We start from the raw sequence: 72089 nt of genomic DNA, 5'->3' as shown, positions 1-72089 counted from the left end.
CAGGGGAGAGGATGACTGTAGGACAGGAGAATACAGTCTATTGCCCCCTGTTATCAGCCATTTCAGGGGAGAGGATGACTGTAAGACAGGAGAATACAGTCTATTGCCCCCTGTTATCAGCCATTTCAGGGGAGAGGATGACTGTAGGACAGGAGAATACAGTCTATTGCACCCTGTTATCAGCCATTTCAGGGTAGAGGTTGACTGTAGGACAGGAGAATACAGTCTATTGCCCCCTGTTATCAGCCATTTCAAGGGAGAGGATGACTGTAGGACAGGAGAATACAATCTATTGCCCCCTGTTATCAGCCATTTCAGGGGAGAGGATGACTGTAGGACAGGAGAATACAGTCTATTGCCCCCTGTTATCAGCGATGCGATTTCAGGGAGAGGATGACTGTAGGACAGCAGAATACAGTATATTGCCCCTGTTATCAGCCATTTCAGAGGAGAGGATGACTGTAGGACAGGAGAATACAGTCTATTGCCCCCTGTTTATCTGCCATTTCAGGGGAGAGGATGACTGTAGGACAGGAGAATACAGTCTATTGCTCCCTGTTATCAGCCATTTCAGGGGAGAGGATGACTGTAGGACAGGAGAATACAGTCTATTGCACCCTGTTATCAGCCATTTCAGGGGGAGAGGTTGAATGTAGGACAGGAGAATACAGTCTATTTCCCCTGTTATCAGCCATTTCAGGGAGAGGATGACTGTAGGACAGGAGAATACAGTCTATTGCCCCCTGTTATCAGCCATTTCAGGGGAGAGGATGACTGTAGGACAGGAGAATACAGTCTATTGCCCCCTGTTATCAGCCATTTCAGGGGAGAGGATGACTGTAGGACAGGAGAATACAGTCTATTGCCCCCTGTTATCAGCCATTTCAGGGGAGAGGATGACTGTAGGACAGGAGAATACAGTCTATTGCTCCCTGTTATCAGCCATTTCAGGGGAGAGGATGACTGTAGGACAGGAGAATACAGTCTATTGCTCCCTGTTATCAGCCATTTCAGGGGAGAGGATGACTGTAGGACAGGAGAATACAGTCTATTGCCCCCTGTTATCAGCCATTTCAGGGGAGAGGATGACTGTAGGACAGGAGAATACAGTCTATTGCTCCCTGTTATCAGCCATTTCAGGGGAGAGGATGACTGTAGGACAGGAGAATACAGTCTATTGCCCCCTGTTATCAGCCATTTCAGGGGAGAGGATGACTGTAGGACAGGAGAATACAGTCTATTGCCCCCTGTTATCAGCCATTTCAGGGGAGAGGATGACTGTAGGACAGGAGAATACAGTCTATTGCCCCCTGTTATCAGCCATTTCAGAGGAGAGGATGACTGTAGGACAGGAGAATACAGTCTATTGCCCCCTGTTATCAGCCATTTCAGGGGAGAGGATGACTGTAGGACAGGAGAATACAGTCTATTGCCCCTGTTATCAGCCATTTCAGGGGGGAGGATGACTGTAGGACAGGAGAATACAGTCTATTGCCCCTGTTATCAGCCATTTCAGGGGAGAGGATGACTGTAGGACAGGAGAATACAATCTATTGCCCCCTGTTATCAGCCATTTCAGGGGAGAGGATGACTGTAGGACAGGAGAATACAGTCTATTGCCCCCTGTTATCAGCCATTTCAGGGGAGAGGATGACTGTAGGACAGGAGAATACAGTCTATTGCCCCCTGTTATCAGCCATTTCAGGGGAGAGGATGACTGTAGGACAGGAGAATACAGTCTATTGCCCCCTGTTATCAGCCATTTCAGGGGAGAGGATGACTGTAGGACAGGAGAATACAGTCTATTGCCCCCTGTTATCAGCCATTTCAGGGGAGAGGATGACTGTAGGACAGGAGAATACAGTCTATTGCTCCCTGTTATCAGCCATTTCAGGGGAGAGGATGACTGTAGGACAGGAGAATACAGTCTATTGCCCCTGTTATCAGCCATTTCAGGGGAGAGGATGACTGTAGGACAGGAGAATACAGTCTATTGCTCCCTGTTATCAGCCATTTCAGGGGAGAGGATGACTGTAGGACAGGAGAATACAGTCTATTGCCCCTGTTATCAGCCATTTCAGGGGAGAGGATGACTGTAGGACAGGAGAATACAGTCTATTGCCCCCTGTTATCAGCCATTTCAGGGGAGAGGATGACTGTAGGACAGGAGAATACAGTCTATTGCCCCCTGTTATCAGCCATTTCAGGGGAGAGGATGACTGTAGGACAGGAGAATACAGTCTATTGCCCCCTGTTATCAGCCATTTCAGGGGGAGAGGGTGACTGTAGGACAGGAGAATACAGTCTATTGCCCCTGTTATCAGCCATTTCAGGGGAGAGGATGACTGTAGGACAGGAGAATACAGTCTATTGCCCCTGTTATCAGCCATTTCAGGGGAGAGGATGACTGTAGGACAGGAGAATACAGTCTATTGCTCCCTGTTATCAGCCATTTCAGGGGAGAGGATGACTGTAGGACAGGAGAATACAGTCTATTGCTCCCTGTTATCAGCCATTTCAGGGGAGAGGATGACTGTAGGACAGGAGAATACAGTCTATTGCCCCCTGTTATCAGCCATTTCAGGGGAGAGGATGACTGTAGGACAGGAGAATACAGTCTATTGCTCCCTGTTATCAGCCATTTCAGGGGAGAGGATGACTGTAGGACAGGAGAATACAGTCTATTGCCCCCTGTTATCAGCCATTTCAGGGGAGAGGATGACTGTAGGACAGGAGAATACAGTCTATTGCCCCCTGTTATCAGCCATTTCAGGGGAGAGGATGACTGTAGGACAGGAGAATACAGTCTATTGCTCCCTGTTATCAGCCATTTCAGGGGAGAGGATGACTGTAGGACAGGAGAATACAGTCTATTGCTCCCTGTTATCAGCCATTTCAGGGGAGAGGATGACTGTAGGACAGGAGAATACAGTCTATTGCCCCCTGTTATCAGCCATTTCAGGGGAGAGGATGACTGTAGGACAGGAGAATACAGTCTATTGCCCCCTGTTATCAGCCATTTCAGGGGAGAGGATGACTGTAGGACAGGAGAATACAGTCTATTGCCCCCTGTTATCAGCCATTTCAGGGGAGAGGATGACTGTAGGACAGGAGAATACAGTCTATTGCCCCCTGTTATCAGCCATTTCAGGGGAGAGGATGACTGTAGGACAGGAGAATACAGTCTATTGCTCCCTGTTATCAGCCATTTCAGGGGAGAGGATGACTGTAGGACAGGAGAATACAGTCTATTGCTCCCTGTTATCAGCCATTTCAGGGGAGAGGATGACTGTAGGACAGGAGAATACAGTCTATTGCTCCCTGTTATCAGCCATTTCAGGGGAGAGGATGACTGTAGGACAGGAGAATACAGTCTATTGCCCCCTGTTATCAGCCATTTCAGGGGAGAGGATGACTGTAGGACAGGAGAATACAGTCTATTGCCCCCTGTTATCAGCCATTTCAGGGGAGAGGATGACTGTAGGACAGGAGAATACAGTCTATTGCCCCCTGTTATCAGCCATTTCAGGGGAGAGGATGACTGTAGGACAGGAGAATACAGTCTATTGCCCCTGTTATCAGCCATTTCAGGGGAGAGGATGACTGTAGGACAGGAGAATACAGTCTATTGCCCCCTGTTATCAGCCATTTCAGGGGAGAGGATGACTGTAGGACAGGAGAATACAGTCTATTGCCCCCTGTTATCAGCCATTTCAGGGGAGAGGATGACTGTAGGACAGGAGAATACAGTCTATTGCTCCCTGTTATCAGCCATTTCAGGGAGAGGATGACTGTAGGACAGGAGAATACAGTCTATTGCCCCCTGTTATCAGCCATTTCAGGGGAGAGGATGACTGTAGGACAGGAGAATACAGTCTATTGCCCCCTGTTATCAGCCATTTCAGGGGAGAGGATGACTGTAGGACAGGAGAATACAGTCTATTGCCCCCTGTTATCAGCCATTTCAGGGGAGAGGATGACTGTAGGACAGGAGAATACAGTCTATTGCCTCCTGTTATCAGCCATTTCAGGGGAGAGGATGACTGTAGGACAGGAGAATACAGTCTATTGCCCCCTGTTATCAGCCATTTCAGGAGGAGAGGATGACTGTAGGACAGGAGAATACAGTCTATTGCCCCTGTTATCAGCCATTTCAGGGGAGAGGATGACTGTAGGACAGGAGAATACAGTCTATTGCCCCTGTTATCAGCCATTTCAGGGGAGAGGATGACTGTAGGACAGGAGAATACAGTCTATTGCCCCCTGTTATCAGCCATTTCAGGGGAGAGGATGACTGTAGGACAGGAGAATACAGTCTATTGCCCCTGTTATCAGCCATTTCAGGGGAGAGGATGACTGTAGGACAGGAGAATACAGTCTATTGCCCCCTGTTATCAGCCATTTCAGGGGAGAGGATGACTGTAGGACAGGAGAATACAGTCTATTGCCCCCTGTTATCAGCAATTTCAGGGGGGAGAGGATGACTGTAGGACAGGAGAATACAGTCTATTGCCCCCTGTTATCAGCCATTTCAGGGGGGAGAGGATGACTGTAGGACAGGAGAATACAGTCTATTGCCCCTGTTATCAGCCATTTCAGGGGAGAGGATGACTGTAGGACAGGAGAATACAGTCTATTGCCCCCTGTTATCAGCCATTTCAGGGGAGAGGATGACTGTAGGACAGGAGAATACAGTCTATTGCCCCCTGTTATCAGCCATTTCAGGGGAGAGGATGACTGTAGGACAGGAGAATACAGTCTATTGCTCCCTGTTATCAGCCATTTCAGGGGAGAGGATGACTGTAGGACAGGAGAATACAGTCTATTGCCCCCTGTTATCAGCCATTTCAGGGGAGAGGATGACTGTAGGACAGGAGAATACAGTCTATTGCCCCCTGTTATCAGCCATTTCAGGGGAGAGGATGACTGTAGGACAGGAGAATACAGTCTATTGCTCCCTGTTATCAGCCATTTCAGGGGAGAGGATGACTGTAGGACAGGAGAATACAGTCTATTGCCCCCTGTTATCAGCCATTTCAGGGGAGAGGATGACTGTAGGACAGGAGAATACAGTCTATTGCCCCCTGTTATCAGCCATTTCAGGGGAGAGGATGACTGTAGGACAGGAGAATACAGTCTATTGCCCCTGTTATCAGCCATTTCAGGGGAGAGGATGACTGTAGGACAGGAGAATACAGTCTATTGCCCCCTGTTATCAGCCATTTCAGGGGAGAGGATGACTGTAGGACAGGAGAATACAGTCTATTGCCCCCTGTTATCAGCCATTTCAGGGGGAGAGGATGACTGTAGGACAGGAGAATACAGTCTATTGCCCCCTGTTATCAGCCATTTCAGGGGGAGAGGATGACTGTAGGACAGGAGAATACAGTCTATTGCCCCCTGTTATCAGCCATTTCAGGGGGAGAGGATGACTGTAGGACAGGAGAATACAGTCTATTGCCCCCTGTTATCAGCCATTTCAGAGGAGAGGATGACTGTAGGACAGGAGAATACAGTCTTTTCCCCCTGTTATCAGCCATTTCAGGGGAGAGGATGACTGTAGGACAGGAGAATACAGTCTATTGCCCCCTGTTATCAGCCATTTCAGGGGAGAGGATGACTGTAGGACAGGAGAATACAGTCTATTGCCCCTGTTATCAGCCATTTCAGGGGAGAGGATGACTGTAGGACAGGAGAATACAGTCTATTGCCCCCTGTTATCAGCCATTTCAGGGGAGAGGATGACTGTAGGACAGGAGAATACAGTCTATTGCCCCTGTTATCAGCCATTTCAGGGAGAGGATGACTGTAGGACAGGAGAATACAGTCTATTGCCCCTGTTATCAGCCATTTCAGGGGAGAGGATGACTGTAGGACAGGAGAATACAGTCTATTGCCCCCTGTTATCAGCCATTTCAGGGGAGAGGATGACTGTAGGACAGGAGAATACAGTCTATTGCCCCCTGTTATCAGCCATTTCAGGGGAGAGGATGACTGTAGGACAGGAGAATACAGTCTATTGCCCCCTGTTATCAGCCATTTCAGGGGAGAGGATGACTGTAGGACAGGAGAATACAGTCTATTGCCCCCTGTTATCAGCCATTTCAGGGGAGAGGATGACTGTAGGACAGGAGAATACAGTCTATTGCCCCCTGTTATCAGCCATTTCAGGGAGAGGATGACTGTAGGACAGGAGAATACAGTCTATTGCTCCCTGTTATCAGCCATTTCAGGGGAGAGGATGACTGTAGGACAGGAGAATACAGTCTATTGCCCCCTGTTATCAGCCATTTCAGGGGAGAGGATGACTGTAGGACAGGAGAATACAGTCTATTGCCCCTGTTATCAGCCATTTCAGGGGAGAGGATGACTGTAGGACAGGAGAATACAGTCTATTGCCCCCTGTTATCAGCCATTTCAGGGGAGAGGATGACTGTAGGACAGGAGAATACAGTCTATTGCTCCCTGTTATCAGCCATTTCAGGGGAGAGGATGACTGTAGGACAGGAGAATACAGTCTATTGCCCCCTGTTATCAGCCATTTCAGGGGAGAGGATGACTGTAGGACAGGAGAATACAGTCTATTGCTCCCCTGTTATCAGCCATTTCAGGGGAGAGGATGACTGTAGGACAGGAGAATACAGTCTATTGCCCCTGTTATCAGCCATTTCAGGGGAGAGGATGACTGTAGGACAGGAGAATACAGTCTATTGCCCCTGTTATCAGCCATTTCAGGGGAGAGGATGACTGTAGGACAGGAGAATACAGTCTATTGCCCCCTGTTATCAGCCATTTCAGGGGGAGAGGATGACTGTAGGACAGGAGAATACAGTCTATTGCTCCCTGTTATCAGCCATTTCAGGGGAGAGGATGACTGTAGGACAGGAGAATACAGTCTATTGCCCCCTGTTATCAGCCATTTCAGGGGAGAGGATGACTGTAGGACAGGAGAATACAGTCTATTGCCCCCTGTTATCAGCCATTTCAGGGGAGAGGATGACTGTAGGACAGGAGAATACAGTCTATTGCCCCCTGTTATCAGCCAATTCAGGGGAGAGGATGACTGTAGGAGAGGAGAATACAGTCTATTGCCCCCTGTTATCAGCCATTTCAGGGGGAGAGGATGACTGTAGGACAGGAGAATACAGTCTATTGCCCCCTGTTATCAGCCATTTCAGGGGAGAGGATGACTGTAGGACAGGAGAATACAGTCTATTGCCCCCTGTTATCAGCCATTTCAGGGGGAGAGGATGACTGTAGGACAGGAGAATACAGTCTATTGCTCCCTGTTATCAGCCATTTCAAGGGACAGGATGACTGTAGGACAGGAGAATACCGTCTATTGCCCCCTGTTATCAGCCATTTCAGGGGGAGAGGATGACTGTAGGACAGGAGAATACAGTCTATTGCTCCCTGTTATCAGCCATTTCAGGGGAGAGGATGACTGTAGGACAGGAGAATACAGTCTATTGCCCCTGTTATCAGCCATTTCAGGGGGGAGAGGATGACTGTAGGACAGGAGAATACAGTCTATTGCTCCCTGTTATCAGCCATTTCAGGGGAGAGGATGACTGTAGGACAGGAGAATACAGTCTATTGCCCCCTGTTATCAGCCATTTCAGGGGAGAGGATGACTGTAGGACAGGAGAATACAGTCTATTGCCCCTGTTATCAGCCATTTCAGGGGGGAGAGGATGACTGTAGGACAGGAGAATACAGTCTATTGCTCCCTGTTATCAGCCATTTCAGGGGAGAGGATGACTGTAGGACAGGAGAAAACAGTCTATTGCCCCCTGTTATCAGCCATTTCAGGGGAGAGGATGACTGTAGGACCAGAGAAAACAATCTATTGCCCCCTGTTATCAGCCAATTCAGGGGAGAGGATGACTGGTAGGACAGGAGAATACAGTCTATTGCTCCCTGTTATCAGCCATTTCAGGGGAGAGGATGACTGTAGGACAGGAGAATACAATCTATTGCTCCCTGTTATCAGCCATTTCTGGGGGAGAGGATGACTGTAGACAGGAGAATACAGTCTATTGCGCCCCTGTTAATCAGCCATTTCAGGGGAGAGGATGACTGTAGACAGGAGAATCAGTCTATTGGCCCCCTGTTATCTAGCCATTTCAGGGGAGAGGATGACTGTAGGACAGGAGAATACAGTCTATTGCCCCTGTTATCAGTCATTTCAGGGGAGAGGATGACTGTAGGACAGGAGAATACAGTCTATTGCCCCTGTTATCAGCCATTTCAGGGGAGAGGATGACTGTAGGACAGGAGAATACAATCTATTGCCCCCTGTTATCAGCCATTTCAGGGGAGAGGATGACTGTAGGACAGGAGAATACAGTCTATTGCTCCCCTGTTATCAGCCATTTCAGGGGAGAGGATGACTGTAGGACAGGAGAATACAGTCTATTGCCCCCTGTTATCAGCCATTTCAGGGGGAGAGGATGACTGTAGGACAGGAGAATACAGTCTATTGCTCCCTGTTATCAGCCATTTCAGGGGAGAGGATGACTGTAGGACAGGAGAATACAGTCTATTGCCCCTGTTATCAGCCATTTCAGGGGAGAGGATGACTGTAGGACAGGAGAATACAGTCTATTGCTCCCTGTTATCAGCCATTTCAGGGGAGAGGATGACTGTAGGACAGGAGAATACAGTCTATTGCCCCCTGTTTTTCGCCATTTCAGGGGAGAGGATGACTGTAGGACAGGAGAATACAGTCTATTGCCCCTGTTATCAGCCATTTCAGGGGAGAGGATGACTGTAGGACAGGAGAATACAGTCTATTGCCCCTGTTATCAGCCATTTCAGGGGAGAGGATGACTGTAGGACAGGAGAATACAGTCTATTGCCCCCTGTTATCAGCCATTTCAGGGGAGAGGATGACTGTAGGACAGGAGAATACAGTCTATTGCCCCCTGTTATCAGCCATTTCAGGGGGAGAGGATGACTGTAGGACAGGAGAATACAGTCTATTGCCCCCTGTTATCAGCCATTTCAGGGAGAGGATGACTGTAGGACAGGAGAATACAAGTCTATTGCCCCCTGTTATCAGCCATTTCAGGGGAGAGGATGACTGTAGGACAGGAGAATACAGTCTATTGCCCCCTGTTATCAGCCATTTCAGGGGAGAGGATGACTGTAGGACAGGAGAATACAGTCTATTGCCCCCTGTTATCAGCCATTTCAGGGGAGAGGATGACTGTAGGACAGGAGAATACAGTCTATTGCCCCCTGTTATCAGCCATTTCAGGGGAGAGGATGACTGTAGGACAGGAGAATACAGTCTATTGCCCCCTGTTATCAGCCATTTCAGGGGAGAGGATGACTGTAGGACAGGAGAATACAGTCTATTGCCCCCTGTTATCAGCCATTTCAGGGGAGAGGATGACTGTAGGACAGGAGAATACAGTCTATTGCCCCCTGTTATCAGCCATTTCAGGGGAGAGGATGACTGTAGGACAGGAGAATACAGTCTATTGCCCCCTGTTATCAGCCATTTCAGGGGAGAGGATGACTGTAGGACAGGAGAATACAATCTATTGCCCCCTGTTATCAGCCATTTCAGGGGAGAGGATGACTGTAGGACAGGAGAATACAGTCTATTGCCCCCTGTTATCAGCCATTTCAGGGGGAGAGGGTGACTGTAGGACAGGAGAATACAGTCTATTGCCCCTGTTATCAGCCATTTCAGGGGAGAGGATGACTGTAGGACAGGAGAATACAGTCTATTGCCCCCTGTTATCAGCCATTTCAGGGGGAGAGGATGACTGTAGGACAGGAGAATACAGTCTATTGCCCCCTGTTATCAGCCATTTCAGGGGGGAGAGGATGACTGTAGGACAGGAGAATACAGTCTATTGCCCCCTGTTATCAGCCATTTCAGGGGAGAGGATGACTGTAGGACAGGAGAATACAGTCTATTGCCCCCTGTTATCAGCCATTTCAGGGGAGAGGATGACTGTAGGACAGGAGAATACAGTCTATTGCCCCCTGTTATCAGCCATTTCAGGGGAGAGGATGACTGTAGGACAGGAGAATACAGTCTATTGCCCCTGTTATCAGCCATTTCAGGGGAGAGGATGACTGTAGGACAGGAGAATACAAGTCTATTGCCCCTGTTATCAGCCATTTCAGGGGAGAGGATGACTGTAGGACAGGAGAATACAGTCTATTGCTCCCTGTTATCAGCCATTTCAGGGGAGAGGATGACTGTAGGACAGGAGAATACAGTCTATTGCTCCCTGTTATCAGCCATTTCAGGGGAGAGGATGACTGTAGGACAGGAGAATACAGTCTATTGCTCCCTGTTATCAGCCATTTCAGGGGAGAGGATGACTGTAGGACAGGAGAATACAGTCTATTGCTCCCTGTTATCAGCCATTTCAGGGGAGAGGATGACTGTAGGACAGGAGAATACAGTCTATTGCCCCCTGTTATCAGCCATTTCAGGGGAGAGGATGACTGTAGGACAGGAGAATACAGTCTATTGCCCCCTGTTATCAGCCATTTCAGGGGGGAGAGGATGACTGTAGGACAGGAGAATACAGTCTATTGTCCCCTGTTATCAGCCATTTCAGGGGGGAGAGGATGACTGTAGGACAGGAGAATACAGTCTATTGCCCCCTGTTATCAGCCATTTCAGGGGAGAGGATGACTGTAGGACAGGAGAATACAGTCTATTGCCCCCTGTTATCAGCCATTTCAGGGGAGAGGATGACTGTAGGACAGGAGAATACAGTCTATTGCTCCCTGTTATCAGCCATTTCAGGGGAGAGGATGACTGTAGGACAGGAGAATACAGTCTATTGCCCCTGTTATCAGCCATTTCAGGGGAGAGGATGACTGTAGGACAGGAGAATACAGTCTATTGCTCCCTGTTATCAGCCATTTCAGGGGAGAGGATGACTGTAGGACAGGAGAATACAGTCTATTGCCCCCTGTTATCAGCCATTTCAGGGGAGAGGATGACTGTAGGACAGGAGAATACAGTCTATTGCCCCCTGTTATCAGCCATTTCAGGGGAGAGGATGACTGTAGGACAGGAGAATACAGTCTATTGCCCCCTGTTATCAGCCATTTCAGGGGAGAGGATGACTGTAGGACAGGAGAATACAGTCTATTGCCCCCTGTTATCAGCCATTTCAGGGGAGAGGATGACTGTAGGACAGGAGAATACAGTCTATTGCCCCCTGTTATCAGCCATTTCAGGGGAGAGGATGACTGTAGGACAGGAGAATACAGTCTATTGCCCCCTGTTATCAGCCATTTCAGGGGGAGAGGATGACTGTAGGACAGGAGAATACAGTCTATTGCCCCCTGTTATCAGCCATTTCAGGGGGGAGAGGATGACTGTAGGACAGGAGAATACAGTCTATTGCCCCTGTTATCAGCCATTTCAGGGGGAGAGGATGACTGTAGGACAGGAGAATACAGTCTATTGCCCCTGTTATCAGCCATTTCAGGGAGAGGATGACTGTAGGACAGGAGAATACAGTCTATTGCCCCTGTTATCAGCCATTTCAGGGGAGAGGATGACTGTAGGACAGGAGAATACAGTCTATTGCTCCCTGTTATCAGCCATTTCAGGGGAGAGGATGACTGTAGGACAGGAGAATACAGTCTATTGCCCCCTGTTATCAGCCATTTCAGGGGAGAGGATGACTGTAGGACAGGAGAATACAGTCTATTGCCCCCTGTTATCAGCCATTTCAGGGGGAGAGGATGACTGTAGGACAGGAGAATACAGTCTATTGCCCCCTGTTATCAGCCATTTCAGGGGAGAGGATGACTGTAGGACAGGAGAATACAGTCTATTGCCCCCTGTTATCAGCCATTTCAGGGGAGAGGATGACTGTAGGACAGGAGAATACAATATATTGCCCTCTGTTATCAGCCATTTCAGGGGAGAGGATGACTGTAGGACAGGAGAATACAATCTATTGCCCCCTGTTATCAGCCATTTCAGGGGAGAGGATGACTGTAGGACAGGAGAATACAATATATTGCCCCCTGTTATCAGCCATTTCAGGGGAGAGGATGACTGTAGGACAGGAGAATACAGTCTATTGCTCCCTGTTATCAGCCATTTCAGGGGAGAGGATGACTGTAGGACAGGAGAATACAGTCTATTGCTCCCTGTTATCAGCCATTTCAGGGGAGAGGATGACTGTAGGACAGGAGAATACAGTCTATTGCTCCCTGTTATCAGCCATTTCAGGGGAGAGGATGACTGTAGGACAGGAGAATACAGTCTATTGCTCCCTGTTATCAGCCATTTCAGGGGAGAGGATGACTGTAGGACAGGAGAATACAATCTATTGCTCCCTGTTATCAGCCATTTCAGGGGAGAGGATGACTGTAGGACAGGAGAATACAGTCTATTGCCCCCTGTTATCAGCCATTTCAGGGGGGAGAGGATGACTGTAGGACAGGAGAATACAGTCTATTGCTCCCTGTTATCAGCCATTTCAGGGGGAGAGGATGACTGTAGGACAGGAGAATACAGTCTATTGCTCCCTGTTATCAGCCATTTCAGGGGAGAGGATGACTGTAGGACAGGAGAATACAGTCTATTGCTCCCTGTTATCAGCCATTTCAGGGGAGAGGATGACTGTAGGACAGGAGAATACAGTCTATTGCTCCCTGTTATCAGCCATTTCAGGGGAGAGGATGACTGTAGGACAGGAGAATACAGTCTATTGCCCCCTGTTATCAGCCATTTCAGGGGAGAGGATGACTGTAGGACAGGAGAATACAGTCTATTGCCCCCTGTTATCAGCCATTTCAGGGGGAGAGGATGACTGTAGGACAGGAGAATACAGTCTATTGCCTCCTGTTATCAGCCATTTCAGGGGGAGAGGATGACTGTAGGACAGGAGAATACAGTCTATTGCCCCTGTTATCAGCCATTTCAGGGGAGAGGATGACTGTAGGACAGGAGAATACAGTCTATTGCCCCTGTTATCAGCCATTTCAGGGGAGAGGATGACTGTAGGACAGGAGAATACAATCTATTGCCCCCTGTTATCAGCCATTTCAGGGGAGAGGATGACTGTAGGACAGGAGAATACAGTCTATTGCTCCCTGTTATCAGCCATTTCAGGGGAGAGGATGACTGTAGGACAGGAGAATACAGTCTATTGCTCCCTGTTATCAGCCATTTCAGGGGAGAGGATGACTGTAGGACAGGAGAATACAGTCTATTGCTCCCTGTTATCAGCCATTTCAGGGGAGAGGATGACTGTAGGACAGGAGAATACAGTCTATTGCTCCCTGTTATCAGCCATTTCAGGGGAGAGGATGACTGTAGGACAGGAGAATACAGTCTATTGCCCCCTGTTATCAGCCATTTCAGGGGGGAGAGGATGACTGTAGGACAGGAGAATACAGTCTATTGCCCCCTGTTATCAGCCATTTCAGGGGGGAGAGGATGACTGTAGGACAGGAGAATACAGTCTATTGCTCCCTGTTATCAGCCATTTCAGGGGAGAGGATGACTGTAGGACAGGAGAATACAGTCTATTGCCCCTGTTATCAGCCATTTCAGGGGAGAGGATGACTGTAGGACAGGAGAATACAGTCTATTGCCCCCTGTTATCAGCCATTTCAGGGGAGAGGATGACTGTAGGACAGGAGAATACAGTCTATTGCCCCCTGTTATCAGCCATTTCAGGGGAGAGGATGACTGTAGGACAGGAGAATACAGTCTATTGCCCCCTGTTATCAGCCATTTCAGGGGAGAGGATGACTGTAGGACAGGAGAATACAGTCTATTGCCCCTGTTATCAGCCATTTCAGGGAGAGGATGACTGTAGGACAGGAGAATACAATCTATTGCCCCCTGTTATCAGCCATTTCAGGGGAGAGGATGACTGTAGGACAGGAGAATACAGTCTATTGCCCCCTGTTATCAGCCATTTCAGGGGAGAGGATGACTGTAGGACAGGAGAATACAGTCTATTGCCCCCTGTTATCAGCCATTTCAGGGGAGAGGATGACTGTAGGACAGGAGAATACAGTCTATTGCCCCCTGTTATCAGCCATTTCAGGGGAGAGGATGACTGTAGGACAGGAGAATACAGTCTATTGCCCCCTGTTATCAGCCATTTCAGGGGAGAGGATGACTGTAGGACAGGAGAATACAGTCTATTGCTCCCTGTTATCAGCCATTTCAGGGGAGAGGATGACTGTAGGACAGGAGAATACAGTCTATTGCCCCTGTTATCAGCCATTTCAGGGGAGAGGATGACTGTAGGACAGGAGAATACAGTCTATTGCCCCCTGTTATCAGCCATTTCAGGGGAGAGGATGACTGTAGGACAGGAGAATACAGTCTATTGCCCCCTGTTATCAGCCATTTCAGGGGGAGAGGATGACTGTAGGACAGGAGAATACAGTCTATTGCCTCCCGGTTATCAGCCATTTCAGGGGAGAGGATGACTGTAGGACAGGAGAATACAGTCTATTGCCCCTGTTATCAGCCATTTCAGGGGAGAGGATGACTGTAGGACAGGAGAATACAGTCTATTGCCCCCTGTTATCAGCCATTTCAGGGGAGAGGATGACTGTAGGACAGGAGAATACAGTCTATTGCCCTCTGTTATCAGCCATTTCAGGGGAGAGGATGACTGTAGGACAGGAGAATACAATCTATTGCCCCTGTTATCAGCCATTTCAGGGGAGAGGATGACTGTAGGACAGGAGAATACAATCTATTGCCCCCTGTTATCAGCCATTTCAGGGGAGAGGATGACTGTAGGACAGGAGAATACAGTCTATTGCTCCCTGTTATCAGCCATTTCAGGGGAGAGGATGACTGTAGGACAGGAGAATACAGTCTATTGCTCCCTGTTATCAGCCATTTCAGGGGAGAGGATGACTGTAGGACAGGAGAATACAGTCTATTGCTCCCTGTTATCAGCCATTTCAGGGGAGAGGATGACTGTAGGACAGGAGAATACAGTCTATTGCTCCCTGTTATCAGCCATTTCAGGGGAGAGGATGACTGTAGGACAGGAGAATACAGTCTATTGCCCCCTGTTATCAGCCATTTCAGGGCGGAGAGGATGACTGTAGGACAGGAGAATACAGTCTATTGCCCCCTGTTATCAGCCATTTCAGGGGGGAAAGGATGACTGTAGGACAGGAGAATACAGTCTATTGCTCCCTGTTATCAGCCATTTCAGGGGAGAGGATGACTGTAGGACAGGAGAATACAGTCTATTGCCCCCTGTTATCAGCCATTTCAGGGGAGAGGATGACTGTAGGACAGGAGAATACAGTCTATTGCTCCCTGTTATCAGCCATTTCAGGGGAGAGGATGACTGTAGGACAGGAGAATACAGTCTATTGACCCCTGTTATCAGCCATTTCAGGGGAGAGGATGACTGTAGGACAGGAGGATACAATCTATTGCCCCCTGTTATCAGCCATTTCAGGGGAGAGGATGACTGTAGGACAGGAGAATACAGTCTATTGCCCCCTGTTATCAGCCATTTCAGGGGGGGAGAGGATGACTGTAGGACAGGAGAATACAGTCTATTGCCTCCTGTTATCAGCCATTTCAGGGGAGAGGATGACTGTAGGACAGGAGAATACAGTCTATTGCCCCCTGTTATCAGCCATTTCAGGGGAGAGGATGACTGTAGGACAGGAGAATACAATCTATTGCCCCCTGTTATCAGCCATTTCAGGGGAGAGGATGACTGTAGGACAGGAGAATACAATATATTGCCCCCTGTTATCAGCCATTTCAGGGGAGAGGATGACTGTAGGACAGGAGAATACAGTCTATTGCTCCCTGTTATCAGCCATTTCAGGGGAGAGGATGACTGTAGGACAGGAGAATACAGTCTATTGCTCCCTGTTATCAGCCATTTCATGGGAGAGGATGACTGTAGGACAGGAGAATACAGTCTATTGCTCCCTGTTATCAGCCATTTCAGGGGAGAGGATGACTGTAGGACAGGAGAATACAACATATTGCTCCCTGTTATCAGCCATTTCAGGGGAGAGGATGACTGTAGGACAGGAGAATATAGTCTATTGCCCCCTGTTATCAGCCATTTCAGGGGGGGAGAGGATGACTGTAGGACAGGAGAATACAGTCTATTGCCCCCTGTTATCAGCCATTTCAGGGGGGAGAGGATGACTGTAGGACAGGAGAATACAGTCTATTGCTCCCTGTTATCAGCCATTTCAGGGGAGAGGATGACTGTAGGACAGGAGAATACAGTCTATTGCCCCCTGTTATCAGCCATTTCAGGGGAGAGGATGACTGTAGGATAGGAGAATACAGTCTATTGCCCCCTGTTATCAGCCATTTCAGGGGAGAGGATGACTGTAGGACAGGAGAATACAGTCTATTGCCCCCTGTTATCAGCCATTTCAGGGGAGAGGATGACTGTAGGACAGGAGAATACAGTCTATTGCCCCTGTTATCAGCCATTTCAGGGGAGAGGATGACTGTAGGACAGGAGAATACAATATATTGCCCCCTGTTATCAGCCATTTCAGGGGAGAGGATGACTGTAGGACAGGAGAATACAATCTATTGCCCCCTGTTATCAGTCATTTCAGGGGAGAGGATGACTGTAGGACAGGAGAATACAGTCTATTGCCCCCTGTTATCAGCCATTTCAGGGGAAAGGATGACCGTAGGATAGGAGAATACAGTCTATTGCCCCCTGTTATCAGCCATTTCAGGGGAGAGGATGACTGTAGGACAGGAGAATACAGTCTATTGCCCCCTGTTATCAGCCATTTCAGGGGAGAGGATGACTGTAGGATAGGAGAATACAGTCTATTGCCCCCTGTTATCAGCCATTTCAGGGGAGAGGATGACTGTAGGACAGGAGAATACAGCCTATTGCCCCTGTTATCAGCCATTTCAGGGGAGAGGATGACTGTAGGACAGGAGAATACAGTCTATTGCACCCTGTTATCAGCCATTTCAGGGGAGAGGTTGACTGTAGGACAGGAGAATACAGTCTATTGCCCCCTGTTATCAGCCATTTCAAGGGAGAGGATGACTGTAGGACAGGAGAATACAATCTATTGCCCCCTGTTATCAGCCATTTCAGGGGAGAGGATGACTGTCGGACAGGAGAATACAATCTATTGCTCCCTGTTATCAGCCATTTCAGGGGAGAGGATGACTGTAGGACAGGAGAATACAATCTATTGCCCCCTGTTATCAGCCATTTCAGGGGAGAGGATGACTGTAGGACAGGAGAATACAATCTATTGCTCCCTGTTATCAGCCATTTCAGGGGAGAGGATGACTGTAGGACAGGAGAATACAATCTATTGCCCCCTGTTATCAGCCATTTCAGGGGAGAGGATGACTGTAGGACAGGAGAATACAGTCTATTGCCCCATGTTATCAGCCATTTCAGGGGAGAGGATGACTGTAGGACAGGAGAATACAGTCTATTGCACCCTGTTATCAGCCATTTCAGGGGAGAGGTTGACTGTAGGACAGGAGAATACAGTCTATTGCCCCCTGTTATCAGCCATTCAAGGGAGAGGATGACTGTAGGACAGGAGAATACAATCTATTGCCCCCTGTTATCAGCCATTTCAGGGGAGAGGATGACTGTAGGACAGGAGAATACAATCTATTGCTCCCTGTTATCAACCATTTCAGGGGAGAGGATGACTGTAGGACAGGAGAATACAATCTATTGCCCCCTGTTATCAGCCATTTCAGGGGAGAGGATGACTGTAGGACAGGAGAATACAGTCTATTGCCCCATGTTATCAGCCATTTCAGGGGAGAGAATGACTGTAGGACAGGAGAATACAATATATTGCCCCCTGTGATCAGCCATTTCAGGGGAGAGGATCACTGTAGGACAGGAGGATACAATCTATTGCCCCCTGTTATCAGCCATTTCAGGGGAGAGGATGACTGTAGGACAGGAGAATAGAATATATTGCCCCCTGTTATCAGCCATTTCAGGGGAGAGGATGACTGTAGGACAGGAGAATACAGTCTATTGCTCCCTGTTATCAGCCATTTCAGGGGAGAGGATGACTGTAGGACAGGAGAATACAGGCTATTGCTCCCTGTTATCAGCCATTTCAGGGGAGAGGATGACTGTAGGACAGGAGAATACAATCTATTGCGCCCTGTTATCAGCCATTTCAGGGAGAGGATGACTGTAGGACAGGAGAATACAGTCTATTGCGCCCTGTTATCAGCCATTTCAGGGGAGAGGATGACTGTAGGACAGGAGAATACAGTCTATTGCCCCCTGTTATCAGCCATTTCAGGGGGGAGAGGATGACTGTAGGACAGGAGAATACAGTCTATTGCCCCCTGTTATCAGCCATTTCAGGGGAGAGGATGACTGTAGGACAGGAGAATACAGTCTATTGCCCCCTGTTATCAGCCATTTCAGGGGAGAGGATGACTGTAGGACAGGAGAATACAGTCTATTGCACCCTGTTATCAGCCATTTCAGGGGAGAGGTTGACTGTAGGACAGGAGAATACAGTCTATTGCCCCCTGTTATCAGCAATTTCAGGGGAGAGGATGACTGTAGGACAGGAGAATACAGTCTATTGCCCCCTGTTATCAGCCATTTCAGGGGAGAGGATGACTGTAGGACAGGAGAATACAGTCTATTGCTCCCTGTTATCAGCCATTTCAGGGGAGAGGATGACTGTAGGACAGGAGAATACAATCTATTGCCCCCTGTTATCAGCCATTTCAGGGGAGAGGATGACTGTAGGACAGGAGAATACAGTCTATTGCCCCCTGTTATCAGCCATTTCAGGGGAGAGGATGACTGTAGTACAGGAGAATACAATATATTGCCCCCTGTTATCAGCCATTTCAGGGGAGAGGATGACTGTAGGACAGGAGGATACAATCTATTGCCCCCTGTTATCAGTCATTTCAGGGGAGAGGATGACTGTAGGACAGGAGAATACAATATATTGCCCCCTGTTATCAGCCATTTCAGGGGAGAGGATGACTTTAGGACAGGAGAATACAGTCTATTGCTCCCTGTTATCAGCCATTTCAGGGGAGAGGATGACTGTAGAACAGGAGAATACAATCTATTGCTCCCTGTTTTCAGCCATTTCAGGGGAGAGGATGACTGTAGGACAGGAGAATACAATCTATTGCCCCCTGTTATCAGCCATTTCAGGGGAGAGGATGATTGTAGGACAGGAGAATACAGTCTATTGCCCCCTGTTATCAGCCATTTCAGGGGGGGGGAGAGTATGACTGTAGGACAGGAGAATACAGTCTATTGCCCCCTGTTATCAGCCATTTCAGGGGGGGAGAGGGTGACTGTAGGACAGGAGAATACAGTCTATTGCTCCCTGTTATCAGCTATTTCAGGAGAGAGGATGACTGTAGGACAGGAGAATACAGTCTATTGCCCCCTGTTATCAGCCATTTCAGAGGAGAGGATGACTGTAGGACAGGAGAATACAGTCTATTACCCCCTGTTATCAGCCATTTCAGAGGAGAGGATGACTGTAGGACAGGAGAATACAGTCTATTGCCCTCTGTTATCAGCCATTTCAGGGGAGAGGATGACTGTAGGACAGGAGAATACAGTCTATTGCTATCGGTTATCAGCCATTTTATAAGAGAGGATGACTGTAGGACAGGAGAATACAATCTATTGCCCCCTGTTATCAGCCATTTCAGGGGAGAGGATGACTGTAGGACAGGAGAATACAGTCTATTGCCCCCTGTTATCTGCCATTTCAGGGGAGAGGATGACTGTAGGACAGGAGAATACAGTCTATTGCTCCCTGTTATCAGCCATTTCATGGGAGAGGATGACTGTAGGACTGGAGAATACAGTCTATTGCTCCCTGTTATCAGCCATTTCAGGGGAGAGGATGACTGTAGGACAGGAGAATACAGTCTATTGCTCCCTGTTATCAGCCATTTCATTGGAGAGGATGACTGTAGGACAGGAGAATACAGTCTATTGCTCCCTGTTATCAGCCATTTCAGGGGAGAGGGTGACTGTAGGACAGGAGAATACAATCTATTGCACCGTTATCAGCCATTTCAGGGGAGAGGATGACTGTAGGACAGGAGAATACAGTCTATTGCTCCCTGTTATCAGCCATTTCAGGGTAGAGGATGACTGTAGGACAGGAGAATACAGTCTATTGCCCCCTGTTATCAGCCATTTCAGGGGGGGAGAGGATGACTGTAGGACAGGAGAATACAGTCTATTGCCCCCTGTTATCAGCCATTTCAGGGGGGAGAGGATGACTGTAGGACAGGAGAATACAGTCTATTGCACCGTTATCAGCCATTTCAGGGGAGAGGATGACTGTAGGACAGGAGAATACAGTCTATTGCTCCCTGTTATCAGCCATTTCAGGGGAGAGGATGACTGTAGGACAGGAGAATACAGTCTATTGCACCGTTATCAGCCATTTCAGGGGAGAGGATGACTGTAGGACAGGAGAATACAGTCTATTGCTCCCTGTTATCAGCCATTTCAGGGTAGAGGATGACTGTAGGACAGGAGAATACAGTCTATTGCCCCCTGTTATCAGCCATTTCAGGGGGGGAGAGGATGACTGTAGGACAGGAGAATACAGTCTATTGCCCCCTGTTATCAGCCATTTCAGGGGGGGAGAGGATGACTGTAGGACAGGAGAATACAGTCTATTGCTCCCTGTTTTCAGCCATTTCAGGGGAGAGGATGACTGTAGGACAGGAGAATACAATCTATTGCCCCCTGTTATCAGCCATTTCAGGGGAGAGGATGAATGTAGGACAGGAGAATACAATCTATTGCCCCCTGTTATCAGCCATTTCAGAGGAGAGGATGACTGTAGGACAGGAGAATACAGTCTATTGCTCCCTGTTATCAGCCATTTCAGGGGAGAGGATGACTGTAGGACAGGAGAATACAATCTATTGCTCCCTGTTATCAGCCATTTCAGGGGAGAGGATGACTGTAGGACAGGAGAATACAGTCTATTGCCCCTGTTATCAGCCATTTCAGGGGAGAGGATGACTGTAGGATAGGAGAGTACAATCTATTGCCCCCTGTTATCAGCCATTTCAGGGGAGAGGATGACTGTAGGACAGGAGAATACAGTCTATTTCTCCCTGTTATCAGCCATTTCAGGGGAGAGGATGACTGTAGGACAGGAGAATACAATCTATTGCTCCCTGTTATCAGCCATTTCAGGGGAGAGGATGACTGTAGGACAGAAGAATACAATCTATTGCCCCTGTTATCAGCCATTTCAGGGGAGAGGATGACTGTAGGACAGGAGAATACAGTCTATTACCCCTGTTATCAGTCATTTCAGGGGAGAGGATGACTGTAGGACAGGGGAATACAGTCTATTGCCCCCTATTATCAGCCATTTCAGAGGAGAGGATGACTGTAGGACAGGAGAATACAGTCTATTGCCCCCTGTTATCAGCCATTTCATAGGAGAGGATGACTGTAGGACAGGAGAATACAGTCTATTGCCCCCTGTTATCAGCCATTTCAGGGGAGAGGATGACTGTAGGACAGGAGAATACAGTCTATTGCTCCCTGTTATCAGCCATTCCAGGGGAGAGGATGACTCTAGGACAGGAGAATACAATCTATTGCCCCCTGTTATCAGCCATTTCAGGGGATAGGATGACTGTAGGACAGGAGAATACAATCTATTGCTCCCTGTTATCAGCCATTTCAGGGGAGAGGATGACTGTAGGACAGGAGAATACAATCTATTGCCCCCTGTTATCAGCCATTTCAGGGGAGAGGATGACTGTAGGACAGGAGAATACAGTCTATTGCCCCCTGTTATCAGCCATTTCAGGGGGGGAGAGGATGACTGTAGGACAGGAGAATACAGTCTATTGCCCCCTGTTATCAGCCATTTCATGGGGGGAGAGGATGACTGTAGGACAGGAGAATACAGTCTATTGCTCCCTGTTATCAGCCATTTCAGGGGAGAGGATGACTGTAGGACAGGAGAATACAGTCTATTTCCCCCTGTTATCAGCCATTTCAGGGGAGAGGATGACTGTAGGACAGGAGAATACAGTCTGTTGCTCCCTGTTATCAGCCATTTCAGGGGAGAGGATGACTGTAGGACAGGAGAATACAGTCTATTGACCCCTGTTATCACCATTTCAGGGGAGAGGATGACTGTAGGACAGGAGGATACAATCTATTGCCCCCTGTTATCAGCCATTTCAGGGGAGAGGATGACTGTAGGACAGGAGAATACAGTCTATTGCCCCCTGTTATCAGCCATTTCAGGGGGGGGAGAGGATGACTGTAAGACAGGAGAATACAGTCTATTGCCTCCTGTTATCAGCCATTTCAGGGGAGAGGATGACTGTAGGACAGGAGAATACAGTCTATTGCCCCCTGTTATCAGCCATTTCAGGGGAGAGGATGACTGTAGGACAGTAGAATACAGTCTATTGCCCCCTGTTATCAGCCATTTCAGGGGAGAGGATGACTGTAGGACAGGAGGATACAATCTATTGCCCCCTGTTATCAGTCATTTCAGGGGAGAGGATGACTGTAGGACAGGAGAATACAATATATTGACCCCTGTTATCAGCCATTTCAGGGGAGAGGATGACTGTAGGACAGGAGAATACAGTCTATTGCTCCCTGTTATCAGCCATTTCAGGGGAGAGGATGACTGTAGGACAGGAGAATACAGTCTATTTCTCCCTGTTATCAGCCATTTCAGGGGAGAGGATGACTGTAGGACAGGAGAATACAGTCTATTACCCCCTGTTATAAGCCATTTCAGAGGAGAGGATGACTGTAGGACAGGAGAATACAGTCTATTACCCCCTGTTATCAGCCATTTCAGAGGAGAGGATGACTGTAGGACAGGAGAATACAGTCTATTGCCCTCTGTTATCAGCCATTTCAGGGGAGAGGATGACTGTAGGACAGGAGAATACAGTCTATTGCTATCGGTTATCAGCCATTTCATGGGAGAGGATGACAGTAGGACAGGAGAATACAATCTATTGCCTCCTGTTATCAGCCATTTCAGGGGAGAGGATGACTGTAGGACAGGAGAATACAGTCTATTGCTCCCTGTTATCAGCCATTTCAGGGGAGAGGATGACTGTAGGACCGGAGAATACAGTCTATTGCTCCCTGTTATCATCCATTTCAGGGGAGAGGATGACTGTAGGACAGGAGAATACAGTCTATTGCTCCCTGTTATCAGCCATTTCATTGGAGAGGATGACTGTAGGACAGGAGAATACAGTCTATTGCTCCCTGTTATCAGCCATTTCAGGGTAGAGGATGACTGTAGGACAGGAGAATACAGTCTATTGCCCCCTGTTATCAGCCATTTCAGGGGGGGAGAGGATGACTGTAGGACAGGAGAATACAGTCTATTGCCCCCTGTTATCAGCCATTTCAGGGGGGGAGAGGATGACTGTAGGACAGGAGAATACAGTCTATTGCCCCCTGTTATCAGCCATTTCAGGGGAGAGGATGACTGTAGGACAGGAGAATACAATCTATTGCCCCCTGTTATCAGCCATTTCAGGGGAGAGGATGAATGTAGGACAGGAGAATACAATCTATTGCCCCCTGTTATCAGCCATTTCAGAGGAGAGGATGACTGTAGGACAGGAGAATACAGTCTATTGCTCCCTGTTATCAGCCATTTCAGGGGAGAGGATGACTGTAGGACAGGAGAATACAATCTATTGCTCCCTGTTATCAGCCATTTCAGGGGAGAGGATGACTGTAGGACAGGAGAATACAATCTATTGCCCCTGTTATCAGCCATTTCAGGGGAGAGGATGACTGTAGGATAGGAGAGTACAATCTATTGCCCCCTGTTATCAGCCATTTTTGGGGAGAGGATGACTGTAGGACAGGAGAATACAGTCTATTACCCCCTGTTATCAGCCATTTCAGAGGAGAGGATGACTGTAGGACAGGAGAATACAGTCTATTGCCCCCTGTTATAAGCCATTTCAGGGGAGAGGATGACTGTAGGACAGGAGAATACAGTCTATTGCTAGCGGTTATCAGCCATTTCAGGGGAGAGGATGACTCTAGGACAGGAGAATACAATCTATTGCCTCCTGTTATCAGCCATTTCAGGGGAGAGGATGACTGTAGGACAGGAGAATACAATCTATTGCTCCCTGTTATCAGCCATTTCAGGGGAGAGGGTGACTGTAGGACAGGAGAATACAATCTATTGCCCCCTGTTATCAGCCATTTCAGGGGAGAGGATGACTGTAGGACAGGAGAATACAGTCTATTGCCCCCTTTTATCAGCCATTTCAGGGGGGGAGAGGATGACTGTAGGACAGGAGAATACAGTCTATTGCCCCCTGTGATCAGCCATTTCATGGGGGGAGAGGATGACTGTAGGACAGGAGAATACAGTCTATTGCTCCCTGTTATCAGCCATTTCAGGGGAGAGGATGACTGTAGGACAGGAGAATACAGTCTATTGCCCCCTGTTATCAGCCATTTCAGGGGAGAGGATGACTGTAGGACAGGAGAATACAGTCTATTGCTCCCTGTTATCAGCCATTTCAGGGGAGAGGATGACTGTAGGACAGGAGAATACAGTCTATTGACCCCTGTTATCAGCCATTTCAGGGGAGAGGATGACTGTAGGACAGCAGGATACAATCTATTGCCCCCTGTTATCAGCCATTTCAGGGGAGAGGATGACTGTAGGACAGGAGAATACAGTCTATTGCCCCCTGTTATCAGCCATTTCAGGGGGGGAGAGGATGACTGTAAGACAGGAGAATACAGTCTATTGCCTCCTGTTATCAGCCATTTCAGGGGAGAGGATGACTGTAGGACAGGAGAATACAGTCTATTGCCCCCTGTTATCAGCCATTTCAGGGGAGAGGATGACTGTAGGACAGGAGAATACAGTCTATTGCCCCCTGTTATCAGCCATTTCAGGGGAGAGGATGACTGTAGGACAGGAGGATACAGTCTATTGCCCCCTGTTATCAGTCATTTCAGGGGAGAGGATGACTGTAGGACAGGAGAATACAATATATTGCCCCCTGTTATCAGCCATTTCAGGGGAGAGGATGACTGTAGGACAGGAGAATACAATATATTGCCCCCTGTTATCAGCCATTTCAGGGGAGAGGATGACTGTAGGACAGGAGAATAAAGTCTATTGCTCCCTGTTATCAGCCATTTCAGGGGAGAGGATGACTGTAGGACAGGAGAATACAGTCTATTTCTCCCTGTTATCAGCCATTTCAGGGGAGAGGATGACTGTAGGACAGGAGAATACAGTCTATTGCTCCCTGTTATCAGCCATTTCAGGGGAGAGGATGACTGTAGGACAGGAGAATACAATCTATTGCCCCCTGTTATCAGCCATTTCAGGGGGGGAGAGGATGACTGTAGGACAGGAGAATACAGTCTATTGACCCCTGTTATCAGCCATTTCAGGGGAGAGGATGACTGTAGTACAGGAGGATACAATCTATTGCCCCCTGTTATCAGCCATTTCAGGGGAGAGGATGACTGTAGGACAGGAGAATACAGTCTATTGCCCCCTGTTATCAGCCATTTCAGGGGGGGGGGGATGACTGTAGGACAGGAGAATACAGTCTATTGCCTCCTGTTATCAGCCATTTCAGGGGAGAGGATGACTGTAGGACAGGAGAATACAGTCTATTGCCCCCTGTTATCAGCCATTTCAGGGGAGAGGATGACTGTAGGACAGGGGAATACAGTCTATTGCCCCCTGTTATCAGCCATTTCAGGGGGGGAGAGGATGACTGTAGGACAGGAGAATACAGTCTATTGCCCCCTGTTATCAGCCATTTCATGGGGGGAGAGGATGACTGTAGGACAGGAGAATACAGTGTATTGCTCCCTGTTATCAGCCATTTCAGGGGAGAGGATGACTGTAGGACAGGAGAATACAGTCTATTGCCCCCTGTTATCAGCCATTTCAGGGGAGAGGATGACTGTAGGACAGGAGAATACAGTCTATTGCTCCCTGTTATCAGCCATTTCAGGGGAGAGGATGACTGTAGGACAGGAGAATACAGTCTATTGACCCCTGTTATCAGCCATTTCAGGGGAGAGGATGACTGTAGGACAGGAGAATACAGTCTATTGCCCCCTGTTATCAGCCATTTCAGGGGAGAGGATGACTGTAGGACTGGAGAATACAGTCTATTGCCCCCTGTTATCAGCCATTTCAGGGGAGAGGATGACTGTAGGACAGGAGGATACAATCTATTGCCCCCTGTTATCAGTCATTTCAGGGGAGAGGATGACTGTAGGACAGGAGGATACAATATATTGCCCCCTGTTATCAGCCATTTCAGGGGAGAGGATGACTGTAGGACAGGAGAATACAGTCTATTGCTCCCTGTTATCAGCCATTTCAGGGGAGAGGATGACTGTAGGACAGGAGAATACAGTCTATTTCTCCCTGTTATCAGCCATTTCAGGGGAGAGGATGACTGTAGGACAGGAGAATACAGTCTATTGCTCCCTGTTATCAGCCATTTCAGGGGAGAGGATGACTGTAGGACAGGAGAATACAATCTATTGCCCCCTGTTATCAGCCATTTCAGGGGGGGAGAGGATGACTGTAGGACAGGAGAATACAGTCTATTGCTCCCTGTTATCAGCCATTTCAGGGGAAAGGATGACTGTAGGACAGGAGAATACAGTCTATTGCCCCCTGTTATCAGCCATTTCAGGGGAGAGGATGACTGTAGGACAGGAGAATACAGTCTATTGCTCCCTGTTATCAGCCATTTCAGGGGAGAGGATGACTGTAGGACAGGAGAATACAGTCTATTGACCCCTGTTATCAGCCATTTCAGGGGAGAGGATGACTGTAGGACAGGAGGATACAATCTATTGCCCCCTGTTATCAGCCATTTCAGGGGAGAGGATGACTGTAGGACAGGAGAATACAGTCTATTGCTCCCTGTTATCAGCCATTTCAGGGGAGAGGATGACTGTAGGACAGGAGAATACAGTCTATTGCCCCCTGTTATCAGCCATTTCATGGGAGAGGATGACTGTAGGACAGGAGAATACAGTCTATTGCCCCCTGTTATCAGCCATTTCAGGGGAGAGGATGACTGTAGGACAGGAGAATACAGTCTATTGCTCCCTGTTATCAGCCATTTCAGGGGAGAGGATGACTGTAGGACAGGAGAATACAATCTATTGCCCCCTGTTATCAGCCATTTCAGGGGGGGGAGAGGATGACTGTAGGACAGGAGAATACAGTCTATTGCCCCCTGTTATCAGCCATTTTTGGGGAGAGGATGACTGTAGGACAGGAGAATACAGTCTATTACCCCCTGTTATCAGCCATTTCAGAGGAGAGGATGACTGTAGGACAGGAGAATACAGTCTATTGCCCCCTGTTATAAGCCATTTCAGGGGAGAGGATGACTGTAGGACAGGAGAATACAGTCTATTGCTAGCGGTTATCAGCCATTTCAGGGGAGAGGATGACTCTAGGACAGGAGAATACAATCTATTGCCTCCTGTTATCAGCCATTTCAGGGGAGAGGATGACTGTAGGACAGGAGAATACAATCTATTGCTCCCTGTTATCAGCCATTTCAGGGGAGAGGGTGACTGTAGGACAGGAGAATACAATCTATTGCCCCCTGTTATCAGCCATTTCAGGGGAGAGGATGACTGTAGGACAGGAGAATACAGTCTATTGCCCCCTTTTATCAGCCATTTCAGGGGGGGGAGAGGATGACTGTAGGACAGGAGAATACAGTCTATTGCCCCCTGTGATCAGCCATTTCATGGGGGGAGAGGATGACTGTAGGACAGGAGAATACAGTCTATTGCTCCCTGTTATCAGCCATTTCAGGGGAGAGGATGACTGTAGGACAGGAGAATACAGTCTATTGCTCCCTGTTATCAGCCATTTCAGGGGAGAGGATGACTGTAGGACAGGAGAATACAGTCTATTGACCCCTGTTATCAGCCATTTCAGGGGAGAGGATGACTGTAGGACAGCAGGATACAATCTATTGCCCCCTGTTATCAGCCATTTCAGGGGAGAGGATGACTGTAGGACAGGAGAATACAGTCTATTGCCCCCTGTTATCAGCCATTTCAGGGGGGGAGAGGATGACTGTAAGACAGGAGAATACAGTCTATTGCCTCCTGTTATCAGCCATTTCAGGGGAGAGGATGACTGTAGGACAGGAGAATACAGTCTATTGCCCCCTGTTATCAGCCATTTCAGGGGAGAGGATGACTGTAGGACAGGAGAATACAGTCTATTGCCCCCTGTTATCAGCCATTTCAGGGGAGAGGATGACTGTAGGACAGGAGGATACAGTCTATTGCCCCCTGTTATCAGTCATTTCAGGGGAGAGGATGACTGTAGGACAGGAGAATACAATATATTGCCCCCTGTTATCAGCCATTTCAGGGGAGAGGATGACTGTAGGACAGGAGAATAAAGTCTATTGCTCCCTGTTATCAGCCATTTCAGGGGAGAGGATGACTGTAGGACAGGAGAATACAGTCTATTTCTCCCTGTTATCAGCCATTTCAGGGGAGAGGATGACTGTAGGACAGGAGAATACAGTCTATTGCTCCCTGTTATCAGCCATTTCAGGGGAGAGGATGACTGTAGGACAGGAGAATACAATCTATTGCCCCCTGTTATCAGCCATTTCAGGGGGGGAGAGGATGACTGTAGGACAGGAGAATACAGTCTATTGACCCCTGTTATCAGCCATTTCAGGTGTTATCAGCCATTTCAGGGGAGAGGATGACTGTAGTACAGGAGGATACAATCTATTCCCCCCTGTTATCAGCCATTTCAGGGGAGAGGATGACTGTAGGACAGGAGAATACAGTCTATTGCCCCCTGTTATCAGCCATTTCAGGGGGGGGGGGGTGACTGTAGGACAGGAGAATACAGTCTATTGCCTCCTGTTATCAGCCATTTCAGGGGAGAGGATGACTGTAGGACAGGAGAATACAGTCTATTGCCCCCTGTTATCAGCCATTTCAGGGGAGAGGATGACTGTAGGACAGGGGAATACAGTCTATTGCCCCCTGTTATCAGCCATTTCAGGGGGGGAGAGGATGACTGTAGGACAGGAGAATACAGTCTATTGCCCCCTGTTATCAGCCATTTCATGGGGGGAGAGGATGACTGTAGGACAGGAGAATACAGTGTATTGCTCCCTGTTATCAGCCATTTCAGGGGAGAGGATGACTGTAGGACAGGAGAATACAGTCTATTGCCCCCTGTTATCAGCCATTTCAGGGGAGAGGATGACTGTAGGACAGGAGAATACAGTCTATTGCTCCCTGTTATCAGCCATTTCAGGGGAGAGGATGACTGTAGGACAGGAGAATACAGTCTATTGACCCCTGTTATCAGCCATTTCAGGGGAGAGGATGACTGTAGGACAGGAGAATACAGTCTATTGCCCCCTGTTATCAGCCATTTCAGGGGAGAGGATGACTGTAGGACAGGAGAATACAGTCTATTGCCCCCTGTTATCAGCCATTTCAGGGGAGAGGATGACTGTAGGACAGGAGGATACAATCTATTGCCCCCTGTTATCAGTCATTTCAGGGGAGAGGATGACTGTAGGACAGGAGGATACAATATATTGCCCCCTGTTATCAGCCATTTCAGGGGAGAGGATGACTGTAGGACAGGAGAATACAGTCTATTGCTCCCTGTTATCAGCCATTTCAGGGGAGAGGATGACTGTAGGACAGGAGAATACAGTCTATTTCTCCCTGTTATCAGCCATTTCAGGGGAGAGGATGACTGTAGGACAGGAGAATACAGTCTATTGCTCCCTGTTATCAGCCATTTCAGGGGAGAGGATGACTGTAGGACAGGAGAATACAATCTATTGCCCCCTGTTATCAGCTATTTCAGGGGGGGAGAGGATGACTGTAGGACAGGAGAATACAGTCTATTGCTCCCTGTTATCAGCCATTTCAGGGGAAAGGATGACTGTAGGACAGGAGAATACAGTCTATTGCCCCCTGTTATCAGCCATTTCAGGGGAGAGGATGACTGTAGGACAGGAGAATACAGTCTATTGCTCCCTGTTATCAGCCATTTCAGGGGAGAGGATGACTGTAGGACAGGAGAATACAGTCTATTGACCCCTGTTATCAGCCATTTCAGGGGAGAGGATGACTGTAGGACAGGAGGATACAATCTATTGCCCCCTGTTATCAGCCATTTCAGGGGAGAGGATGACTGTAGGACAGGAGAATACAGTCTATTGCTCCCTGTTATCAGCCATTTCAGGGGAGAGGATGACTGTAGGACAGGAGAATACAGTCTATTGCCCCCTGTTATCAGCCATTTCATGGGAGAGGATGACTGTAGGACAGGAGAATACAGTCTATTGCCCCCTGTTATCAGCCATTTCAGGGGAGAGGATGACTGTAGGACAGGAGAATACAGTCTATTGCTCCCTGTTATCAGCCATTTCAGGGGAGAGGATGACTGTAGGACAGGAGAATACAATCTATTGCCCCCTGTTATCAGCCATTTCAGGGGGGGGGAGAGGATGACTGTAGGACAGGAGAATACAGTCTATTGCCCCCTGTTATCAGCCATTTCAGGGGGGGAGAGGATGACTGTAGGACAGGAGAATACAGTCTATTGCTCCCTGTTATCAGCCATTTCAGGGGGGAGGATGACTGTAGGACAGGAGAATACAATCTATTGCTCCCTGTTATCAGCCATTTCAGGGGAGAGGATGACTGTAGGACAGGAGAATACAGTCTATTGCCTCCTGTTATCAGCCATTTCAGAGGAGAGGATGACTGTAGGACAGGAGAATACAATCTATTGCCCCCTGTTATCAGCCATTTCAGGGGAGAGGATGACTGTAGGACAGGAGAATACAGTCTATTGCTCCCTGTTATCAGCCATTTCAGGGGGGAGGATGACTGTAGGACAGGAGAATACAATCTATTGCTCCCTGTTATCAGCCATTTCAGGGGAGAGGATGACTGTAGGACAGGAGAATACAGTCTATTGCCCCCTGTTATCAGCCATTTCAGGGGAGAGGATGACTGTAGGACAGGAGAATACAATCTATTGCTCCCTGTTATCAGCCATTTCAGGGGAGAGGATGACTGTAGGACAGGAGAATACAGTCTATTGCTCCCTGTTATCAGCCATTTCAGGGGAGAGGATGACTGTAGGACAGGAGAATACAGTCTATTGCTCCCTGTTATCAGACATTTCAGGGGAGAGGATGACTGTAGGACAGGAGAATACAGTCTATTGCTCCCTGTTATCAGCCATTTCAGGGGAGAGGATGACTGTAGGACAGGAGAATACAGTCTATTGCCCCCTGTTATCAGCCATTTCAGGGGAGAGGATGACTGTAGGACAGGAGAATACAGTCTATTGCTCCCTGTTATCAGCCATTTCAGGGGGGAGGATGACTGTAGGACAGGAGAATACAGTCTATTGCTCCCTGTTATCAGCCATTTCAGGGGAGAGGATGACTGTAGGACAGGAGAATACAGTCTATTTCTCCCTGTTATCAGCCATTTCAGGGGAGAGGATGACTGTAGGACAGGAGAATACAGTCTATTGCTCCCTGTTATCAGCCATTTCAGGGGAGAGGATGACTGTAGGACAGGAGAATACAATCTATTGCCCCCTGTTATCAGCTATTTCAGGGGGGGAGAGGATGACTGTAGGACAGGAGAATACAGTCTATTGCTCCCTGTTATCAGCCATTTCAGGGGAAAGGATGACTGTAGGACAGGAGAATACAGTCTATTGCCCCCTGTTATCAGCCATTTCAGGGGAGAGGATGACTGTAGGACAGGAGAATACAGTCTATTGCTCCCTGTTATCAGCCATTTCAGGGGAGAGGATGACTGTAGGACAGGAGAATACAGTCTATTGCTCCCTGTTATCAGCCATTTCAGGGGAGAGGATGACTGTAGGACAGGAGAATACAGTCTATTGCCCCCTGTTATCAGCCATTTCATGGGAGAGGATGACTGTAGGACAGGAGAATACAGTCTATTGCCCCCTGTTATCAGCCATTTCAGGGGAGAGGATGACTGTAGGACAGGAGAATACAGTCTATTGCTCCCTGTTATCAGCCATTTCAGGGGAGAGGATGACTGTAGGACAGGAGAATACAATCTATTGCCCCCTGTTATCAGCCATTTCAGGGGGGGGAGAGGATGACTGTAGGACAGGAGAATACAGTCTATTGCCCCCTGTTATCAGCCATTTCAGGGGGGGAGAGGATGACTGTAGGACAGGAGAATACAGTCTATTGCTCCCTGTTATCAGCCATTTCAGGGGGGAGGATGACTGTAGGACAGGAGAATACAATCTATTGCTCCCTGTTATCAGCCATTTCAGGGGAGAGGATGACTGTAGGACAGGAGAATACAGTCTATTGCCTCCTGTTATCAGCCATTTCAGAGGAGAGGATGACTGTAGGACAGGAGAATACAATCTATTGCCCCCTGTTATCAGCCATTTCAGGGGAGAGGATGACTGTAGGACAGGAGAATACAGTCTATTGCTCCCTGTTATCAGCCATTTCAGGGGGGAGGATGACTGTAGGACAGGAGAATACAATCTATTGCTCCCTGTTATCAGCCATTTCAGGGGAGAGGATGACTGTAGGACAGGAGAATACAGTCTATTGCCCCCTGTTATCAGCCATTTCAGGGGAGAGGATGACTGTAGGACAGGAGAATACAATCTATTGCTCCCTGTTATCAGCCATTTCAGGGGAGAGGATGACTGTAGGACAGGAGAATACAGTCTATTGCTCCCTGTTATCAGCCATTTCAGGGGAGAGGATGACTGTAGGACAGGAGAATACAGTCTATTGCTCCCTGTTATCAGCCATTTCAGGGGAGAGGATGACTGTAGGACAGGAGAATACAGTCTATTGCCCCCTGTTATCAGCCATTTCAGGGGAGAGGATGACTGTAGGACAGGAGAATACAGTCTATTGCTCCCTGTTATCAGCCATTTCAGGGGGGAGGATGACTGTAGGACAGGAGAATACAATCTATTGCTCCCTGTTATCAGCCATTTCAGAGGAGAGGATGACTGTAGGACAGGAGAATACAGTCTATTGCTCCCTGTTATCAGCCATTTCAGGGGGGAGGATGACTGTAGGACAGGAGAATACAATCTATTGCTCCCTGTTATCAGCCATTTCAGGGGAGAGGATGACTGTAGGACAGGAGAATACAGTCTATTGCTCCCTGTTATCAGCCATTTCAGGGGAGAGGATGACTGTAGGACAGGAGAATACAGTCTATTGCTCCCTGTTATCAGCCATTTCAGGGGAGAGGATGACTGTAGGACAGGAGAATACAGTCTATTGCCCCCTGTTATCACCCATTTCAGTGAATGTTAGTACTGAGGATACAGACACCATTCCTTTTTCACATTGTACAATGCTCTGTGATAACAGAAATAATAGACATCACCATTTATTAGTCTCTGCAGGATCTGACGCACAGCGGGGGAGTTGAAGTGGGTGGAGCACATGATCTGCAATCCCTGGCCAGGTGGTCTTGTACCTCCCGTGCGCTTCTAAGGGTATGTATCTGGTTCCATTTCTTTGAAGAGGGCAGGAGTCCTCTGCTGGGTCATATCTCCCTTATAGAGAAGGGAATGTGTGTTGGGTCCCCTTCTCCAGGAGCCCATTCTGTGGTAAATTCATTGTTGATTAAGTTTATGGAGAATAAATCCTGTTCATGTGCAGGATACATGTTCAGCTGCAGACGTAAGTGGCACCGGCACAAGAGGGTGGCTACTCGTTATTGTGCATCCCCGATGTGACCTCCAGGTCTCCTCATCTTTGGAGCCTGCAGCTTCACTATTAGTCACTGACTAAGGTCCTTTGCAGACTGGAGCTGGATCTGCTCCGTCTCCACTGTCTCAGGCTCCTCCTCACTCCGATCATCAAAGTTCACCTTAGACGTCTTCATTGAAGTCCACAAAGCCTTTTCCGCCTGTGTGGATGAACTCCTAGTCTTGTTCCTCCATCTTGTAAGAAGTCTCCACCCAAGGACCATGAGCAGGAAGAGGAAGAGCCCCAAGACGACAAGCAGAAAGTAGAGGAACCCCGGAGACGGGCAGATGTGAGAGTGAAAACCTGTGGGGAAACAGGAGAACGGTGACTGCAGCTCTGGATGTGTCTAGAGTACAAGGCTACATGTACTTGACAGTGAACCGTTCTAGTCTGCACTCTCAGCATGATGACATCACCATGTACTCCCAGCAGGAACGAGTGGTGACATCATCACTCTGAGAGCATTTCCTTCACCATCAAGATAGGAGCGACTGGCTCGACGCAAGCAAGGGGGTGAGGGGAGTGATGTTTTTTGCAAAAAAAAGAAACATTACAGCTGGGGGCCACTATGGGGGACGTGATTACGGCTGGGGGCCACTATGGGGGACGTTACTAATGCTGGGGGCCACTATGGTGGACATTACTAATACTGGGGCAGAAACAAAATGGACATAATCTGACAGAGTCCGTAGTTAATGGCCGTTTTCTTTCTTGTGCGCAGGTGGCCCATGAGGATGTAATAATAGACCTGTGACTGCAGCTTTAGATGGGACTGAAGTAGAAGACTTGATGTAATGATAGACCTTTGACTGCAGCTCTGGATGTGACTTGTACCTGCTGGCTGGATGGTAATGGACATGTTCCCCCCACTTCGCTGTCCGATCTGGTACCAGACCCCGCGGGGCGTCCGTGCCCACTCCTGGATCCTGCAGTAGTAGACCCCAGTATCTGCCCGATGTGTGCGGAGGATCCTCAGATGGAACGTCAGCTCTGAGGCTTGCTCATACTGGAGACGGTTGCCCTCCTCACTGGGGTACACAAAGTGGCCCAGGTGGCTGGCATTGAACAGCAGTTGGGGCCCCAGGACCCGGACCTTCCACCAAGTAATCGAGAAGATGGAGCCGGAGACAGATGTAGACAGCACATGACAGGGCAAGGTCAAGCTGGACTCCTCTGGGGCCACGAGGGTTAATTCAGTGAGGTTCACCCTCAGCCGATCATCTGGGAGGAGATGGAAGATGATGAGATTTGGGAACCTCAATACATAACCGATACTATACTGATGCGGAACCTCCCAACCGATACTATACTGATGCGGAAGCTCCCAACCGATACTATACTGATGCGGAAGCTCCCAACCGATACTATACTGATGCGGAACCTCCCAACCGATACTATACTGATGCGGAAGCTCCCAACCGATACTATACTGATGCGGAAGCTCCCAACCGATACTATACCGATGCGGAAGCTCCCGACCGATACTATACCGATGCGGAACCTCACAGCCGATACTATACCGATGCGGAACCTCACACCCGATACTATACCGATGCGGAAGCTCCCAACCGATACTATACCGATGCGGAAGCTCCCAACCGATACTATACCGATGCGGAACCTCACAGCCGATACTATACCGATGCGGAACCTCACACCCGATACTATACCGATGCGGAAGCTCCCAACCGATACTATACCGATGCGGAAGCTCCCAACCGATACTATACCGATGCGGAAGCTCCCAACCGATACTATACCGATGCGGAAGCTCCCGACCGATACTATACCGATGCGGAACCTCCCGACCGATACTATACCGATGCGGAAGCTCCCAACCGATACTATACCGATGCGGAACCTCCCAACCGATACTATACCGATGCGGAACCTCCCAACCGATACTATACCGATGCGGAACCTCCCAACCGATACTATACCGATGCGGAACCTCCCAACCGATACTATACCGATGCGGAACCTCCCAACCGATACTATACCGATGCGGAACCTCCCAACCGATACTATACCGATGCGGAACCTCCCAACCGATACTATACCGATGCGGAACCTCCCAACCGATACTATACCGATGCGGAACCTCCCAACCGATACTATACCGATGCGGAACCTCCCAACCGATACTATACCGATGCGGAACCTCCCAACCGATACTATACCGATGCGGAACCTCCCAACCGATACTATACCGATGCGGAACCTCCCAACCGATACTATACCGATGCGGAACCTCCCAACCGATACTATACCGATGCGGAACCTCCCAACCGATACTATACCGATGCGGAACCTCCCAACCGATACTATACCGATGCGGAACCTCCCAACCGATACTATACCGATGCGGAACCTCCCAACCAATACTATACTGATGCGGAACCTCCCAACCGATACTATACTGATGCGGAACCTCCCAACCGATACTATACTGATGCGGAAGCTCCCAACCAATACTATACTGATGCGGAAGCTCCCAACCAATACTATACTGATGCGGAATCTCCCAACCGATACTATACTGATGCAGAACCTCCCAACCAATACTATACTGATCTGGGACCCCCCAACCTATGTACTATATATACAGAACTTCACAAACCTGTGTAATAGTGATCTAGAACTCCTCAGCCTTCCCTCCTCCAGGACCCCACAACTTGTTACTGCTTACTATAGCCTCTGGTCTCCAGAAGGGTCAGGAGGTCCTCATCTGGCCACTATAGATGTGGACCACAGGGCCTCTTACCTGGGATGACTACCTCGAGCTGCAAGTATCCTGAGGTATCAGAAGCCTCCAACCTCCAGTTGCCTTCCAGCAGCCTCCACTCCTCCACCTGGCAGTGATATCTCCCAGCATCTTCCTGTCCCACAGTGCGCAGAATTAAGCTATAGTTCCCCCGCACTGCGGCCACCATCTGCAGGCGCTGCGCCAACCCCTCCATATATTCAGTGACCCCCTCCCACCCGACTCTGTACAGGAGGCTGGGGTAGAGGAGCGGAGCAGCCTGGAAATGCCAGGACACAGAGTAGAGGGCAGCGGAGCCCTGGACGTCCTCTAGGGGGCAGCGCAGCACCACGTCAGCCCCCGCAGGCACCGCGAGGGTCATGTTCTGCCGGCAGACGTTCAGCGTGTTAACTGCAAGAGAAAAGAATAGAAATAAGATCCAGGAGGAGGGGGGGGGGGGGGGGGGTTGGGGGGGAGGGGGCTTGTCCGAGAGGTGGGGGGGCAGATCACTAATCTCTTCTCCGCTGCACCACAATTACCAAAATGTCAGCAGAGGTACAAGGAGTCCGTGATCTTAGGTGCTGAGCCATTCCCAGTGTGATACTGTCTGCTGAGCTGTGTATCTAATCCTGTCCTGTGTGATACTGTCTGCTGAGCTGTGTATCTAATCCTATCCCAGTGTGATACTGTCTGCTGAGCTGTGTATCTAATCCTATCCTGTGTGATACTGTCTGCTGAGCTGTGTATCTAATCCTATCCTGTGTGATACTGTCTGCTGAGCTGTGTATCTAATCCTATCCTGTGTGATACTGTCTGCTGAGCTGTGTATCTAATCCTATTCTGTGTGATACTGTCTGCTGAGCTGTGTATCTAATCCTATCCTGTGTGATACTGTCTGCTGAGCTGTGTATCTAATCCTATCCTGTGTGATACTGTCTGCTGAGCTGTGTATCTAATCCTATCCTGTGTGATACAGTCTGCTGAGCTGTGTATCTAATCCTATCCTGTGTGATACTGTCTGCTGAGCTGTGTATCTAATCCTCTCCTGTGTGATACTGTCTGCTGAGCCGTGTATCTAATCCCATCCTGTGTGATACTGTCTGCTGAGCTGTGTATCTAATCCTGTCCTGTGTGATACTGTCTGCTGAGCTGTGTATCTAATCCTCTCCTGTGTGATACTGTCTGCTGAGCTGTGTATCTAATCCTCTCCTGTGTCATACTGTCTGCTGAGCTGTGTATCTAATCCTGTCCTGTGTGATACTACCTGCTGAGCTGTGTATCTAATCCTATCCTGTGTGATACTGTCTGCTGAGCTGTGTATCTAATCCTATCCTGTGTGATACTGACTGCTGAGCTGTGTATCTAATCCTCTCCTGTGTGATACTGTCTGCTGAGCTGTGTATCTAATCCTCTCCTGTGTCATACTGTCTGCTGAGCTGTGTATCTAATCCTGTCCTGTGTGATACTGTCTGCTGAGCTGTGTATCTAATCCTGTCCTGTGTGATACTACCTGCTGAGCTGTGTATCTAATCCTGTCCTGTGTGATACTGTCTGCTGAGCTGTGTATCTAATCCTCTCCTGTGTGATACTGTCTGCTGAGCTGTGTATCTAATCCTGTCCTGTGTGATACTGTCTGCTGAGCTGTGTATCTAATCCTATCCTGTGTGATACTGTCTGCTGAGCTGTGTATCTAATCCTATCCTGTGTGATACTGTCTGCTGAGCTGTGTATCTAATCCTATCCTGTGTGATACTGTCTGCTGAGCTGTGTATCTAATCCTCTCCTGTGTGATACTGTCTGCTGAGCTGTGTATCTAATCCTGTCCTGTGTGATACTGTCTGCTGAGCTGTGTATCTAATCCTATCCTGTGTGATACTGTCTGCTGAGCTGTGTATCTAATCCTGTCCTGTGTGATACTGTCTGCTGAGCTGTGTATCTAATCCCATCCTGTGTGATACTGTCTGCTGAGCTGTGTATCTAATCCTATCCTGTGTGATACTGACTGCTGAGCTGTGTATCTAATCCTCTCCTGTGTGATACTGTCTGCTGAGCTGTGTATCTAATCCTCTCCTGTGTCATACTGTCTGCTGAGCTGTGTATCTAATCCTGTCCTGTGTGATACTGTCTGCTGAGCTGTGTATCTAATCCTGTCCTGTGTGATACTACCTGCTGAGCTGTGTATCTAATCCTATCCTGTGTGATACTGTCTGCTGAGCTGTGTATCTAATCCTCTCCTGTGTGATACTGTCTGCTGAGCTGTGTATCTAATCCTATCCTGTGTGATACTGTCTGCTGAGCTGTGTATCTAATCCTATCCTGTGTGATACTGTCTGCTGAGCTGTGTATCTAATCCTATCCTGTGTGATACTACCTGCTGAGCTGTGTATCTAATCCTATCCTGTGTGATACTGTCTGCTGAGCTGTGTATCTAATCCTCTCCTGTGTGATACTACCTGCTGAGCTGTGTATCTAATCCTATCCTGTGTGATACTGTCTGCTGAGCTGTGTATCTAATCCTCTCCTGTGTGATACTGTCTGCTGAGCTGTGTATCTAATCCTGTCCTGTGTGATACTGTCTGCTGAGCTGTGTATCTAATCCTATCCTGTGTGATACTGTCTGCTGAGCTGTGTATCTAATCCTATCCTGTGTGATACTGTCTGCTGAGCTGTGTATCTAATCCTGTCCTGTGTGATACTGTCTGCTGAGCTGTGTATCTAATCCTATCCTTTGTGATACTGTCTGCTGAGCTGTGTATCTAATCCTATCCTGTGTGATACTGTCTGATGAGCTGTGTATCTAATCCTGTCCTGTGTGATACTGTCTGCTGAGCTGTGTATCTAATCCTGTCCTGTGTGATACTACCTGCTGAGCTGTGTATCTAATCCTATCCTGTGTGATACTGTCTGCTGAGCTGTGTATCTAATCCTATCCTGTGTGATACTGTCTGCTGAGCTGTGTATCTAATCCTCTCCTGTGTGATACTGTCTGCTGAGCTGTGTATCTAATCCTATCCTGTGTGATACTGTCTGCTGAGCTGTGTATCTAATCCTATCCTGTGTGATACTGTCTGCTGAGCTATGTATCTAATCCTATCCTGTGTGATACTGTCTGCTGAGCTGTGTATCTAATCCTATCCTGTGTGATACTGTCTGCTGAGCTGTGTATCTAATCCTATCCTGTGTGATACTGTCTGCTGAGCTGTGTATCTAATCCTATCCTGTATGATACTGTCTGCTGAGCTGTGTATCTAATCCTATCCTGTATGATACTGTCTGCTGAGCTATGTATCTAATCCTATCCTGTGTGATACAATCTGCTGAGCTGTGTATCTAATCCTATCCTGTGTGATACTGTCTGCTGAGCTGTGTATCTAATCCTCTCCTGTGTGATACAGTCTGCTGAGCTGTGTATCTAATCCTATCCTGTGTGATACTGTCTGCTGAGCTGTGTATCTAATCCTATCCTGTGTGATACTGTCTGCTGAGCTGTGTATCTAATCCTATCCTGTGTGATACTGTCTGCTGAGCTGTGTATCTAATCCTATCCTGTGTGATACTGTCTGCTGAGCTGTGTATCTAATCCTATCCTGTGTGATACAGTCTGCTGAGCTGTGTATCTAATCCTATCCTGTGTGATACTGTCTGCTGAGCTGTGTATCTAATCCTATCCTGTGTGATACTGTCTGCTGAGCTGTGTATCTAATCCTATCCTGTGTGATACTGTCTGCTGAGCTGTGTATCTAATCCTATCCTGTGTGATACTGCCTGCTGAGCTGTGTATCTAATCCTATCCTGTGTGATACTGTCTGCTGAGCTGTGTATCTAATCCTGTCCTGTGTGATACTACCTGCTGAGCTGTGTATCTAATCCTATCCTGTGTGATACTGTCTGCTGAGCTGTGTATCTAATCCTCTCCTGTGTGATACAGTCTGCTGAGCTGTGTATCTAATCCTGTCCTGTGTGATACTGTCTGCTGAGCTGTGTATCTAATCCTCTCCTGTGTGATACTGTCTGCTGAGCTGTGTATCTAATCCTATCCTGTGTGATACTGTCTGCTGAGCTGTGTATCTAATCCTATCCTGTGTGATACTGTCTGCTGAGCTGTGTATCTAATCCTATCCTGTGTGATACAGTCTGCTGAGCTGTGTATCTAATCCTATCCTGTGTGATACTGTCTGCTGAGCTGTGTATCTAATCCTATCCTGTGTGATACAGTCTGCTGAGCTGTGTATCTAATCCTATCCTGTGTGATACTGTCTGCTGAGCTGTGTATCTAATCCTATCCTGTGTGATACTGTCTGCTGAGCTGTGTATCTAATCCTGTCATGTGTGATACAGTCTGCTGAGCTGTGTATCTAATCCTGTCCTGTGTGATACTGTCTGCTGAGCTGTGTATCTAATCCTATCCTGTGTGATACTGTCTGCTGAGCTGTGTATCTAATCCTATCCTGTGTGATACAGTCTGCTGAGCTGTGTATCTAATCCTGTCCTGTGTGATACAGTCTGCTGAGCTGTGTATCTAATCCTATCCTGTGTGATACTGTCTGCTGAGCTGTGTATCTAATCCTATCCTGTGTGATACAGTCTGCTGAGCTATGTATCTAATCCTATCCTGTGTGATACTGTCTGCTGAGCTGTGTATCTAATCCTATCCTGTGTGATACTGTCTGCTGAGCTGTGTATCTAATCCTGTCCTGTGTGATACAGTCTGCTGAGCTGTGTATCTAATCCTATCCTGTGTGATACTGTCTGCTGAGCTGTGTATCTAATCCTATCCTGTGTGATACTGTCTGCTGAGCTGTGTATCTAATCCGATCCTGTGTGATACTGTCTGCTGAGCTGTGTATCTAATCCTATCCTGTGTGATACTGTCTGCTGAGCTGTGTATCTAATCCTATCCAGTGTGATACTGTCTGCTGAGCTGTGTATCTAATCCTATCCTGTGTGATACTGTCTGCTGAGCTGTGTATCTAATCCTATCCTGTGTGATACTGTCTGCTGAGCTGTGTATCTAATCCTATCCTGTGTGATACTGTCTGCTGAGCAGTGTATCTAATCCTACCCTGTGTGATACTGTCTGCTGAGCAGTGTATCTAATCCTACCCTGTGTTATAATGTCTGCTGAGCTGTGTATCTAATCCTATCCTGTGTGATACTGTCTGCTGAGCTGTGTATCTAATCCTATCCTGTGTGATACTGTCTGCTGAGCTGTGTATCTAATCCTATCCTGTGTGATACAGTCTGCTGAGCTGTGTATCTAATCCTATCATGTGTGATACTGCCTGCTGAGCTGTGTATCTAATCCTATCCTGTGTGATACTGTCTGCTGAGCTGTGTATCTAATCCTATCCAGTGTGATACTGTCTGCTGAGCTGTGTATCTAATCCTATCCTGTGTGACACTGTCTGCTGAGCTGTGTATCTAATCCGATCCTGTGTGATACTGTCTGCTGAGCTGTGTATCTAATCCTATCCTGTGTGATACTGTCTGCTGAGCTGTGTATCTAATCCTATCCTGTGTGATACAGTCTGCTGAGCCGTGTATCTAATCCTATCCTGTGTGATACAGTCTGCTGTGTATCTAATCCTGTCCCGTGTGATACGTACCTGGTAACTGGACATTTACATTCATGGCAATAGAAGAGGCTGAGGTGTGAGGCACAGAGGCGTCTCTCCTCAGGACTTGGACCCGGCAGCGGTATGCCCCCTGGTGGTGCTGGCGCTGTATCGGGTAGATCTTCAGGGTGCTTGTATGCCCCACTATGGAGATCTGGGCTGCCCCCTGAAATCTGGGGGCGTTCTCCTCCCAGGACAGCCCGCCATCCCCGGACACATTCACCAGGTTCTGGAAAGATCCAAATCTCGGCTGGAAATCCCAGGACCAGAGGAGCCGCTTATCCTGCAGAGAGTACGGAGCCTTAACGATGCAGAAGAGACGAGCGGAGGAGCCGGACATCACCTGCTGCTCCCGGGACATGAGCACCACCTCCAGCCCTGAGCCTGCGGGGGGCGAGAGAACTGAGGGTGAGAATACAGGGGGCGAGAAAACTGAGGGTGAGAATACAGGGGGCGAGAAAACTGAGGGTGAGAATACAGGGGGCGAGAAAACTGAGTGTGAGAATACAGGGGGCGAGAAAACTGAGGGTGAGAATACAGAGGGCGAGAGAACCGAGGGTGAGAATACAGAGGGCGAGAGAACCGAGGGTGAGAATACAGAGGGCGAGAGAACCGAGGGTGAGAATACAGAGGGCGAGAGAACCGAGGGTGAGAATACAGAGGGCGAGAGAACCGAGGGTGAGAATACAGAGGGCGAGAGAACCGAGGGTGAGATTACAGGGGGCCAGAGAACCGAGGGTGAGAATACAGGGGGCCAGAGAACCGAGGGTGAGAATACAGGGGGCCAGAGAACCGAGGGTGAGAATACAGGGGGCCAGAGAACCGAGGGTGAGAATACAGGGGGCCAGAGAACCGAGGGTGAGAATACAGGGGGCCAGAGAACCGAGGGTGAGAATACAGGGGGCCAGAGAACCGAGGGTGAGAATACAGGGGGCCAGAGAACCGAGGGTGAGAATACAGGGGGCCAGAGAACCGAGGGTGAGAATACAGGGGGCGAGAAAACCGAGGGTGAGAATACAGGGGGCCAGAGAACCGAGGGTGAGAATACAGGGGGCCAGAGAACCGAGGGTGAGAATACAGGGGGCGAGAGAACTGAGGGTGAGAATACAGGGGGCGAGAAAACTGAGGGTGAGAATACAGGGGGCGAGAAAACTGAGGGTGAGAATACAGAGGGCGAGAGAACCGAGGGTGATTATACAGGGGGCGAGAGAACCGAGGGTGATTATACAGGGGGCCACAGAACCGAGGGTGATTATACAGGGGGCCACAGAACCGAGGGTGAGAATACAGGGGGCGAGAGAACCGAGGGTGAGAATACAGGGGGCCAGAGAACCGAGGGGGAGAATACAGGGGGCGAGAGAACCGAGGGGGAGAATACAGGGGGCGAGAGAACCGAGGGGGAGAATACAGGGGGCCAGAGAACTGAGGGGGAGAATACAGGGGGCGAGAGAACCGAGGGGGAGAATACAGGGGGCGAGAGAACCGAGGGGGAGAATACAGGGGGCAAGAAAACAGGCTGGGAATACAGGGGGCAATGATACAAGGGATGAGGATACAGGGGGTGAGAAAACGGAGGGTGAGAATACAGGGAGAGAGGATACAAAGAATGAGGATACAGGGGACAAGACAACTGAGGGTGAGAATAGAATTGTGCCTGGATTTATTCTAGAATTACAATTACAGAGGGATTCTGGATGTGACCCCGTTTGGAAGTTTTCATGGGGGGCTGAAGTGCAGTGAAGACAGCCGGGACCCACTGAGCCAGAGCCGAGTGACTGGGAGCAGGTAACAGACATCCCAACCTGCAAAAACTCATTTCAGGGAGGTTCTTTTTTTTTTCTTTCACAAACTTTTTATTACATTTTCCAGACATCTGCAGTATCTGCACACTGTGCTCTATGGTGTGGAGGACGGGGCTCATCACCCTGTATATGGTTAGAGGGATTCTGTCACCACCTAGAAGCCCTGTGAGGTAAACATCTGCAGTATCTGCACACTGTGCTCTATGGTGTGGAGGACGGGGCTCATCACCCTGTATATGGTTAGAGGGATTCTGTCACCACCTAGAAGCCCTGTGAGGTAAACATCTGCAGTATCCGCACACTGTGCTCTATGGTGTGGAGGACGGGGCTCATCACCCTGTATATGGTTAGAGGGATTCTGTCACCACCTAGAAGCCCTGTGAGCTAAACATCTGCTCATGTCCAGGGCAGCAGCATTCTGATTTCTAAGGCGGCCTTATAAAAGCTATTTGTGCCTTTATTCTGCAGAAAAACTGGTTTTACTCACCTGTCAATCATTGAATTGAGGTGCCCAAGCAGGGGAGGTCTGTGGATGCAGGGTGCCCGGCCGCACGCATCGCCGTTCGTGCCTAGCGCCGCCTTCTACTCCTCAGTGCCGCCTCTCCCTCTCCCTCCCTCCCCCTCCCCCTCCTCCCCCTCCCCCTCCTCCCGCTTTGAGATCCCGCCTGTGCGCACAGGCTCAGCCTGATGCGCCGTTGCGGACTGCTGGCATCGGCTTCTTCTTGCACTGTGCGCACGCGCTGAGAAGTGGACACTGCTACAGGTTGCCGGAAAGGTTTACTGCGAGTAAACTAGAGATGGGAAGTCCGGATCTTTCACATGAATCGGTTCATTCGCTGAGATGACAAGAAGCAAGTGAACCGAAGCTTAGGTTGCGCAATGCGCCTGCGCGGATGCTTCCATTCACTCGCTGAGTCGGCTCTTGGTTGAGTCAGGAAGTTTATTCTTTAAAACCCTGTGTGTAATTATCTGCCCCACTGTAGGAAAAAAACAAGCATCGGGGTGATGAATTAACACTGGGGTAAATAATATAATTAAAATGGAGGGTTAAATGTATTTAAAAAAAATCCATCTCTCTCAATAGTTCTGTAGCTACTGAATGAGACAGAAGAAGGGATGCCTTTAACATATAGATCTCCTTGAGAAGCCAATTTGACCCTAAAGGGTTAATTCAACCTGTAATGTAAACTCTGTCATCTGTCACTTCTCTTATTTCTCTGCTCTGCTGTCAGTGAACCTTTCCGATATATTCTCTCACATGCGGGTGTCAGGGAGCAGCTATCTAATAGCGGGAGACTCCCTGAACCTCCGGGAGACTTGAGATCCCTGAGGTAAGTAGGCTTCTCCTCACAGGTCTGGGGCAGTATATAAGGAGCGGAGGCATCTTCTGGGTTCCGTACATGTGACATGGATTGATGAGATTTCTGCAGAATAACGAGGCCTTGATGACCATAATTCCAAAACCAGATAAAGCTCATCGATCTGCCATCGTTTAGTGGCGGGTCCTCGATCACAGCGGCTACCAGGGATGATCCGGACCACCGCGGCAGAAAACATCAGAGGATCTTCTGGAACTTCTGCCGCGCTGCTCCCTTTCGCTTCAGCACCGTAACCAGACGCGTCCAACGCTTGAGCCACTGCAGAAGAGCTGATGGGCAGGGGTGTGGGGTGTCGGACCCCCACCGATCGGGAGGGAACCTTCTCACAAAATTGAGAGAAGGGGAATAACCCCACAGATTATATGGACCAAAAAAGGCAGTTAACCCTTAGGATACCAGCACCGTACATGTACGGCGCTGGTAACTGGGACAGAAATCCCAGCGCCGTACGGTGCTCTGATCAGGCGGGTGCAGGAGCTGCTGCGCCCGATCAGCGGCAGGGGTCCGGCAGTCACTGATAGCTGGACCCCTGCTGTATGCTGCAGGATCGGTGAAAACACCGATGCTGGCACATTAACCGTCGCGCTGCCCGTGCGGTATCCTGCCGGATGTGGGGTGGCCATCGGGTCCCCGCGCTGCTGTGACGGGGACCCGATAGCAGGGAAGGCAGCCAGATGCTATTCGTGTGAGATCCATCCCCGTGTATTACACTGGTAATACACTTACAGCCAAAGCATTACTATACAGTAGTATCATGATACATTGTAAAGGGGATCAGACCCCCAAAAGTTGAAGTCCCAGAGTGGGACAAAAAATAAAGTGAAACAAGAAGTAATAAAAAGAAAGTTTTACAAAAAAAATTTAAAAAGTTTCAAGAAAAAAAAAAAAAAAAGTCCTTTCCCCAAAATAAAGTAAAAAAAAATAATTATAAAAAAATAGGGGAAAAAAAAAAAGGCAAAAAAGCCATTTTCTATCAAGCAATCATAACGGCGTATTTAGCCCAAAATGGTACCAATCAAAACCATCATCTCACCCCGCAAAAAATGAGCCCCTACCCTATTCTGTTCAGCAATGCTTTCACTGTGTAAAACTTAACAAAAATAAAAATGATAGACATTAGGTATCGCCGCGTCCATAACAACCTGCTCTATAAAAGTATCACACTATATGCCCCCTCAGGGGAATTCTGTGAATTAAAAGACTTACATTACTCTTACCGGTAATCGTTTTTTCCCTTTAGCCTCCACAACGGCAGTAAACATGGAGATTATCCCGCCTTCTCAGGGACAGGAAACAGCTTTGTGGATCAGCCCATATAAGGCCCCCTCCCTCTTACCTCTCCAGTTAGTAACCTAGTACTCAGAGATAAATGCAAGGAAGGTTTAATAAAGAACAAAGTAACAAATATCAGAGCCAGTCTGCTCTAACTTAGAAGAACATATATTTCATCAATAGAATATACACATAAGTATTTATACGTATTAAATAATGTATATCTATATATAGTAGATTTTTTTTTTTTTTTTTTTTTGGGGGGGAATTCCTCCTGCCGTTGTGGAGGCTAAAGGGAAAAAACGATTACCGGTAAGAGTAATGTAAGTCTTTTCCCTACGCCTCCACAACGGCAGTAAACATGGAGGAAGTAACATAGGATAACAGCCTAGGGTGGGACAACTGCAGATAGGACCCTCCGCCCAAAGGCTAAATCCCTATTTGCAGAAACATCTAATCTGTAATGTCTAAAAAATGTACATGGATTGGACCATGTGGCTGCACGGCAAATGTCCTCTAAGGAAGCTGAAGCACCCTCGGCCCAGGATGTGGCTAGGGCCCTGGTAGAGTGAGCTTTGAGAAACGGTGGAGGAGGAACATCCTCTGTCTGGTAGGCTAGATAGATACAGGACTTGATCCATCTTGATATTGAAGTCTTGCTGGCCGCTTTTCCCTTCAACATGCCCAGGTATTGAATTAGAAGTTGATTAGTCTTCCTAATCTCCTTAGTGGCTTCCAGGTATTGGAGGACACATCTCCTGACGTCCAGGTTATGAAGAAGTCTCTCTTTTTCGTTCTTTGCCTGAGAACAAAAGGAGGGAAGGATAATTTCCTGTTGGCAGTGAAATTTTGAGACTACCTTCGGAAGGAATTCTGGAGCATGTTTTAGCGTGATCCTGTCGTCTGAAATGGAAAGGTATGGAGGCAGGATAGAAAAGGCTTGTATTTCGCCTACTCTTCTGGCCGTAGTGATGGCTAGCAGGAATGATGTCTTAAGAGTAAGAATTCTTAAGGGTATATCTGTGATTGGCTCAAATGGAGGGTACATAAGCTTGGATAGTACCAAGCTTAAGTCCCAAGGAGGCACTAGGGATCTTAACCTAGGGCGAATCCTGACGGCCGCCTTAAAAAACCTTTTTATTATTTCCATGTTAGCCAGTTTACAGTCCATAAATACACTCAAGGCTGCTATCTGAACTTTTAGTGTACTTACTGCGAGGCCTTTATCCAACCCTGCTTGGAGAAAGTCCAGTATGAGGGACATCTGAGGTTCTCCTGACGGGTCGTATTTATCCTTCCCGAAGAGCAGAAAGGATTTCCAGGCCCTTAGATATATTTTCGAGGTGACCGGTTTCCTACTAAGAAGTAAGGTGGAGATCACTTTCCCGGAGAAACCTTTTTTCCTCAGGATGTTTCTTTCAGCCTCCAGGCCGTCAGACGGAGTTGGGTGACTTGAGGATGAGAAACCGGACCCTGAAGTAGAAGGTCTGGGCGAGGAGGGAGGATCCAGAATTCTTCTCCTGCTAGAATCTTCAGGATCGGAAACCATGATCTGCGGGGCCAAAATGGAGTGATCAGGATGATTCGTACTCTTTCTTCCAAAATCTTTGCTATGACCCGCTGTATGAGGGAGAATGGTGGGAATGCATATAACAGGACTGGTGGCCAGGGTACCGAGAGCGCATCCACCTTTAAGGGTTGATCTTCCACTGCCAGAGAGTAGAAATTCGGAACATGTTTGTTTTTTCTTCTGGCGAACAGGTCGATCTTCGGCGTTCCCCACCTGGAACAGATCTGCTTGAATACCTGAGGGTTTAGTATCCACTCTCCTGCGTTTAGCCGGTCCCGGCTGAGGAAATCCGCCACCTGATTCTCTTTCCCTCTCACATGGGCTGCTGAAAGGGACTGAATATTCTTTTCTGCCCAACTGAAGATTTTTCTCACCACCAGGGCTAGCGATAGCTTTCTTGTGCCGCCCTGTTTGTTCAGGTACTCCACTGTTGTAGAGTTGCCCGACAAGATCTTTACATTCCTCTGCAGGAGGGAGGGTGTAGTTTGTTGGCTTATCTCCCCCGGACGAGGGTTCTCCATATATCTGTCTGGTGGGCAGGTTTTTAACTCTAGACTGTACCCCTTTTTTATGACTGACAGAACCCATGGAGAGGCCTGGATATTTACCCAGGCAGGATAGAATTGGGACAGTCTTCCTCCCACTACGCTTTGGGCGTCATTGAGTAGAGGTGTGGGCCGATTTGTCAGGGTTAAACAGGAACCCTCTGCCTTTACCCCTATTGGACTGCCAGGCTGGTCTAGTGTCCCTTCTGTTTTGGTCCGGCCTACCCCGGTTCTGGGACCGAAAGGACCGCCTTTGTTGAAAAAATTTTGATTCTGTAGGAAAGCCCTTTTTTCTATCTGAAGCTTTCTCTAGAATGTCGTCCAAGGCCGTACCGAACACCCTATCTCCCTCACATGGCAGAGTGCACAGCTTGTTCTTGGAGGCTGTGTCACCGGACCAGGTGCGTAACCATACTGCTCTTCTAGCAGAGTTAGAGAGGGCAGCAGATCTGGCTGAAAGCTTCACTATGTCTGCTGACGCGTCTGCCATAAAATTAGCGGCCTGTTTTAGCATAGGTATAGAAGCTAGGATTTCTTCTCGTGGAGTGCCTGACTCTAGATGTTCCTCCAACTGTCCCAACCAAAGGCCCAGGGTTCTCGCCGTATAAGTTGCAGATATCCCTGGTCTTAGAGTGGCCGTAGAGGATTCCCACATCTTTTTAAGGAGGTTTTCACATCTTTTGTCCATCGGATCTTTCAGAAGGCCGAGGTCTTCAAATGGAAGGGCAGTTTTTTTGGAGATTCCTGCTACTGGGGCATCTACTTTAGGGGTCTTATCCCAGGCCACAGAATCTTCTTCCGCGAAAGGGTATTTTCTCTTTAACCACTTAGAGGCGGATTGTTTTTTCTCAGGGTCTCTCCATTCTGAGTGTATTAAAGCCCGGATGTTAGGGTGGACGGGAAAGACTCGTTTTTTCTTGTCCCCTAATCCAGCAAACAATTGGTCCTGTACTGAAAGGGGTTCTCTGGGCTCTTCCAGGCTTATTGTAGCCCTAATAGTTTTCAGAAGGGAATCCGTCTCCTCAACTGAACAGAGAGGTTTACCGCCTGCTTGACCTGAAATATCCGAGTCAGACCCAGAGGAAATTTCACCTTCATCCAGGTCAGAGTCATGCACATTAGAGACTATGGCTCCTGAGATAGATGGTCTGGGAGACAATGTAGATAACTTAGCTTCTACAGCTGCACCCACTTCTTCTCTGATTATGGTTTTCAGACTTTCAATTAAAGATGGGGTCTCCTCTGACACAACCTTGTCACAACACTTTTGGCACATAGATTTCTTGTATGTACCAGATAGCGATTTCTTGCACATTACGCATTTTTTCTTCAAGGGTGGATCCTTTTTTGAGGATTCTTTACCCTGAGAGACACAAAATTGGAGAAGAAAGTTTTATCCTTAGTCTCTAAAGAGAAGGGTAAAGAACCACCACCAAGGAGACCCCCATACAGGATAAGGCACCCTGTTATTTAGTAATGGGAGGAGGCTTACCGGGCTAGAGGGCCTGGAGGAATCTGTGGGCCGCCTGGGCGAATCGTCAGCTTGCTGGGACATTCTCGGGAGAAGAGCGCAGGAGCTGCCTGGAACGCCGGCAGCCGCGCTCCTTTACTTCCTGGTTCCCACTGATGACGACATTATGCTCCGCCCCCCCTCGCGTCACGCGCCGGCCTCCGACGTCACATAGAATTCAACTGCCGGCGCGCGCGCATAGGGGAAATGTGTGGGGAGCGCTCCCAGGCCCAGGAACGCTCCCCCGGCTCGCAGAAACAGGGCCGGTCCGCACTGGACGCGGGTCCAAAGCCCGGGGTGGCCAGCAACGCTGGGCTTAAACCACAGGGAAGGAGGAACTTCTTGCAGAGTTCCGCGACCCTATCCCCTGCCTCAGCCCTCCGGCCAGAGCCGGGATAACAAACCGAAAAGGCTGGGCGCGTGACTGATCCGGCAAGTCCTGACCTTCTGAGGGACAGGAAAACAACTGGAGAGGTAAGAGGGAGGGGGCCTTATATGGGCTGATCCACAAAGCTGTTTCCTGTCCCTGAGAAGGCGGGATAATCTCCATGTTTACTGCCGTTGTGGAGGCGTAGGGAAAAAAAATATATAATAAAACGATGCCAAAACTGCCATTTTATTTCACCTTGCCTCACAAAAAGTTTAATACCAAGCGATCAAAAAGTCTTATGTACCCTAAAATGGTACCAATGAAAAAGTCACCTCATCTCGCAAAAAAATTAGCCCTTACATAAGACGATCACTTAAAAAATAAAAACCAATGGCACCCGTAAACCAATCCATCAAAATCTGTGCTGCAAAAGACATATGGCGCTCCTTCCCTTCTGAGTCCTGCCATGTGCCCCCTCAGAAGTTTACCACCACATGTGGGGTGTTGCTATATTCAGGATAAAGTATCTAACACATTATGGGGAGCTTTTTCTCCTGTTAGTGCAGCGTACTCAAGTTAGGTTTAGAAATGTTCCTGGGTGTTGTAGTGCAATAGACACTAACCTGAGACGGCTGACTCTCTGCAAGGGCAGGTGATGATGAGAAATGTTCGTGACGCCAGTGCCAATTAAACGGTGGCACGCCGTTTGCTGATAGCAGGAATAACTGAGGAACCACGTGATGTTAAAACAGAATTCAAACTTTAGTAGTCATCATTTAGGGACATTGACGGAAGCGCAGTTCCTTTGCAGACAGTTGATTTTCAATACAGTTGATGCAGGCAATATATATATATATAGCAAGGTGACTTTAGAGTGTTAAACACAGGACTTGCAGTACAGGCAGCTTGCACTCTATTCCTGACTGATCCTGGAACATAGAAACTCTTCTCCAAGGTCCAATGCCCTAGCTCTGGCGTATATCCTTGGTTTTATCTCTATCAAGTACCTCCTCTGTTGTCTTGAGTACCTCTTGCTTTTCTTGACTTGCCTCTGTCTCTCTCTCAGTTTCCTCAGGCTCATTAACTGTAGTGTTCCTGCTTCTGCAGATATGAATTCAGGAGGGGAACCTTCTCCTTGGATCTGGAACCCGGTTACAGGGACTGCATTACCCTCTCCTGGTCCGCAGGCTTCAGGCCTGGACTTGACTCTGACATTGTCTAATCTCTGGTTAGACTAGACTATCAACCTTAGACTGACTTTCCCTTCCCTGACTGGGCCTTATATAGACTAGGGCTCCCTAGCTCCCTCTAGTGACTAAGAGCTGGAATGATACCCCTAGCAGGCCTGCACATGCACATTTTACAGTAACAGGGAAATACATAGCATTACATTACATTACATTTTATAAAGACGACTTATACCAACTTCCCCATAAATAAGGGGGACGACAGCACACAAGTGACCCTTCCGTAGTGACGGGCATTACAGTCCCCGTACACTACATTAGCCCCTGTGAAAAAATGAAAAATTTTGGGCTAAAGCAACACTTTATTGGAAAAAACAAAACTTTTCATTTTCACAGCCAAGTGTTTAGCACCCCCCTTAATATATTATTTTAGGGGTGTAGTTTCCAAAATGGGGTCGACACCCCCGCCGATCAGCTGCACGAGGAGACGGTGCGCGCAGTGCGCACGTGCCGCCTCTCTTCCTGTACTCCGCTGAGGTCTACGGTTCACAATTCAATAGACACTAAGGATTTACAGAATGCAGAACACTTCCGGTTCTGGAGAAACATGGTTCATATAAGGAGCCCAGAGATTTTCTGGGGTGTTCACTCCAGATCAGAATCTTATGAGTCTCTGCAGATAAGAAGACTTAGAAAAGCCAGAAGAGGTTTTAAAGAGGAACCAAGACACCTGAAGATTTCACCAACAATGGAGAAATAGCGGTGGAGTATGGAGCAATGATAGACGTTGGAGAAGATAGGTGCTCCACCCTCATACGTAACCCGCAGGAGGTCTGGACTAAAGCCATGAACGATGTACCCACCCTTACAGAAAATCTACAGATCAGGACATTTCATACAGCGCTTGGCTCCATGACAAGTGTCGTAGATGGAAAACAATGGTGGATCCAGAGCACGATCCCCGAAGATGTCCGTTTCCGAGACGGATTCTGGAAGCTCTCAGGAACAGTTTAGGTATTTTACACATTTTTTCTTCTCCCCTTTAAAAGGGGTTCTCCAACTTCATGTAGACATTTAAGGTCCCCTTCCCCAAGCAGGACCAGTGAAGAGAAGCACACCTACCTGTTCTCAACTTACAGTTCTGGCTCTATGATAGCACCGCTATCTTCACGTGATTCCTCACATGTAAGCTTCCAGTGTGGACGGAGACTTGAACGCCGCTCCACCCAATGACTGGCCGCAGCGCTGACATCTCCCTGTGCTTCCAGTGTGGACAGAGACCTGAACGCTGCTCCACCCAATGACTGGCCGCAGCGCTGACGTCTCCCTGTGCTTCCAGTGTGGACGGAGACCTGAACGCTGCTCCACCCAATGACTGGCCGCAGCGCTGACGTCTCCCTGTGCGGACGGAGACCTGAACGCTGCTCCACCTAATGACTGTCCGCAGCGCTGACGTCTACCTGCGTTTCCAGAGTAGACGGAGACCTGAACGCCGCTCCACCCAATGACTGGCCGCAGCGCTGACGTCTCCCTGTGCTTCCAGTGTGGACAGAGACATGAACGCCGCTCCACCCAATGACTGGCCGCAGCGCTGACGTCTCCCTGTGCTTCCAGTGTGGACGGAGACCTGAACGCCGCTCCACCCAATGACTGGCCGCAGCGCTGACGTCTCCCTGTGCTTCCAGTGTGGACGGAGACCTGAACGCCGCTCCACCCAATGACTGGCCGCAGCGCTGACGTCTCCCTGTGCTTCCAGTGTGGACAGAGACATGAACGCCGCTCCACCCAATGACTGGCCGCAGCGCTGACGTCTCCCTGTGCTTCCAGTGTGGACAGAGACATGAACGCCGCTCCACCCAATGACTGGCCGCAGCGCTGACGTCTCCCTGTGCTTCCAGTGTGGACGGAGACCTGAACGCCGCTCCACCCAATGACTGGCCGCAGCACTGACGTCTCCCTGTGCGGACGGAGACCTGAACGCCGCTCCACCCAATGACTGGCCGCAGCGCTGACGTCTCCCTGTGCTTCCAGTGTGGACGGAGACCTGAACGCAGCTCCACCCAATGACTGGCCGCAGCGCTGACGTCTCCCTGTGCTTCCAGTGTGGACAGAGACCTGAACGCCGCTCCACCCAATGACTGGCCGCAGTGCTGACGTCTCCCTGTGCTTCCAGTGTGGACGGAGACCTGAACACCGCTCCACCCAATGACTGGCCGCTGCGCTGACGTCTCCCTGTGCTTCCAGTGTGGACGGAGACTTGAACGCCGCTCCACCCAATGACTGGCCGCAGCGCTGACGTCTCCCTGTGCTTCCAGTGTGGACGGAGACCTGAACGCAGCTCCACCCAATGACTGGCCGCAGCGCTGACGTCTCCCTGTGCTTCCAGTGTGGACGGAGACCTGAACGCAGCTCCACCCAATGACTGGCCGCAGCGCTGACGTCTCCCTGTGCTTCCAGTGTGGACGGAGACCTGAACGCAGCTCCACCCAATGACTGGCCGCAGCGCTGACGTCTCCCTGTGCTTCCAGTGTGGACGGAGACCTGAACGCCGCTCCACCCAATGACTGGCCGCAGCGCTGACGTCTCCCTGTGCTTCCAGTGTGGACGGAGACCTGAACGCCGCTCCACCCAATGACTGGCCGCAGCGCTGACGTCTCCCTGTGCGGACGGAGACCTGAACGCCGCTCCACCCAATGACTGGCCGCAGCGCTGACGTCTCCCTGTGCTTCCAGTGTGGACGGAGACCTGAACGCCGCTCCACCCAATGACTGGCCGCAGCACTGACGTCTCCCTGTGCGGACGGAGACCTGAACGCCGCTCCACCCAATGACTGGCCGCAGCGCTGACGTCTCCCTGTGCTTCCAGTGTGGACGGAGACCTGAACGCAGCTCCACCCAATGACTGGCCGCAGCGCTGACGTCTCCCTGTGCTTCCAGTGTGGACAGAGACCTGAACGCCGCTCCACCCAATGACTGGCCGCAGTGCTGACGTCTCCCTGTGCTTCCAGTGTGGACGGAGACCTGAACACCGCTCCACCCAATGACTGGCCGCAGCGCTGACGTCTCCCTGTGCTTCCAGTGTGGACGGAGACTTGAACGCCGCTCCACCCAATGACTGGCCAAAGCGCTGACGTCTCCCTGTGCTTCCAGTGTGGACGGAGACCTGAACGCAGCTCCACCCAATGACTGGCCGCAGCGCTGACGTCTCCCTGTGCTTCCAGTGTGGACGGAGACCTGAACGCAGCTCCACCCAATGACTGGCCGCAGCGCTGACGTCTCCCTGTGCTTCCAGTGTGGACGGAGACCTGAACGCAGCTCCACCCAATGACTGGCCGCAGCGCTGACGTCTCCCTGTGCTTCCAGTGTGGACGGAGACCTGAACGCCGCTCCACCCAATGACTGGACGCAGCGCTGACGTCTCCCTGTGCTTCCAGTGTGGACGGAGACCTGAACGCCGCTCCACCCAATGACTGGCCGCAGCGCTGACGTCTCCCTGTGCGGACGGAGACCTGAACGCCGCTCCACCCAATGACTGGCCGCAGCGCTGACGTCTCCCTGTGCTTCCAGTGTGGACGGAGACCTGAACGCAGCTCCACCCAATGACTGGCCGCAGTGCTGACGTCTCCCTGTGCTTCCAGTGTGGACGGAGACCTGAACACCGCTCCACCCAATGACTGGCCGCAGCGCTGACGTCTCCCTGTGCTTCCAGTGTGGACGGAGACCTGAACGCAGCTCCACCCAATGACTGGCCGCAGCGCTGACGTCTCCCTGTGCTTCCAGTGTGGACGGAGACTTGAACGCCGCTCCACCCAATGACTGGCCGCAGCGCTGACGTCTCCCTGTGCTTCCAGTGTGGACGGAGACCTGAACGCAGCTCCACCCAATGACTGGCCGCAGCGCTGACGTCTCCCTGTGCTTCCAGTGTGGACAGAGACCTGAACGCTGCTCCACCCAATGACTGGCCGCAGCGCTGACGTCTCCCTGTGCTTCCAGTGTGGACGGAGACCTGAACGCCGCTCCACCTAATGACTGTCCGCAGCGCTGACGTCTACCTGCGTTTCCAGAGTAGACGGAGACCTGAACGCCGCTCCACCCAATGACTGGCCGCAGCGCTGACGTCTCCCTGTGCTTCCAGTGTGGACAGAGACATGAACGCCGCTCCACCCAATGACTGGCCGCAGCGCTGACGTCTCCCTGTGCTTCCAGTGTGGACGGAGACCTGAACGCCGCTCCACCCAATGACTGGCCGCAGCGCTGACGTCTCCCTGTGCTTCCAGTGTGGACGGAGACCTGAACGCCGCTCCACCCAATGACTGGCCGCAGCGCTGACGTCTCCCTGTGCTTCCAGTGTGGACAGAGACATGAACGCCGCTCCACCCAATGACTGGCCGCAGCGCTGACGTCTCCCTGTGCTTCCAGTGTGGACAGAGACCTGAACGCCGCTCCACCCAATGACTGGCCGCAGCACTGACGTCTCCCTGTGCGGACGGAGACCTGAACGCCGCTCCACCCAATGACTGGCCGCAGCGCTGACGTCTCCCTGTGCTTCCAGTGTGGACAGAGACCTGAACGCCGCTCCACCCAATGACTGGCCGCAGTGCTGACGTCTCCCTGTGCTTCCAGTGTGGACGGAGACCTGAACACCGCTCCACCCAATGACTGGCCGCAGCGCTGACATCTCCCTGTGCTTCCAGTGTGGACGGAGACTTGAACGCCGCTCCACCCAATGACTGGCCGCAGCGCTGACGTCTCCCTGTGCTTCCAGTGTGGACGGAGACCTGAACGCAGCTCCACCCAATGACTAGCCGCAGCGCTGACGTCTCCCTGTGCTTCCAGTGTGGACGGAGACCTGAACGCCGCTCCACCCAATGACTGGCCGCAGCGCTGACGTCTCCCTGTGCTTCCAGTGTGGACGGAGACCTGAACGCAGCTCCACCCAATGACTGGCCGCAGCGCTGACGTCTCCCTGTGCTTCCAGTGTGGACGGAGACCTGAACGCCGCTCCACCCAATGACTGGCCGCAGCGCTGACGTCTCCCTGTGCTTCCAGTGTGGACGGAGACCTGAACGCCGCTCCACCCAATGACTGGCCGCAGCGCTGACGTCTCCCTGTGCGGACGGAGACCTGAACGCCGCTCCACCCAATGACTGGCCGCAGCGCTGACGTCTCCCTGTGCTTCCAGTGTGGACGGAGACCTGAACGCAGCTCCACCCAATGACTGGCCGCAGTGCTGACGTCTCCCTGTGCTTCCAGTGTGGACGGAGACCTGAACACCGCTCCACCCAATGACTGGCCGCAGCGCTGACGTCTCCCTGTGCTTCCAGTGTGGACGGAGACTTGAACGCCGCTCCACCCAATGACTGGCCGCAGCGCTGACGTCTCCCTGTGCTTCCAGTGTGGACGGAGACCTGAACGCAGCTCCACCCAATGACTGGCCGCAGCGCTGACGTCTCCCTGTGCTTCCAGTGTGGACGGAGACCTGAATGCAGCTCCACCAAATGACTGGCCGCAGCGCTGACGTCTCCCTGTGCTTCCAGAGTGGACGGAGACCTGAACGCTGCTCCACCCAATGACTGGCCGCAGTGCTGACGTCTCCCTGTGCTTCCAGTGTGGACAGAGACCTGAACGCCGCTCCACCCAATGACTGGCCGCAGTGCTGACGTCTCCCTGTGCTTCCAGTGTGGACGGAGACCTGAACACCGCTCCACCCAATGACTGGCCGCAGCGCTGACGTCTCCCTGTGCTTCCAGTGTGGACCGCGACCTGAACGCAGCTCCACCCAATGACTGGCCGCAGCGCTGGCGTCTCCCTGTGCTTCCAGTGTGGACGGAGACTTGAACGCCGCTCCACCCAATGACTGGCCGCAGCGCTGACGTCTCCCTGTGCTTCCAGTGTGGACGGAGACTTGAACGCCGCTCCACCAATGACTGGCCGCAGCGCTGACGTCTCCCTGTGCTTCCAGTGTGGACGGAGACCTGAACGCAGCTCCACCCAATGACTGGCCGCAGCGCTGACGTCTCCCTGTGCTTCCAGTGTGGACGGAGACCTGAACACTGCTCCACCCAATGACTGGCCGCAGCGCTGACGTCTCCCTGTGCTTCCAGTGTGGACGGAGACCTGAACACCGCTCCACCCAATGACTGGCCGCAGCGCTGACGACTCTCTGTGCTTCCAGTGTGGACTGAGACCTGAACGCCGCTCCACCAATGACTGGCCGCAGCGCTGACGTCTCCCTGTGCTTCCAGAGTGGACGGAGACTTGAACACCGCTCCACCCAATGACTGGCCGCAGCGCTGACGTCTCCCTGTGCTTCCAGTGTGGACAGAGACATGAACGCCGCTCCACCCAATGACTGGCCGCAGCGCTGACGTCTCCCTGTGCTTCCAGTGTGGACGGAGACCTGAACGCCGCTCCACCCAATGACTGGCCGCAGCGCTGACGTCTCCCTGTGCTTCCAGTGTGGACGGAGACCTGAACGCAGCTCCACCCAATGACTGGCCGCAGCGCTGACGTCTCCCTGTGCTTCCAGTGTGGACGGAGACCTGAACACTGCTCCACCCAATGACTGGCCGCAGCGCTGACGTCTCCCTGTGCTTCCAGTGTGGACGGAGACCTGAACACCGCTCCACCCAATGACTGGCCGCAGCGCTGACGACTCTCTGTGCTTCCAGTGTGGACTGAGACCTGAACGCCGCTCCACCAATGACTGGCCGCAGTGCTGACGTCTCCCTGTGCTTCCAGAGTGGACGGAGACTTGAACGCCGCTCCACCCAATGACTGGCCACAGCGCTGACATCTCCCTGTCAGTGTAAGAAGTTAAAAAGCAAGGACTGAAGAGCAGTGTAGACGACGATGGAACCACAATGCCGAAACCGAACGTCAGGAGGAGGACAGTGTCGCACCAGATGGGGGTATTTATAAACCTAAGTGAAGCTGGACAACCCCTTTAAGGCTGGGTTGTAATGTGCAGTGAAGCTGTGGTGCACTAAAGGGCGGCGTTTGGTTTATTTGACTTCTGCTGTTTTGTAACTTTACAATAATGTTAAAAAAAAAAAAAAAAAAACATTTCAGTTTTCATGACGCATTCAGATGCTGATCTGCGATGTCTGCGGCGGCGGCTGCACTTCTATCTCTCCCGCCACCCGTGACACATGTCGTGGTTTTGTGGTTTCCTTCTTGTCTGATCTTATAGAAACTTGTCTGACGGCAGCCAACAACCCAACCCCATCCTGCTGACTGTCACCAAAGAGCCTTACCTTCCTGATTGCTCCCCCCAAATAAAGGAGCACCCTCCCTTTACCAGCCCCATGTGTCCTGTGTTATCAGCCATTCCGTGGACACAGATCTCTGCACACGACTACAGAACAATCACATGATGTAGGATCCTTCGTCACTTACCCAGGTGCTGGACACTTATCTGGACCTCGTTACTGACATAAGTCTCATTTCTCCACTCGTCATCTGAACGCTGCGTCCATTCTGTGAGACAGCATCGGTACAGTCCGCCATCTTCTTCCACCATGCTGTCTAATCTCAAAGAGTGGAGTCCATCACGTAGTCTCTGCGCTGTCAGCTGACCCGAACTATGTTTATGGACGTATTCACCAGCCACGACCACCTCTCCATCACGCCTAAGAGAAGCAACCTCCACCCAGCGACCCAAGGACTGCATGGTAAGCCATGTCACATCCATAACGCCGGAGGATCCAGAAACCTGGCAAGAAAGGGTTAACGAATCCCCTTCATACAGATTTGAAACCTCAGGGTGAAGTCTGACATTCCGGATAGAAGTTCCTGCAGAAAACAATATCATCTAATAATACTGCCTCCTATGTACAAGAATATAACTACTATAATACTGCTATGTACAAGAATATAACTACTATAATACTGCTCCTATGTACAGGAATATAACTACTATAATACTGCTCCTATGTACAAGAATATAACTACTATAATACTGCCTCCTATGTACAAGAATATAACTACTATAATACTGCCTCCTATGTACAAGAATATAACTACTATAATACTGCTCCTATGTACAAGAATATAACTACTATAATACTGCCTCCTATGTACAAGAATATAACTACTATAATACTGCCTCCTATGTACAAGAATATAACTACTATAATAGTGCTCCTATATACAAGAATATAACTACTATAATACTGCTCCTATGTACAAGAATATAACTACTATAATACTGCTATGTACAAGAATATAACTACTATAATACTGCTCCTATGTACAGGAATATAACTACTATAATACTGCTCCTATGTACAAGAATATAACTACTATAATACTGCTCCTATGTACAAGAATATAACTACTATAATACTGCCTCCTATGTACAAGAATATAACTACTATAATACTGCTCCTATGTACAAGAATATAACTACTATAATACTGCCTCCTATGTACAAGAATATAACTACTATAATACTGCCTCCTATGTACAAGAATATAACTACTATAATACTGCCTCCTATGTACAAGAATATAACTACTATAATACTGCTCCTATGTACAAGAATATAACTACTATAATACTGCTCCTATGTACAAGAATATAACTACTATAATACTGCTCCTATGTACAAGAATATAACTACTATAATACTGCTCCTATGTACAAGAATATAACTACTATAATACTGCTCCTATGTACAAGAATATAACTACTATAATACTGCTCCTATGTACAAGAATATAACTACTATAATACTGCTCCTATGTACAAGAATATAACTACTATAACACTGCTCCTATGTACAAGAATATAACTACTATAATACTGCCTCCTATGTACAAGAATATAACTACTATAATACTGCCTCCTATGTACAAGAATATAACTACTATAATACTGCTCCTATGTACAAGAATATAACTACTATAATACTGCTCCTATGTACAAGAATATAACTACTATGATACTGCCTCCTATGTACAAGAATATAACTACTATAATACTGCCTCATATGTACAAGAATATAACTACTATAATACTGCTCCTATGTACAAGGATATAACTACTATAATACTGCTCCTATGTACAAGAATATAACTACTATAATACTGCTCCTATGTACAAGAATATAACTACTATAATACTGCCTCCTATGTACAAGGATATAACTACTATAATACTGCTCCTATGTACAAGAATATAACTACTATAATACTGCTCCTATGTACAAGACTATAACTACTATAATACTGCTTCCTATATACAAGACTATAACTACTATAATACTGCTCCTATGTACAAGAATATAACTACTATAATACTGCTTCCTATATACACAAGACTATAACTACTATAATACTGCTCCTATGTACAAGAATATAACTACTATAATACTGCTCCTATGTACAAGAATATAACTACTATAATACTGCTCCTATGTACAAGGATATAACTACTATAATACTGCCTCATATGTACAAGAATATAACTACTATAATACTGCTCCTATGTACAAGAATATAACTACTATAATACTGCTCCTATGTACAGCTATATAACTACTATAATACTGCTCCTATGTACAAGAATATAACTACTATAATACTGCCTCCTATGTACAGCTATATAACTACTATAATACTGCCTCCTATGTACAAGAATATAACTACTATAATACTGCCTCCTATGTACAAGAATATAACTACTATAATACTGCCTCCTATGTACAAGAATATAACCACTATAATACTGCTCCTATATACAAGAATATAACTACTATAATACTGCTCCTATGTACAAGAATATAACTACTATAATACTGCTCCTATGTACAAGAATATAACTACTATAATACTGCCTCCTATGTACAAGAATATAACTACTATAATACTGCTCCTATGTACAAGAATATAACGACTATAATACTGCCTCCTATGTACAAGACTATAACTACTATAATACTGCTCCTATGTACAAGAATATAACTACTATAATACTGCCTCCTATGTACAAGAATATAACTACTATAATACTGTTCCTATGTACAAGAATATAACTACTATAATACTGCTCCTATGTACAAGAATATAACTACTATAATACTGCTCCTATGTACAAGAATATAACTACTATAATACTGCCTCCTATGTACAAGGATATAACTACTATAATACTGCTCCTATGTACAAGAATATAACTACTATAATACTGCCTCCTATGTACAAGGATATAACTACTATAATACTGCCTTCTATGTACAAGAATATAACTACTATAATACTGCCTCCTATGTACAGGAATATAACTACTATAATACTGCCTCCTATGTACAAGAATATAACTACTATAATACTGCCTCCTATGTACAGGAATATAACTACTATAATACTGCCTCCTATGTACAAGAATATAACTACTATAATACTGCCTCCTATGTACAGGAATATAACTACTATAATACTGCCTCCTATGTACAAGAATATAACTACTATAATACAGCCTCCTATGTACAAGAATATAACTACTATAATACTGCTCCTATAGACAGGAATATAACTACTATAATACTGCTCCTATGTACAAGAATATAACTACTATAATACTGCTCCTATGTACAAGAATATAACTACTATAATACTGCCTCCTATGTACAAGAATATAACTACTATAATACTGTCTCCTATGTACAAGAATATAACTACTATAATACTGCTCCTATGTACAAGAATATAACTACTATAATACTGCTCCTATGTACAGGAATATAACTACTATAATACTGCTCCTATGTACAAGAATATAACTACTATAATACTGCCCCCTATGTATTAGGATGTGACATCTACGATCACTTACCTGCAGTTTCTATGGTGACCGTTACTGCTGTGGATTGCCTTCTCCTCCGAGACCCCTCCTCGGTGACATCACAGAGGTATGAGCCGCCATCTTGCTCAGTGGCCTGGTTGATCTTTAGTGTCCAAGTCTCTTGGTCTCGTCTTCTCACAGACATTTGTCCTGTCATCTCCCGGGTTCTGTACTGTGTTCCGAAGCTGCTGACACCAGATGTGTTCCAGGTCGCCATCACGGCGCCATCAAGCAGCCAGGAGACATGGAAGCGTCCAGTAACGAGACTTGGCCCGGAGATAGAGCAGGTGATGTCCAGGGCGCTCTTCGGCCTCATCCTGGTGTCTTTGCTCTGCGCTTGTACTGTGAAGTCTCCAACTGAAATGAGAATGTTCTGGTTATTGTTAAACACTAGATGGACCAGCACTGTAATACAAAGTGCTACCTAGAATGGACATCAAGAACATTGTTCTAGACTACCCACTCTTTATCTAGACCCTAGAAGTGGATAACAAAATGGTGACACAATGGAGATCTTGATGTCACTTCCGCACTTACCCTGCAGCGCAGTCACCTTGATCGTCGTCTTGTTAGACTTCTCTGTGATCTTCGTCCATTTTCCATCAGGATCCTGGATCCACTCAGATCCTTTGCAGAAGAGATCCCCCTGGTCTGACAACTGCAGCTCCTTGATGGACAGTCTGTAGATGGTTTCACCTATTTTGTCCATGCGGATATCTCCAGACCTGAACCTCTCCTTGAAGGATTCTCCAGGGATAAGAACAAAGTCCATGGACAAGGACAAGATGTCAATCTCTTTGTCGGTTGTCAGAAACCATGAAACGGAGACATGGGTGTGCCGAGGTGAGCTCTTAAACACATCACAGGTAACCTCCAGAGAGGAACTTTCTGTCTTCTCCAGCTCCAGTTGGGGCATTGTGACTAACAGAGTGTCTGGAAGGACTGAGGAGAAAGACGTTCTGGATGCATCATATTCACCTTCTCATTAACAGAAAGGAGATTCTACTAGAAAATTATTCTGAGAAGGGATTATCTAGAACCTGGAATCCCCTGCTATTGTACTCAGCTATGAGGAAAATAAAAATCTAGAATACCTGCATCTAGATCTAGAACAATCTCTACAATATCTACAAGTAGAGCCAAATGTACAACACCTACCAAGCATCTAGAGAAGGTTCTAGAATGTCTGGCAATAATCTATAATGAATTCTTCAACACCTACCAACCATATATACCATGTTCCCTCATGCCAGTCATCTAGAACAACTTTTATAATCTTGAAATATGATCTCTGTTCTAAATCCCAGAAGTATAATCTAGAACTATGAGTATGAGATCCCAGTGGACATCTACTTATTCTGGAATATCCAGGTATAACGTAGAAAAATAGAAACACAATTTCTCACGCTATTATGTAGATCAATTTCTAGAATATTCAAAAGTCCAGAACAGGGGTCAGTGATCTCTGGAACTCCAGCTGTTGTAAAACTACAACTCCCATCATGCTCCAATTACTTCTACTGGAGTTCTGAGAACAGCAGAGCAATTGTGCATGCTGGAAGTATTAATTTCTCCAATTTCTGGAGTGTTGGAGGTTTCTGACCCCTAGTCTAGAACAAAACCCCAGTGAGGCTATAACAATTCTAGATCCACTGACTATTATCTAGAAGAAGGCACTGTAGTAATCATTCCTCACCTGCTGAGATAACTGACTGCCTGGAGGGATCTTAGTCACAGTTTTGGTTCTTGATTCACCAAGAACTTCCATGTCCATTGACACTTACCGCTCAGGTTGACCTTGGCGCTGTAGCTGCCGTAGAATTTGGGGTCGGTGTTGGGGGTGTGACACTCGTACTCTCCGGTGTCCCGTTCCTGCAGCTGGCGGATGTGTAGGACGCTGTGGTCCCCGGTCACCCTCTCCACGTAGATGTCACCACTGCGGACCCGCTGGCTGTAGATGGCGTAGGAGAAGGAGGCGTCCTGGGTGCTGACCATCTGGACCTCCCTGTCGGGGGCGGACAGCAGGTAGATGGAGTACTGGAAGTTCTGCTCTGAGGGGCCCTGGTAGCCTCTCACCTGGCACCAGATGGTAATGTGGGAGCCCACGGTGCGGTACAGGGGCCCCTGCTGGATGGTCACCTCCCGCTGGGCCCAGGAGACGCCTGCGAGGAGGACACAAGCTTTATCTCACCCTCTGTGAAACACATCTACAGTCAGGACCTGCATAGAAAGGGGGATCTTGGGGCCCAGACGAGATTAATTCTGAGGGCCCCACGTCTACACTGGCGTCGTATTTTTCTAATCAGTGGGTCAACAGATCTCTGCTGTCCCTGTTTGGGGCTCAGGATTATGGCGACCACAAAGGATCCCTGCCTCTGCTCTTCTGCTCTGTGCCTCGTCATTATAACAGGGGCCACAGAGGGTCATGATACCCCCCTTAGTGTGCATTACTATGATCGGTCAGGTCCATCTGTGTCCTGGGCTGAGGAAGAACATGGAGCTCTGGGGCCACTATACAAAATGTCTAACAGTTCCCTCTACCCCATGTCGCACCTATAATACTGGATTTGGGCCCCGTAGTGCTCCAGGGCCCCATACCTCCGAACCGGATATAGCTACCGTGGTGCCTGAAAGTTTATCCCCATCTTCACCCATTTCGCCCCTCTGCCCGCATCGCTTCCCCAAGGTGAGCCGGGACTTCACTCGATCTCCAGCTCTGGGCAAAGGAGAGCATTGGAGCATGAAATCAGAGGGGCCGGAGGGGGTGAAGATGGGGACATGTCTGGGTTCAGCTCTGAACCCCGACAACCCCTTTAAAGAATTTTCAGTATAAAGTTGACCTTTAAGGGTTGAGCCATAAACTACTTTTCACCGATCGCTCTCGCTCATTCTTGGATTTTCTCCTACCCCCCGTGCTTGAATCCTGCTTCGTCCAGTCACTGCCGTCCCATCATGCCTTGTGGGAGGGGGATGTGTCCTGACAGCCGATCATGTGACTCTAAACGTGGTCACTTGATGGTGCCAAGTGGTGGTATTTGGGGATAGAACAGCGATGTCTGGGCCGGATGCAGTTATATTTAGGGGTGAGCGAAACGCGATTCGGATCCAAGATCCAGAGTCGATTGTTTCCCCAACTTTGTTTTAATGCAGTATGGTGGCCTCTCATTAAAATGTATGGGCTGCACGGAGGCAAAAGTTCATTAAGTTTGAAGTCCCGCAAAACTTCAGCCTTCGATTCAACAACTTTAAAAACATTTTAAAAAAAGGCAACCCGAAGTGGGCTTCAGTAGCGACGCAGCGACGCGAGCCCGGCGCGCTCCGAGGCGGCGCCTCCTGCGCTCAATCTGCATTTTATTCTGGAGATAACCCCCATCATCCACTGCTGTGGCTCTGTACAGGGAGCGCCTCAGCCGGTACTTACCCATGACGCTCAGCCAGAGGAGCCCCACGGTTACAGGGCTGATGGGGCGCAGGGGGCGATGCTCGCTTCTCCTCTGCATCGTGCCGGGTGCACTGAGCGCCTCGCAGAGGAGCAGCCTTTAGTGCAGCTCCCACATCGCGCACAGGAAACCACACACTTACAGCCAGACGCAGGCGAGACAAAGCAGAAGAGACCTCCGACCACAGCGCGGACGCCCCCGAGAGAGCTTCCTGCTGCAACAAGTTCTCCTTCTCTCTCACTGGAAACAGTCAGCAAGCTTGTGGACAGGACCCCCCTATAATACAGGGGCAGATAGTCTTTCCTACATCAGATGACACTTTCCAGAATGCAGGGACTGCTGGGAGATTTCAGCTCTGGAGCTGCAGCACATGTCAGGCAGGGCGTCACATCTATATACCATCACCACCATCATCCTCAGTGTATTATAACAGAGGGAAGATCACTACCACCATCCTCCTCCGTCTATTACATGACTGGATGGGCGCTCGTAGAACAGTCACAGCCAACTACAACACCCATCATTGTCATGAAGGACTCAAGCTCCACCCATTGTGTGCACTCATCCCCTCAAACACAGTCTGGACCGCTACACCCATATTATACAGGAAGTTCCCAATTTTTACCCTACAAGCTGGACCCCTCCCCCAGGCATACACTGGCTGACCCCCCATAACACACCAGCTGACCCCCTGTACCCTCGCCCCCACACACTGGCTGACCCCCTGGACCCCCCCCCCAGACTCACACAGCCTGGACCCCCCCCCCCCCCCACAGCCTGGACCACCCCCCCCAGACACACACCAGCTGACCCCCTGTACCCTCGCACCCCCCCCCCACAGCCTGGACCACCCCCCCCCAGACACACACCAGCTGACCCCCTGTACCCTCCCCCCCCCCCCCCAGACACACACCAGCTGACCCCCTGTACCCTCCCCCCCCCCCCCAGACACACACCAGCTGACCCCCTGTACCCTCCCCCCCCCCCCCCCCCCAGACACACACCAGCTGACCCCCTGTACCCTCCCCCCCCCCCCCCCCAGACACACACCAGCTGACCCCCTGTACCCTCCCCCCCCCCCCCCCCAGACACACACCAGCTGACCCCCTGTACCCTCCCCCCCCCCCCCAGACACACACCAGCTGACCCCCTGTACCCTCCCCCCCCCCCCCAGACACACACCAGCTGACCCCCTGTACCCTCCCCCCCCCCCCCAGACACACACCAGCTGACCCCCTGTACCCTCCCCCCCCCCCCCCCCCCAGACACACACCAGCTGACCCCCTGTACCCTCCCCCCCCCCCCCCCCCCAGACACACACCAGCTGACCCCCTGTACCCTCCCCCCCCCCCAAACACACAGCCTGGACCCCCCCCCCCCCCTTCCAAGTACAGAAGCAGAAGTAAAAAATAGAAGAGATTTTATTGCTTGGACGGAGAGCGGACACAATTTACAATATAGCAAATCCCTTCTCCGATGCTTGGGAGTGCAATTCAACTGTCTGCTATGGAAGACAAAGGGTTAACCCGGGGCCCAGGATTATGGCAGGGGCCCCAAGACGTAGTCTGAGGGGAAAACAAGGAAACTCTGCATAAAACCAAAATCTGCATTTCTGATAAAAAAAGAAAAAACATTAGAAGACACCGAGCAGCTCTGCAGAGGCGTGTGCTTAGTAGGGCGTGTCCTCAGGGGAGGAGCCATGTCACAGTGTGCACATTACATGTTTATGGCACTGTAGAGACACACGGCCGGGGACAGCACCTCCATCCACAGCTGTGTGTCCCGGAAGCTGCGGACCCCCCTTTATTGCATTGGTTTGACCCATGGGATGAATTCGTTCAGCAGCGCGGGGGAGGGGTCATCACATCTTATTGCTTTGCTGCAGGATGAGCGCCATCTTGCTGATCCTGTTGTAGTCCTTTTCCTGGGTGGGGGCTGAGGTCAGTGCATAGAGAGGGAGAGACCCCCTGCTCCCCCTCATCCAGAAGAGTCACAGTCCTGTCACCCCAGATAAGAGTCTATGGCTCAGTCCGTGTTCCTCTCCCCCCCAAATGTCAGTCCAGCTCCATGGACATGAGGCGGCGATGCTCCCTGCGCTTCTCCTGAACCGGCGGCGGCGGCTTACAGCAGAACCGCGAACTGCAATATCCGATGAGGCAGGATAAGAGGCCGGCGAGCAGCGACAGCCCGGCCCCGATCAGCAGCGGGTACTTGAAGGCGCTCAGCACTGCGGGGGATGGAAAACAGAGTTAACCAACAGTCAAGAACATGGCGCCACCTACAGGACGAAAGCCATGCTGGAGCGCGGTCTACGGAGGTGAAACAGACAAATAAAACCTGCACAGACGAGCCTGCCTGCGCGCGCGCACATACAGGAGACGGTGCACAGGAGCCCGCGCACACAAGCCCACGTACAGGAGCCCACATACAGGAGCCCGCGCACACGAGCCCACGTACAGGAGCCCGCATACAGGAGCCCGCGCACACGAGCCCACGTACAGGAGCCCACATACAGGAGCTGGTGCACAGGAGCCCGCAAACAGGAGCCCACATACAGGAGCCCGCGCACAGGAGCCCGCGCACACGAGCCCACGTACAGGAGCCCACATACAGGAGCTGGTGCACAGGAGCCCGCATACAGGAGCCCGCGCACACATACAGGAGCCGGTGCACAGGAGTCCGCACACACAAGCCCACGTACAGGAGCCCACATACAGGAGCCCACGCACGCACACACACACACACACACACAGGAGACGGTGCACAGGAGCCCACATACAGGAGCTGGTGCACAGGAGCACGCATACAGGAGCCCACGCACACACACATACAGGAGCTGGTGCACAGGAGCCCACATACAGGAGCTGGTGCACAGGAGCCCGCAAACAGGAGCCCACATACAGGAGCCGGTGCACAGGAGCCCGCGCACACGAGCCCACGTACAGGAGCCCACATACAGGAGCTGGTGCACAGGAGCCCGCATACAGGAGCCCGCGCACACATACAGGAGCCGGTGCACAGGAGTCCGCACACACAAGCCCACGTACAGGAGCCCACATACAGGAGCCCACGCACGCACACACACACACACACACACACACAGGAGACGGTGCACAGGAGCCCACATACAGGAGCTGGTGCACAGGAGCACGCATACAGGAGCCCACGCACACACACATACAGGAGCCGGTGCACAGGAGCCCACATACAGGAGCTGGTGCACAGGAGCACGCATACAGGAGCCCACGCACACACACATACAGGAGCTGGTGCACAGGAGCCCACATACAGGAGCTGGTGCACAGGAGCACGCATACAGGAGCCCACGCACACACACATACAGGAGCCGGTGCACAGGAGCCCACATACAGGAGCTGGTGCACAGGAGCACGCATACAGGAGCCCACGCACACACACATACAGGAGCTGGTGCACAGGAGCCCACATACAGGAGCCCACATACAGGAGCTGGTGCACAGGAGCCCGCAAACAGGAGCCCACATACAGGAGCCGGTGCACAGGAGCCCGCGCACACGAGCCCACGTACAGGAGCCCACATACAGGAGCTGGTGCACAGGAGCCCGCATACAGGAGCCCGCGCACACATACAGGAGCCGGTGCACAGGAGTCCGCACACACAAGCCCACGTACAGGAGCCCACATACAGGAGCCCACGCACGCACACACACACACACAGGAGACGGTGCACAGGAGCCCACATACAGGAGCTGGTGCACAGGAGCACGCATACAGGAGCCCACGCACACGTACAGGAGCCCACGCACACACACACACAGGAGCTGGTGCACAGGAGTCCGCGCACACAAGCCCACATACAGGAGCCGGTGCACAGGAGCCCACGCACACGTACAGGAGCCCACATACAGGAGCCCACGCACACATACAGGAGCCGGTGCACAGGAGCCCACATACAGGAGCCCACGCACACACACGTACAGGAGCCCACATACAGGAGCCCGCGCACACGCACGTACAGGAGCCCACATACAGGAGCCCGCGCACACGTACAGGAGCCCACGCATAATTTATATATTTTTTTTAAGTCATCCCACAATTCATTACCCCGAATACAGCAACATCCCATATGTGATTGTAACCTGCTGTCTGGGCACCGCGCAGGGCTCAGAAGGGAAGGAGCGACATGTGTATGTGAGGCCTCGTTCGGGGGTATATACAGCATTTACAGACAGCTGCAGAGGCTTTGAGGTTCAAGAAAAGAACCCCCCCCCCCCCCAAGAAGTGACCCCATTTTAGTGAAATCTGCACATTTTCCCCCATATACAGCACTTCAGTGGTCAGTACGTTGTGCCCGGCTTGTGTCACCCCGTGCCCTTTGTTACAGGGGTTCTACTAGGTGCCGACGCCATAGATGTGGGCGTATTAGAGTTCAGATGGTATTGACCGCCATTTGGCTTTTGCAGCTCAGATTTGGATGGATGGGCTACGGGCGCCGCGTCGCCTCTGGGACCGATGCAGGCGTTTTTCAGACAACCAGATGGTTATTTTTCTCGGAGCAGGGTCAGGGCTTATATTTTTTGGGGGATGAGTTGCCATCATCATTGGTTCTATTTTGGGGCACATATAACTTTTTGGGAAGCAGGATAAAGAGATGCAGCGATTCTGTCCCTGCTTTTTGGGTTTAAATGCGACGTCCGCCATCTTTATTCTGCCGGTCAGTACGTTACAGAGGTTTTATAGCTTCCCCCCCCCCCCCCGCCACATAAGCACACCGTTTTGTGTCGCCATACGTTTTACTCCCCTGGTGACCGTCTTGTGTGCGGGTCATGTTCTGCACGAGGAGGCGACGTCTTAATTGGCGCCTCTTTGCGGTACATACGACTTTCTGATCGCTCAATGTTTGTGAGGAAAGGACCAAAAACTGCCCGTTCTGGAACTGGTTATTTTTTCAGGGTTCAACTTACAGTAAATCATGTGACATTTTTAAAGAAACGGTTGTTATGGGAGCGGCGAAATCTAATGTGTTTTTTTTTTTTTACTGCGTGGTTAATAAAGCTCCTCTTTCGTGCGCTCCTCAAGCCCAGTTTTTCCATTCTTACTGGACCAGACTCCTCGGGGGCGGGGCTCTTACTGGACCAGACTCCTCGGGGGCGGGGCTCTTACTGGACCAGACTCCTCGGGGGCGGGGCTCCCGTATAAGGATTTTTTTTATTCCATTGGACCGTTTCTGGTGCAGGTTAGGTGGATGCTCAGCACATGTTGGGCACAGTTGCACATTTACTTACGGTCCATCTTCACGCTCAGGGCCATCATGGTGGAGGTGATGGTTTCCTGCCGGCTCCAGCCGCCCTCGCCGCTGCGCACCCACGGTGTGACCGCGCAGTAATGGCCGCCGGCGTCCTCCTCCTGGCAGCCGTAGACGCGCAGCCTGTACTCCATGTCACTGACACGCTCCAGGGACACCTCGCTGCTGCTGTTCCTCTGATTGTGCCGGACCTGAGCGTTGCGCTCCTCAGCCGCCAGCAGCACAGGGGAACCGCCCGACCGCTGGACGAACCAGGACACGTCAAATGCCATGTCACCTGTGAAGGAGAGGGGGAGTCATACGTGATCTGCAGGGGCCGGTCACATGCGAGGGTCAGACGAGTCCTTACCTGGATCAATGGCTGGACCATCTATGGTGATGATGCACCAGAACTCGGAGCGGTCACCGCGATACACGCTCAGCCTGTCCGACCGTGCACTGACGTTAAATACTGGACCTGATGGGAGGGAAGCCGAGGGTTAAAGGCATCACATGACCCCCATAACCCCGCCCCCTCCCTGCCTGGTCCTCACCTGCAGTCTGGAACTCCAGCTGCACGGGATTGGTGGTTTTGTTGTGCGTCATCCTCCAGGCCCCGCCCCCTCCCTGCGCCCACGCAGTGACCTCACACTGGTACACGCCCACGTCCTGGCTCTGCGCCTGGTACAGTCTGAACAGGTA

At 49.7% G+C, this 72089-nt stretch overlaps 2 protein-coding genes across 2 annotated transcripts in view; both read right to left on the bottom strand.

Moving 5' to 3' along the window:
• Nucleotides 1–33472: 33472 nt before the first annotated feature.
• Nucleotides 33473–66231, bottom strand: LOC120994311 (immunoglobulin superfamily member 3-like). Its single transcript, XM_040422776.1, has 9 exons — nucleotides 66106–66231; nucleotides 64469–64846; nucleotides 63222–63626; nucleotides 62676–63041; nucleotides 59238–59633; nucleotides 42197–42589; nucleotides 36612–37001; nucleotides 34682–35068; nucleotides 33473–34150 (listed from the first exon to the last, which is right to left on the bottom strand). Exons 1-9 carry the CDS (start codon nucleotides 66182–66184, stop codon nucleotides 33879–33881), a joined length of 3066 nt encoding a protein of 1021 aa, XP_040278710.1. The 5' UTR covers nucleotides 66185–66231; the 3' UTR covers nucleotides 33473–33878.
• A 1303-nt stretch (nucleotides 66232–67534) lies between these two features.
• PTGFRN (prostaglandin F2 receptor inhibitor) overlaps nucleotides 67535–72089 on the bottom strand; it is a 26062-nt gene continuing 21507 nt past the window's right edge. The window contains exons 6-9 of the mRNA XM_040422775.1: nucleotides 71942–72089; nucleotides 71758–71865; nucleotides 71389–71685; nucleotides 67535–68351 (exon numbers count right to left, since the gene is read on the bottom strand). The exon at nucleotides 71942–72089 is cut by the window's right edge and continues 248 nt beyond it. Of these exons, the coding sequence (XP_040278709.1) occupies nucleotides 68179–68351; nucleotides 71389–71685; nucleotides 71758–71865; nucleotides 71942–72089 (726 nt within the window). The 3' untranslated portion in view covers nucleotides 67535–68178. The remainder of the gene's footprint in view (nucleotides 68352–71388; nucleotides 71686–71757; nucleotides 71866–71941) is intronic.

This window comes from Bufo bufo, chromosome 3, assembly GCF_905171765.1.
Source record: "Bufo bufo chromosome 3, aBufBuf1.1, whole genome shotgun sequence".
In the NCBI taxonomy this organism is placed as follows: Eukaryota; Metazoa; Chordata; class Amphibia; order Anura; family Bufonidae; genus Bufo; species Bufo bufo.
Note: the sequence above shows the minus strand (reverse complement) of the source record. Positions and strands in the feature narration are given on the sequence as shown.

Coding starts and splice junctions, on each gene's coding strand:
- LOC120994311 (XM_040422776.1), bottom strand. CDS start 66,184: ATGCAGAGGAGAAGCGAGCATCGCCCCCTGCGCCCCATCAGCCCTGTA. Junction 37,002..42,196: donor TGTAAATGTCCAGTTACCAG/GTACGTATCACA, acceptor TTTCTCTTGCAG/TTAACACGCTGAACGTCTGC. Junction 34,151..34,681: donor CATTACCATCCAGCCAGCAG/GTACAAGTCACA, acceptor GTTTCCCCACAG/GTTTTCACTCTCACATCTGC.